This window comes from Caretta caretta, chromosome 2, assembly GCF_965140235.1.
Source record: "Caretta caretta isolate rCarCar2 chromosome 2, rCarCar1.hap1, whole genome shotgun sequence".
Classification (NCBI taxonomy): domain Eukaryota; kingdom Metazoa; phylum Chordata; order Testudines; family Cheloniidae; genus Caretta; species Caretta caretta.
Window position 1 is genome coordinate 78,078,273 of NC_134207.1, and position 72,089 is coordinate 78,150,361.

A 72,089-nucleotide genomic window follows, 5' to 3' on the forward strand; every position below is an offset into this window, starting at 1 on the left:
AAGGGATTTATTCACTTAGATTTCACAATGGTAACCTTTCATGATTCACTAATAAAAATCAAAGTAAATTTGTTATTGAATTATGAAATATGTAACCTCATTTTATCTTTCAGTGACATGAAACCATTGACGCTGACACTTCAATTGCATCTACTCATGGGTTGATGAGCTCTGAGAATTAAGCACAGGCAACTATTAAAGCATAAAAAGAACAGGAGGACTTGTGGCACCTTAGAGACTAACACATTTATTTGAGCATAAGCTTTCGTGAGCTACAGCTCACTTCATCGGATGCATTCAAGCATAGGCATCTTCCCAGGTTCCCCATACCTAATTACTACAAGTTAAAAGTTTCCTCCTGAGAGGGACCACTTTCATTCTCTATCTGACAGGTAGAAATTAGTTGCTTAATGGAATGGAATAGTTCTGCAAATTGAAGGAATTAAGTGAGCTTTTGTTTAATTTAGACTCTTTCTAAATTTGATTTTAATTTGGATTCAAATGTGAAGAGGTTGATGGTATGAAGCAGCTTAGTTTGGCCCATTTCCAATAATTTTATATTGCCCTTTTCCAGATTTCATGTGTCTCTTATTTCCACTGGCCTTTACGTAGTAGTGAAAGCTATCATGCCTAAATCAAGGAACAATTATTGAACTAGCTGATTGCATCATTGTGGAATAAGGCTAAAAGTATTGCCTTTTCCCCCGCCAAGGAATATTAGAGTCAAGAGACGTCAGAGATGGAACACAAATAAACGAACAGCTGACTTCTTTTCCTGGTTTTCTAAAGCTGTGAGACAGGAACTGAGTGTGTGGACATAGAATCATCTAGAATGTGCACATTTGATTGGGGCATGCAAATACTAGCATATACATGTGTGACTGCACATGTTTTAGGTGAACAATTCAGTGTCCACTCTGAAAATTCAAATTTTGAATCTCTCTTGCGCCTTCTGGGCAACTGTGATTTCTAGAAATCCCTTTGCAGACAGTTTAGTAGCCTGCTGGAAGAGCCCCTGAATGGAACGGGCTGTATATTCTTGTGCTACCCTTGGAAAGCAGGATTACCTTGAGAGAAAGGACAGAGAAGAAGGAGAAAAACAGGAAAAAATAGTTCTAGTATTTTCAAACACATGATCTGATATGGACTTGGATCAAGTCTGATAGATGGTGTGTCCTTGACACAGGGAAAAGAAAAATCTTTGACTTTCCAAACAAAGCAAACAAGAGAGGGTTTCTCCTGAATCTTTAAGAAAAAGAAAATCAGGAAATTGGAAGGCTGAGTCAGAGTTTGCTATCCAGTAACACCTTTTGTAATTCTGAGGACATCCTTTTAATTAAGGAACTAAACTACAAATGAAGTGTAACTTTGATGACTTCTGAATCCAGAGAATGCGGAAATAGAACATTTTACCACAGAGGGTTCTAAAAGAAACAGTAAAAAGAAAAGGAGTACTTGTGGCACCTTAGAGACTAACCAATTTATTTGAGCATAAGCTTTCGTGAGCTACAGCTCACTTCATCGGATGCATACTGTGGAAAGCTTAGAAGATCTTATTGTATACACACAAAGCATGAAAAAATACCTCCTCCCACCCCACTCTCCTGCTGGTAATAGCTTATCTAAAGTGATCACTGTCCTTACAATGTGTATGATAATCAAGGTGGGCCATTTCCAACACAAATCCAGGTTTTCTCACCCCCCCCCACACACAAACTCACTCTCCTGCTGGTAATAGCTTATCCAAAGTGACCATTCTCCTTACAGTGTATATGATAATCAAGGTGGGCCATTTCCAGCACAAATCCAGGGTTTAACAAGAACGTCTTGGGGGGGGGGGGGATAGGAAAAAACAAGGGGAAATAGGCTACCTTGCATAATGACTAAGCCACTCCCAGTCTCTATTCAAGCCTAAGTTAATTGTATCCAATTTGCAAATTAATTCCAATTCAGCAGTTTCTCGCTGGAGTCTGGATTTGAAGTTTTTTTGTTGTAAAATAGCGACTTTCATGTCTGTAATCGCGTGACCAGAGAGATTGAAGTGTTCTCCGACTAGTTTATGAATGTTATAATTATTGACATCTGATTTGTGTCCATTTACTCTTTTACATAGAGACTGTCCAGTTTGACCAATGTACATGGCAGAGGGGCATTGCTGGCACACGATGGCATATATCACATTGGTGGATGTGCAGGTGAACGAGCCTCTGATAGCGTGGCTGATGTTATTAGGCCCTGTGATAGTGTCCCCTGAATAGATATGTGGGCACGGTTGGCAAAGGGCTTTGTTGCAAGGATAGGTTCCTGGGTTAGTGGTTCTGTTGTGTGGTGTGTGGTATGTGGTTGCTGGTGAGTATTTGCTTCAGGTTGGGGGGCTGTCTGTAGGCAAGGACTGGCCTGTCTCCCAAGATTTGCGAGCGTGTTGGGTTATCCTTCAGGATAGGTTGTAGATCCTTAATAATGCGTTGGAGGGGTTTTAGTTGGGGGCTGAAGGTGACGGCTAGTGGCGTTCTGCTATTTTCTTTGTTAGGCCTGTCCTGTAGTAGGTGACTTCTGGGAACTCTTCTGGATCTATCAATCTGTTTCTTCACTTCTGCAGGTGGGAATTGTAGTTGTAAGAATGCTTGATAGAGATCTTGTAGGTGTTTGTGTCTGTCTGAGGGGTTGGAGTAAATGCGGTTGTATTGTAGAGCTTGGCTGTAGACGATGGATCGTGTGGTGTGGTCAGGGTGAAAGCTGGAGGCATATAGGTAGGAATAGCGGTCAGTAGGTTTCCGGTATAAGGTGGTGTTTATGTGACCATCGTTTATTAGCACTGTAGTGTCCAGGAAGTGGATCTCTTGTGTGGACTGGTCCAGGCTGAGGTTGATGGTGGGATGGAAATTGTTGAAATGATGGTGGAATTCCTCAAGGGCTTCTTTTCCATGGATCCAGATGATGAAGATGTCATCAATATAGCGCAAGTAGAGTAGGGGCGTTAGGCGACGAGAGCTGAGGAAGCGTTGTACAAAAAAAGAAACAGTACAATTCATGGGGAGAAAGGAGGTGTGTGTGGCGGGGAGAGACAATCTCACATTATAAGGCTAAGACACTTGAGGTTAAGCAAAGAAAAGCTGTGAAGTGCCCTGAGGAGGTTTATACTCAAAAGAAAAACACATCCATGAAAGGAGAAAATGAGGTCAGGCAAAAAAAGATATTTGATCTCATGGTTCATGATTTAAGGCTCACTGACATAAAAGAACAGACACTAAAGGGACATTGCCATCAGAAGAAATGTTAATTCCAACTCAGACAAGAGAGACAAAATACTGCAACCTCTCCAGACAACACTCAAATCTGCTAATAAATTATTGTCAGGTCTATGGCTCACTGTAGAGCAACAAATGCAATATATAATCTACTGTGTCAACTGGGGAGGGCCCAAAACAGGTAGTCATCTGTCTTTTCCCTTTCACCCAGCATGAGAAAAATCCTTCACCTCATCTCAAATCTTAGAGAAATCTAAAAACTGGAGGGGAAAAATACAGCTTAAAATAATGATTTTGCTGGGGTATGGTAAAGGGAAAATAGGAGATTGCCTTTTGGGGTGGTAATGAATTATATATATTTCTTGTGGGAGTGGGGGAAGTTTTTAGGAATCAAACAGATTCAACTTCTGTTATAAGAAGGCTATTTATTTATTAATAATGGTCTCTGGTCACAGCAATAAAACCACAACAGTGACACTTGAAGGCTTTATGAATTCTCCAGAAGACTGAGCTCAGATGACAGCTTTTCAATGTGCACTTTGCATAGAAGTTATTTCAATAGAACACTTGGAGTAATCAAAAAGAAAAAGAGACTTGCTGCTTTAGACCTTCTGCTCCTTCCACTGGGGAAGCACAGCGAGTCTGTCACAGATATTATGACATCAAAGTATTCTAGAGTAACTGAAATTCTTTTGAAAAATGAAGTGGTTTGGATGTGATTTCTTATATTTTTCAGCAGGGACATTGTGAATGAAATGCCATACAAGAGTAAAACTTTGGAGTTTGTAATACTCAAATCTCCCTCTTCCCTATATCTATACACATGCATGTGTGTGTATGGAACACGGAATGAGAGAGTATAAAGTTTTTGTCAGCACGACAGCAAGTGCCCATGAAAACCTTTTGCCACGCCACACATTTTATTACACAAAACATACCAGTGGAACTTTTAGTATTTCTGTTTGTTTGTTTTTCATTCCTCCAACTGTAAAGCAATGTGTTATTTCCATAAGTCTCATTGAACAACTCTCAAAAGGAACTATAAAATACCTCTAAAAATGACGTAAAATACCTTGTCTATACATAATGTCACACTTTTCAGTTCCAGTATCTTGGGATCTCACAGCAAGTGCAGTGTGGTCCACTGCAAAGGAAAGCTGGGAAGCTTCCCTTCCCAGTGATGTGAAGCTTCTGTGTCTAACCTTGCTGGGTCAAATACCGCTGCCACTGATCTACATCTGAATATTGCCTATCCTAGGCCTTCATATAGCAATGGAGTGAGTGGGTGGGACAGAAGAAGTTATCTGGAGAAGCAAGATGGAAATATTTTGGTGACAGGTTGACTTAAAACAGTGGTTTTCAACGTTTTAGGCTGTGTACTCCTTTCCAAATAATGTAGTCTACTGCATACCCCCATCTGAGATAGGGTCATACTATAACTATGAAAACAGAAAAATAGCCCTGTAAGACAATACGTTGTCTGCCATTGCAGGATTTTTCTTGCATATCCCCTGATGAGAATTCATGTACCCCTAGGTGTACACATATTCCAGTTTGAAAACCACTGACTTAAAAGAAAACAGCTGCTACTTGAAGCTGCTTAGAGATTTGAAATATTGGAGTAAGTTCCAGAACCAGGTTTATTAGTAGACCTGTGGGGGAACTTTTCATTTTGGTGAAGGTTTCATTATTTTGAATTTTTTTCTGTTTTGGAATTAAATGAAAACAACAACAAAAAGACATTTTCCATGAACCAAAATTCTGAACAAATTGCATGTCAGGTCAGTTGAAATGTTTAGTTTTGACAAAAATTAAAACATTGTCAAAGTTTTGATTGTCATGTTATATGTATTTTATAACAAAATACCATTGAAATGGAAAATCAGCATCCAATTCTGAAACAGTCAAAATGGATGCTTTTCTTTTTCTCAATTTTCCTTTTGAAATGAATTTTTATCAGAGGCAATGCATTTCAGTGAAATGTTTCACTTTTCATAAATCAGCATTTTCTGATGGAAAAAAAATATTTCATCAGAAAATCTTCAACCAGCTCTATTTACACTCTAGTCTATTTGACAGAAGTGCTGAAAGGCACCTGATCAACAAACGTACCACACGGCCAAAATTTTCAAATTTGGGTACCTAATGATAGGTTGCTAAATCCATACATCGATGCCTTAATTTTTTTAAGTACCTAAGTATAATTTAAGGAGCCTAATTTTAAGCTTGAAATTTATTGCATATATACACACACATTTCTTTCTGCCTCTAGAAACAAGAACCAGAAACATTTAAAATATATAACTGATTTGCCATCTTAACTGTTCCTTTAGAAAAAGCCTTACATTTCTCCATGAATAATTATTATTTTGTGGATCCATATCATTCTCTAGAATACTGGATTTGTTTTGCTTTCCTTTCCTTTTCTTTTTTTTTAAATGTATGATTTAATAGTTAGTGAAATACGATTTTTTTTTAAAGCGTAAAGAAACTACACAATAACTTTTAACAAAAAGGATATCAGAGTACAGCCCAAAGGACCTAAAGTTATTGGTATGATTATTTCTGAGTTACTTCTTGTGTTTCCATCCCATCACCCATCAAGCTGCCTTGAGCTTGATGTTATTGAGCTAATAACTGTCATGAAATTGTATTGTAATTTAACCACTGAAACACCTTCTCCTTTTTCTGTTTGCTTTTTCAAACAAACACATTCATCCAAAATATACACAAAGGAGAATTTAGGGCAAAGACTGCTTTATTGCAATATTGCAATGTCATGCAAATCCATAAAGCAGAGCACAGGAAAAATGTGTATAAAGCTATGCATTCTAATTATACTCAATCTATTATTAGAGTTCAGTGTTTTTTATATTAGTGATCCTGCTATTCTGGAACTATTCAAACACCTAAATAAAAATGTGATCAAGAAACAATTTTACTTCACCAGTCACATCATGGGAATGTCTCCCTTTCTTTTCTCCACAGGAACCTAACATGTTCAGTGACTCTATATTTTCTGTTCTTCAAATGGTGACATAACGGGGGGCAGGGAGGGGGGAGTCCAATATACACACAGTGTCTGAGAGCAGCTGGTTAAAACCATTTCCTCTTCAGAGACTCTTCAGTGAGTGGCTGGCAGATCTGTTCTCCCTATTCTGAACAAGGGGTGTGCAAGACAGGCTTGCTTCTCACTAAATCCCTTTTGGACAAGAAACCAGTCTATCCTGCCATCCTCTAGTAACATGCATGGAATGACTCATGTTCCATCTGTTTCTGCTGCTCAACTTATCATTTGTCTCTGGGTCTGAGATGCCCAGCACGCTTTGGGGCCAGAGGAAATTCCCATTCTCTGACATGAAAATGGGGATTTCCTAAGAGGCAATACCCTTCTCTAATGTGTTTCTGATCCAAAGTTAGAAGTCTAGCTGAGCAGCTGCAATAACAAAGGCAGGAGGGTACCATTCCTAATGTTTCAAGTCAGGGGTCAAGATACCTCATTCCAGAAGACACACTGTGGTAGAGGGGGACAGATTCAAGACAGGAAGAATAGACCTTCCAGCCAAGAATCAGAAAATGGCATGTGAAGTTGCTATTACAGATATTGGAAGAAAAAGACAGACACTGAAGCCCACTGGCTACCTATCCTCAGAGCACTCAGGGGTCAGTGGGCTGGGAAGCCTGTGTGATATAAAGGTCCTGTATTTTGTTGTCAGGAAAGAGATTTTAAGAACTTCTTGCGGGTAAATCCCTGCACCTACCCAGAGTCCTTCTGAAGTCAAAGGACACTGCTCAGTATAGGATGGAGAGCTAAACATTTGAGTGCAAGACTGGGCATCATTGTTTTCATTGAGATACTGTAGTATGAGAGTTTGTGACTGATTGTAAAATCTCAGACTACACACTTGTTACCCTAACTACAGAATATAATTGTAGGTCTCTCATCTCATGACAATATAAAGCAGAGAAATTGATTTTTTTAAGTGAGAATTTAAACGTCTCATTAAAATAATCTGCAAAACCCTTCAAAACAAGAGTGAAATACTTGTGTGAAGAGTGAGACATGTTTTTAAATTCCTCTAAAATGAGTGAGTTTCTTGTCATCTCTGCAGTTGTTCTGGAGGTGGGTGAATTACATAATTTGGGGGTGGGAGAGATTGTATAGTGCAAAGTAGGATTTTTTTTTTAAAAAAAACCTTTAAGACATTTATTGAAAGCATTATAAATTTTCAGTTATTTATACCTGATTGATAGGTTAGCACCTTAGGTATCAGGTTTAAAATAACAATGGCCTTTAAAAAAAAATCCCCTGACCCTATTCTCCCAATCAGTCTCACATATATAGCATGATACCCATTATAGTCTTCTTCAAGATAATGCTATGCATCTCTCTCCTCATGTGCTCCTCCCATGGCAAAAGGCTTATTTGGGTCCCCTCCACATACAGATGTGCAACCAAAGACAGATAGTTAGCAGTGCTGAACAGACATCTACCAGAGAGCAAGCTGAATTCTATTAATAGAATCAAAGAAGATTAGGGTTGGAAGAGACCTCAGGAGGTCATCTAGTCCAACTCCATGCTCAAAGCAGGACCAACTCCAACTAAATCATCCCAGCTAGGGCTTTGTCAAGCCAGGCCTTAAAAACCTCTAAGGATGGAGATTCCACTACCTCCCTAGGTAACCCATTCAAGAGCTTCACCACCCTCCTAGTGAAATAGTGTTTCCTAATATCCAACCTAGACCTCGCCCACTGCAACTTGAGACCATTGCTCCTTATTCTGTCATCTGCCACCGAGAACAGCCTAGTTCCATCCTCTTTGGACCCCCACCCCCCGCCCTTCAGATAATTGAAGGCTGCCATCAAATCCCCCCTCACTTTTCTCTTCTGCAGACTAAATAAGCCCAGTTCCCTCAGCCTCTCCTCATAAATCATGTGCCCCAGCCCCCTAATCATTTTCGTTGCCCTCCACTAGATTCTCTCCAATTTGTCCACATTCTTTCTGTAGCGGGGCCCCCAAAACTGGACACAGTACTCCAGATGTGGCCTCACCAGTGCCGAATAGAGGACAATCATTTCCCTCGATCTGCTGGCAATGTTCCTACTAATGCAGTCAATTATGCCGTTAGCTTTCTTGGCAACAAGGGCACACTCTTGACTCATATCCAGCTTCTCATCCACTGTAACCCATAGGTCCTTTTCTGCAGAATTGCTGCTTAGCCAGTCGGTCCCTAGTCTGTAGCAGTGCATGGGATTCTTCCATCCTAAGTGCAGGACTCTGCACTTGTCCTTGTTGAACCTCAGATTTCTTTTCGCCCAATCCTACAATTTGTCTAGGTCACTCTGGACCCTATCCCTACCTTCCAGCATATCTACCTCTCCCCCCAGCTTAGTGTCATCCATGTCTTCTGACTCACATACTCCTAAAACAATTGTTACATACTCTATATTCCAGTGACAGAATCTATCATTGGTGAGTATGTAAGTCTGAAAGAGCCGAGCTCGACTCTCAGATCTCAGGCTGGGTTTGCATAGATGGCACTTACAAAACACTTTTTCTTCTTTTCTTTTTCTTAATTTACTTCCAAACAGAGAAATTTTGATCTGGAAGCTGCTACAAACGTTTTACCATTGCTTCTACCTAATGCCATTTTTATAGTTATTGAAGAATAAAAGAAGAGGAAAAAGATTTTTTTAAGGGGGGGAGGAGATATTTCTGATCTTTTGCTTGTTGATATCATCATATCCTTCCTTGTAACCTAAATCTTGTAGCCTTTTACGACCAGTTTTGATTTTTTGGGGGGGACGGGGGAGAAGCGGGGTGTAACCATTCACCTCCTGTTTCACTTTCTTAATCTATTTTAGGCAACTTTTAAAAATTAATATTTTATACTCCAGAATTTTTTTTTCTTAAATGTCCATGTATTTAAGCAGTTCTTTAAAAATTATATTTTGTTGCTGATGTTTTCGGACGCTGTCCCAGTAATGTTTATGAACTCCACTGTAATTATTAGCTGAAGAGGCGTACTAGCTGTAAAAATAATTCTCATGAAAACTCAGAGAATAAACTTATAGAGCACACAAATGAAAAGTTTTATGCTACTCAACCTCAACTGATTTTATTTTTCAAGTACTAAAAGTGATTAGTGAAAAATATTATGGAAAAATCGTTTCTACATTTTTTTCATTGGTAGCACGTTCAGATTAAGAGTTCAAAAGCAAAATTAGTGAACTCCATGTTTTATACATCTTAAAATGGGTAAAGGTATTGCTAACAAAAATTAATTCCTATCTAGAGGCCTGATTTTGTAAACACTTATCCACATTAGTGCCATTGATTTAAATGTAACTACATACAGATAAGTGATTGCAGGGTTGGTCCTAGATCTAGACAAAGCTTGTCTACAAGAAGATATTGACTGGCTATTCCAGAATAACTGGAATAATATTCCACTACAGCTATTCTGGAATAACTGCCTGTATGGACACCCTTTTATTCCAGAATAAAATCCATTTTGAAATAAATTACTCTGCTTTGGAAGTGGACTAATTATTATGGAATAGAACAATTTATTCGGGAATAGAGTGTCCACACAGAGGAGTTATTCCAGAAAAGCATTGTGATGGGTACCCAGAAGAGTAGGGGCACTGTTAATGCTTTGCAGACAATTTTGAAAAGCTCATTGTATTATTCACACAATGGATTCTCCTTTATACAGCTTAAGGAATCCAAACAGGAAGCAGTAACTATGCAAATAAATATATATATCAAATACTCAAACTAATCACTTCGCAAACACACTATAGGTTGAATTTGTTTGAAGAAAGTGTTCATCCAAAAGTTGCTAATAATCAACAAATTAAAAAAAAAATCATTACCTCTTTGTTGTGAATTTGCAAAGAGAAAAAAGATTAAATGTAATAAAAATGTATTGGTTATGAACAATTTGATCAACCCTCAGCCTGACATTGCTAGCTGAGTTCCTGCCCAGAGTAAAATTTTATGGCCAAGTTAAACACCTGAAAATAGGGGTTTATAAATGGTAGCATCATCAGAGCCTTCACTCTAGTAGTGTCAAGAGCTTTGCTAGAATACATTTTATGGATTTTAAGTGAAACATGTACTGTATCACATCCTACTATTATATTACCAGATGGCTGTCCATAGAGCTGTACAACTGCAAGCAGATCATGGAGGGTGGGGGAACAGAATTCTATGTCCAGCCAAAAATGCTTACTTGCTTCCTTGATATTTGTATTTGTTTTGAATACAAACATACATTCTTCTCATATACAATAAACCTGATTCAGATCAAAATTCAATCATAATTAATGCTCAAAATTCTCCAATAATTATGCTGACATCAGCACACGCACACAGTGATAAAGGAACTGTGGATTAAGCTGTGCATAAATTCACTAATAAGAGAAAAGGTCACGGGCTGATATTACTGAAATTTGATTAGACTCAGGATCTATGTGCTAGAAATCAATGTTTTCTTGGCTTTGGCATTTCTGCTCTGGAGTTAGCCAATCTCTAGGGGCCCTGCATCTAATCGCAGGATGTACCAGTGTTACATCCTCTCCTGAGCACAAAGACAGCAAGAAATTAGAAAGGATTTACAGGTCAGAACAGATAGGCTTTGCAGTTCCTACAGCTGAGTAGCTTGGGAAGCTGAAGAGGAAAAGCTGCAGCTGTGACTGTGAAGCTGAAGTAACTGTCATTTTGGTCAATGCCCACAGGAAAGGTAAGCCCAATGTTGGGGATTTTACAGCTCTTTCATAGCTTCCAAGAACAATCTAATCAAACAAGGATGAGTCCACAAACGGTTCTGCACATAAACATTGCTGCAAAGTTGTTACAAAAATGGGAGTTACAACAGTAATTTAATCCCGAATAAAAAATAAAAAAGGCCCCCAAAGCAGGATTTAAATATACGCTGCTTCTATAATATGAAACCTGACAGATAAGGGGAAATAATGAAAGTTTCCTAACTCTCTCTTGATCCATATGTTGTTCTCGGCTTGAACGTTAGGCTGAACTCCTGCTGTATGATTTGGTTTGCCTCTGCATGTTCACCAAGCAATTAAACTGACTGTCAAATGTAAAATATTGCAGTAGCAGTTTTTCATGAGGAGGAAGAAGAGAAACAGTGATTCCTGAAACTAATAAAAATATAGAGAAGATAAATATAGGGCCTGATTCTTCTCCCTCACTGGCATAAAACAGGAGTAACTCCACTGACATCAGTAGAGTTACACAGGCGTAAATGAGAGGAGAATCAGGCCTGCATGGCCAAAATAAAAATGATCAGTAACAGAACAATAGCTAACAATAATCAAGATAGCATCTGCCCCAGCTCTGCTGGCTGTTAGAAAGGTGAATGATCTTATTGACTAAATCAAATGGAAGCCCCAGACCTAAAAGGCTTACTGGGGTGTGGGAGAGGGGAACACTCTTCTTCCCGTATAGGAAAAAACAAAACAACACAAGAGCTAGATCTGCCAGCTTAATTGACATTAGCTATAATTCTACTCCACTTTGTGCAGTGTTTTATGTTGTATTGTTTGGAGTCTGTGCTCTGGATTTGGAAAGGATACTACATAGTGCATGTAAATGTATTTAAGAAAGGGGGGAAAAACTGAAAAGTTATTACGGGGGAGAGAGAGTGCTGATAGGTAATGGACTGAAATTGGGTAGAGAGCTCAAACTCAACAAAGGGAGAGAACAGGCCCTCTCCAGATGTCTTGTTTTGCACTGGGTTTCTTTCACAGATATTCTGAACCCTGTCTAGAGCTCACTGGACCAAGCAGCTGCTCAATCTGGTGGAGATGACTTTGTGGAACCCACTATGGAATTGGACTGGAAAAGTGCAAAGTGGAGTGGGACCTGGTGGTGTGATATTTGGTGGACTGGAGCAGACAGGGTAAGAGAGCTGCTTCCTGATGACCATGTGACCACCACTGAGTCTAAATGGATTTGAGAGTGAGATTGGAGGTGAATGGGGATTATTGGTGAATCAGAGTTCTTGTCTTCAACAAGCTGGACGATTATTCACTGGGACCCTCATATAATGCTTAGGTTTTGCTGGTTTCACTTCTTTATATGGTTATGTTTTTCCCAAATAAAAGATATTGGTGATTTTGTATTGATAAGGAGCCCTGGATGCTTGTGATTGGGGAAGAAATGCCTGTAAAGTTGACTGAAGGGGCTACAACCTGGGAGTGGATGAAGTTTTATAGGATGCCTGAGCCAAAACATTTATCAAAGGACCCATAGATAACATTGAACTTTTTATACTGCTGCTAATGCCACCAGGCAACAGGGTTCCACAAAACAAAGAGAATTAAGCATGAACATACCCCCAAATAATGAAAGCCCTCACCATGCTTCAGAGACCACTTTTTCCTCCATACCATATGTATAGCACCACGGAAACCATTTAATTTCTCTTGATCTTCTTATCCAGACAATAGTGTACCTGTGGCCTCAATATTTCTAGTGATATGAGATACGCAGACCCAGTTTGAGATGTGATTAAGATAGGGATGCTCATCCTTACTGTACTAGGGGAATTATGCATGGAATGCTTTTATTTAAACAAAGCAGCTGTCTTTTCACATCAGGTGAGAGTTACCATTATCCCTACCTTATCAGAATGTTTAGATGGAGCTGCCACTTGACTGGAATGGCTGAAGAGAATAAAACTTTTAAACTGTGCTGTGAGCCTTAAAATTATACTCTCCACAAGACCCAGATTTAAATGGAGACTTGTATCATGATATTCTAGATGGGCTCTCATTCCTGGAAACTGTCTCCCCCACTGGTCCATCACAGCCTAAATTTGTTCAGTCTCAAAGGTTGATGTAAGCCACCATGTGTCACACCGTAGTCAGAATAAGTGAGCCGCTAGTCAATACAATAAAGGGAAAGAGTAGAAAAAACATGAAAATATAGAAAAATAATTAAAATCATGTAAGACCCTGTGGGAAGAAAGATAATTCAAACCACAAAAACTCAAACAGTGTCACAGAAAGTATCCCTTTATAAATTCTTTCATGAAAGATAGAAAAACAGCTGCAATCCTTACTATTCTCTCCCAACCACCCAGAATAAGCTCTTTGAACTCAAGCAAATTCCACACTAAATAAATCTATTGGGGGCCAGAGCAGGTGTCTGCCTCGGCTAAATTCATGAAGTGAACTCATGGATGGAGCATACTTTCCTGTTCCTTAACTCAACCCCTAATAGGTTCTGGCCAATCAGTCCCCTTCACCTGACTCACAATGGATTATTAATCATAGAATATCAGGGTTGGAAGGGACCTCCAGAGGTCATCTAGTCCAACCCCCTGCTCAAAAGCAGGACCAATACCCAATTAAATCATCCCAGCCAGGGCTTTGTCAAGCCTGACCTTAAAAACTTCTAAGGAAGGAGATTCCACCACCTCCCTAGGCAACACATTCCAGTATTTCACCACCCTCCTAGTGAAAAAGTTTTTCCTAATATCCAACCTAAACCTCCCCCACTGCAACTTGAGACCATTACTCCTTGTCCTGTCCTCTTCTACCACTGAGAATAGTCTAGAACCATCCTCTCTGGAACCACCTCTCAGGTAGTTGAAAGCAGCTATCAAATCCCCCCTCATTCTTCTCTTCTGCAGACTAAACAATCCCAGTTCCCTCAGCCTCTCCTCATAAGTCATGTGTTCCAGATCCCTAATCATTTTTGTTGCCCTTCGCTGGACTCTTTCCAATTTATCCACATCGTTCTTGTAGTGTGGGGCCCAAAACTGGACACAGTACTCCAGATGAGGCCTCACCAATGTCGAATAGAGGGGAACAATCACGTCCCTCAATCTGCTGGCTATGCCCCTACTTATACACCCCAAAATGCCATTGGCCTTCTTGGCAACAAGGGCACACTGTCGACTCATATCCAGCTTCTCGTCCACTGTCACCCCTAGGTCCTTCTCTGCAGAACTGCTGCCTAGCCATTCGGTCCCTAGTCTGTAGCGGTGCATTGGATTCTTCCGTCCTAAGTGCAGGACCCTGCACTTGTCCTTGTTGAACCTCATCAGATTTCTTTTGGCCCAATCCTCCAATTTGTCTAGGTCCCTCTGTATCCTATCCCTACCTGCCACCGTATCTACCACTCCTCCTAGTTTAGTATCATCCGCAAATTTGCTGAGAGTGCAATCCACCCCATCCTCCAGATCATTTATGAAGATATTGAACAAAACCAGATACAGATGTTCAGTTTGCAGCTTTCAGAAACCAATCCCCTGAACCTCAACATTCTCTCTGATGGACCAGTTATTTCTGGTAATATGTCCTTTATTCTTGGTGTTTGTCTGAAGAGGGTGGATGTGAAGGTGAGGGCAGAAGATGATTTTAGAAAGGATAGAGTTATTTTGGTGAGGCAGTTTTTATATTAATTTATATAGAATAAATGGACCAAAGATATTAACATAATCCAGTCACTGTCCAACATGAAGCAGTGATAAACAAGGTTCAGGGTTTGGTATACAGAGACCTTAGCCTGCTTTTATACTTTTATTAAAGATAAAGCAAAGAAGGAAAAACAAACAGTTACAACATTTGAAATGTAAATCAGGCTTTCATTTTAACAGCATCTCTTGTTTGCTTTTCCTTCAGCTGGAGGGATTTTCTGGAAGGAAAAACTCTTGCTTGACAGTCTCTTAGATGGCATCAAAGATGATAACTGTCCTTTTGGGGAAAACAGAAAAAGTTAGTTAAGAAGAGCTGGAACTGTTGTTGTTAAAATCTGTTCCCATTTCATCCAATGTGGTATTAGGGATTCAGCTGGAGCCGGTAGAGGTGGTGATGTCATCTGGCTCCCTTTCTCTGGCCCAATCTGGTCAGGACCTCTCTCAGGATCAGGATGGCAAAAGCCCAGGATCTCAGACAATGTTCCCTTTAATTTTTCCCATCCATGTGTGGAATGAATTTTGCTATGTGCACCAGTATGGAGGGGATGTGTGGCAGGGATGGGGTGGAGGGGTTCGTAATGTGGGAAGGGGCTCAGGGCTGGAGCGGAGGGTTGGGGTGTGTGTGGGGGGGTGAGGGCTCCAGCTGGGGGTGCGGGCTGCCCTGTGGCTGTGGCAGGGAGAGAGGACTCCCACCAAGCCCTCTCTCCCTGCAGCAGCACCTAAGCTGGGGGAGTGTCTCTCCCTGCCACAGAAGTCTGGGACTGGGGAGAGGTGCCTCTCCCTGCAGCAGCAGCTCCGGGACTAGGGCTGGGGGAGAGGAAAGGCATGTCTCTTTGCTGCACCACAGCCCCAGGGCAGTGGGAGTTAAGTGCTTGGCCCTTTGAGCCCTCCTGTGCAGCTGCACACTTTAGAGGAACTTATGTCTCAGAAGACCATAGGGATGGCAACCATGATGGTGAAGCTCACTCTAGTAGCCATTTTTTTCTCTGAAAGTCTCTTTCTTTAAAAGGGTAGGTGGAACAGCCCATCCCCTCATTATTTTGTCCGCCAATTAGGCCTAGTTTCTGAGACACCAATTTTGGTTTACTGATTTCTGGTGCTATACTTTTGTTGTTCACCAAACATACTGTGAATACAATCCTGGAATGATATCTGTAGGCCTTTTGTTTGGACTTACTTAGTTTTTCGGTCTCCCTCTCATGACTTTTCCCATCAACATTTGTTGTGACATCTTTTAAACTTGTGCTCATTTATGACAGTTGAGCTCACAACCAGGGTCAATTTGTAGGCCCAATCATCACAACATTTCATTTGATATTATTTATGAGTTGTTCGGAGATTTTCTTTATAAAAGACAAAAACAGTAATTAAATAGAACTCATTTGATAATAATCCGATCCAATAGCTGCCTGGAAGATATATTCTCTTTCACAGGTAGCTATCATCCCGCAAGGAACTTCATGAAACTGCAGCTCCCAGGCAAACGTGATAAGTGGCATGAGGCCAGCCACAGAGAATGTTTTGAAACACTTCAGGTTTTCTGGTGTTTAGTGTCAGAGCGTATTCCAGCCCAAGGAAACCAGGAAATGTAAAAACTTGGGGAATATGTCAGGATACAAAAGTAAGAAATGGCAGGTGTTACAATGATGGCTGTCTCATAATGCATTGGAAAGCAAAAGACCTTAGGCCCAGATCCTCCATTGTTGATGGGCTGCACTTGGCACAAGACAGTAGAGGCAAAGATCATGTCATGTCACAATGAGTCCTGCATCAAAACACACTTGTCTGCCTTTTCGTAATGTAATTCATCATTGCATATTTTGATGGGTATGAGAAACCTAACAAAATGTGCCCTCCACCTTCATTTTTTCCTAACATTTCTCCCTAAGTGAGAGTGTTGCAACCATGTACATTGGGATTCCCAACTAAACTTTAATTTAAATAATACTGGGCCTGACCTTGGGACAAGAACCTACCAAACCTCAAAGTGTTAATGGGGAATTCTTAAACAATCAATAGATCAGGCAACAAATGTACATAAATATATAGGTGCTCTGATTCAGTTTATACTCATTTTTATATATTTGAAAGAGTTAACAGGGAGAAAAGTTGTATATGGGAATTATGGCATGTTAATTCTGGAGTGTCCCAGTAAACTTGGAGATTGATGAGGATAAAAAGATTTGCTTTATACAGTGTTCATGGTCCATGTCTTTCTTAGCATCATGCTGAGCAGCCACAGTAGATTAGAACTGTGAAAGCATAATGCTACATTAAGTTGTTGTCTTGACTTCAGAAAAGGCATGTGGAGGACTGCTATTATGACAGTCCTTTGGGTGTTCAACCAAGAGTTCCTATTACTGCGTGCCTGCCTTTTTCCCATATCACAAGCTACCAGCGTAACCTTATCACTGCAATTTCCTACACCTCATCTTCTCAGCCCAGCAGCACTTACTAGCCAGAAACAAAACTCCCAAACATCATGAAAAAGATGAAATAATAAAACAGAATGTTAATGGATGGGCCTGCTAGTGTGAGCTTCACTCCAATGTGTTCTGTCAAATGAGAGGAGTTTGAAGAGCATTATTTTGCTAATATACCAATGCTATAGTTGCTACAATTGTTGCTATGTCCAATGCCACTAGAATAATATCCAACAGATAGCTACGGTAATGACTCTGTAGTTAAGGTTTCTACTAGCTCCCCATTATGAGCCTAATTTCAATATGTCCTATTGCCAGCTGAAAATTTTCATACAAGCGTGAGCCCCAGAGCTAGATGGCTTAGAGGGATGGAACTCGCCATTCCACCTAAGAGAAAAGCCAGCTCTGGCCAGCCTTATTTACATAAACTATAATATTGATTATCCATAGTTCCACATACTGGGTTTTGTTGATTTAGCTGGAATTTGTCTATGTTCTGATTGTTACTGTAATTGCACACATGATGCAGCACAGGAATTGTGCAGGCTATGCCCTGAAGCAAGTAGGTTACCCTGAATTTACTGGGAGTGGACTCTGATTTGGGAACTGGATTCAGGCTCAAAAGGGAGAGGTTAGAGGATTCCATCCTCGAGCTTTATCCCAAAGAAAAAGGGCTCTTACCAAGAGCCCTGTTTTGCTCTGGATTCCTCACCTAGAAATTCTGAGTCCCTTGTGGGGTGATTCTGTGGAGACTGGATCTCAGGCTGAACTTGGAGAAGAGCTGGCAGAGCTAACTACACAGCAAGGCCTGATCAGACCAGTGACAGTGACACAAAGCAGTGTCCAGAGTGAGGCCTGACTGAACCAGCACCAGTGGTACAGAACTTGTCACAGAGCTGGAGGCAACTGTACATTGGCGTGGGAGTAGGTAGTACAGGACGGGTGGGAGAGAGCAACCATGAATGTGGCTTTAGAAGAGTGAGGATTGTTTTGTAATAGAATTCTGGATTTCACAAGCCAGAGAGTTAATACTTTTGAACTGTGCTGTTGGCCCCACTACTGCTACAATAAAATGAGCCAAACCCAATTAGTGCATGTAAATAATATAGGGTTATTGTGTTTCTTTTCTTTGTTTTTTTTCCTCTTGTCCAAACAAAAAAAGTATTTGCATTATTTTCACTTGTCCAAGGACCCCGGAGTGACTGGGGAAGAACCACCTGCAAAGGTAAAAGGGAGGTCTGATTTTAATTTCTCAGAGCCAAAGTAGGAAAATGGCTGTGATAGGGGCATGAGCCACAGTTATAGTGATTCCAGAAAAGGACCTCTAGATAGAGTGAATCCAACTGCCACTGACCCCCGGTTTAAGGGCTACATGGGTTTTGTAGACAGGAGAATTCTCTTTCAAAGTTTGAGATTAAGAAAATAAAACAGTTTGGAGTTAAAAAAAGGGATAAAGAACAAATACTATAAAGACATTCCCTTTTCAGAAAGTCTTGTTTACTTTTTACATCTTTAATTTTAATTTTTGGAACATCATCAACAAACAACCTGCTCAGGAAACACCAAATGTTATTTATTCAGCTGTCCACTGTGAAAAGTAGTGCCTTTTAGCGATTTTAGGGAGGTTGGTTGGTTTGTTTTAGACTTAGTGGATATGAAACACTGAATCTTTGGAAACTTTGTCAGCTCACCACCACTTGTTATCCTGCATAGAGACTAGCTACAGTCCCAATCTTTGCATTCCCTGAGTATGGGTGATGGTAGTAGAATTTCTGAGGGCAGGAGAGCAAAGATGAAGTTGGGTAGGGAGGCACACCGCACCTGGTCAAAGTACCATATTGGTGTGTTCCCCCAGAGGAACGGTAGCTGAATAAGCAAGAATAGAATGCCTTTGAAAATTTCTGCTAATGCACACCAACTAATGTCCATTATAGTTTATGGTCCACAATTTAGTCCAATAGAGTTATGCAGGATTTAAACTATGTAACTAAGAACAGAATTTGGCTTCTGGCTTTAGAAATGCTACTTGGGTTGCTTGTTCCTGCTGTTCAGAATCAGGACCAAGAAGCAGCATCCCTGCTGCTCGTAGGTTAGTAAATCTAGAGCACAGGCAGACAAGTCTTTCAGTTCTTTGATGGCGATTTGACATTGGGCTCACAGCTAAGAATAATAATTTTAGGGCAGGGAAACTCAAGTGACAGACTGCTGGATCATCTGGTAGACTGGAAGAGCTAGAGAGATTTAATTTCCTAAAGAATAATTTTCTGCAAGCTGTATAAACTTCCCATATTTAATGGACATGGTCAAGGTAAGGTATTTTCATCATTTTAAAAATATTTTTCCTCTCAGTTATTACTTGTAGTTGTGTGTAGGGATGTGTAGCTACATGTCTCACTGAAAAGCAGTCTGTGTCCACATTGCCGTATGTAGCTACACACAGCAATGAAAGGCTCTAGCATGAGGGAGGCAGAAGGGAAAGGCTCCAACAACAGGAAGCTACTGCTCTCTCAATTGTCGTCTCCCCTCCCACGCCAAGTCAGAACCTTTCCAAGGGGAAAGGCTCCAGCAGCAGGAAGGCAGTGGGCTACTACACTGCTCAACGTGGCAGTGAAGACGTGGGAGGCACCACTTGGGCATGTAGAGAGCTGTGTAGAGTATATACCAGGGCAGGGGCAGCAGGTTTGTAGAAATTTTGGTGGAGCCCAGAATGCTCAGAGCCCGCCCCCTCCAAACTCGGCCCCCCACCTGCCTAAGACTCTGCGAGGGAGTTTAGGTGTGGGGAGGAGGTCTGGGGTGCAGGGCCTGGGTTGGGGCAGGGGATTGGGGTGTAGGATGGTTGAGAGGCTGGGCTCTGGTAGGAAGTTTGGGTGCTGGGTGCAGGCTCTGGGCTAGGGCAGGGCCTGGGGATGCAGGAGGGGGTGAGGGGTGAAGGCTCTGGGACAGAGTTTGGGTGCAGGAGGGGTGTATGGGAAGGGGTTGAGGGTGCAGGCTCTGGGAGGAAGTTTTGGGGCAAGAGAGGGTGTGTGGGAAGAGATGAGGGTGCTGGGTTAATTAAAAGTGGAAAGTCAGAAGCAGCACTTGCCTGCTTCAATATATTATATTTTGTTGTACCTGTTGTGATTCATAGACTAGACCACTTTAAAGTCAGAAGGGACCATTATGATCATCTAGTCTGACCTCCTGCACAATGCAGGCCACAGAATCTTACCCACCCATTCTTGTAATAAACCCCTAACCTATGTCTGAGCCATTGAAGTCCTCAAATTATGGTTTAAAGACTCTAAGGTGTAGAGAATCCTCCAGCAAGTGACCCGTGCCCCATGCTGCAGAGGAAGGCGAAAAAAACCCAGGACCTCTGCCAATCTGCCCTGGGGGAAAATTCCTTCCTGACCCCAAATATGGCAATTAGCTGAACCCTGAGCATGTGGGCAAGACTCACCAGCCAGACAGCCAGGAAATAATTCTCTGTAGTAACTCAGATCCTACCCCATCTAACATCCCAACACAGGCGAATGGACATATATACTACCAATGGTCAGAGACCAATTAATTGCCTAAATTAGGCTATCCCATCATATCATCTCCTCCATAAACTTATCAAGCTTAATCTTGAAGCCAGATAGGTCTTTTGCCCCTACTACTTCCCTTGGAAGGCTGTTCCAGAACTTCACTCCTCTGATGGTTAGAAACCTCTATCTAATTTCAAGTCTAAACTTCCTGATGGCCAGTTTATATCCATTTATTCTTGTGTCCACATTGGTACTGAGCTTAAATAATTCCTCTCCCTCCCTGGTATTTATCCCTCTGATCTATTTAGAGAGAGCAATCATATCTCCCCTCAGCCTTCTTTTGATTAGGCTAAACAAGCCAAGGTCTTTGAGTCTCCTTTCATAAGAAAGTTTTTCCATTCCTCGAATCATCCTAGTAGTCATTCTCTGTATCTGTTCCAGTTTGAATTAATCTTTCTTAAACATGGGAGACCAGAACTGCACACAATATTCCAGATGAGGTCTTACCAGTGCCTTGTATAATGGTACTAACACCTCCTTATCTCTACTGGAAATGCCTCACCTGATGCATCCCAAAACTGCATTAACTTTTTGCACTGCCATATCACATTGGCGGCTCATAGTCATCCTGTGGTCAACCAATACTCCTAGGTCTGTCTCTTCCTCCATTATTTCCAATTGATGTGTCCCCAGCTTATAACTAAAATTCTTGTTATTAATCCCTAAATGCACGACCTTGCACTTTTCACTATTAAATTTCATCCTATTACTATTACTCCAGTTTACAAGATCATCCAGATCTTCCTGTATGATATCCCATTCCTTCTCTGTATTGGCAATACCTCCCAGCTTTGTGTCATCCGCAAACTTTATTAGCACACTCCCACTTTTTGTGCCAAGGTCAGTAAAAAGAAGATTAAATAAGATTGGTCCCAAAACCGATCCTTGAGGAACTCCACTAGTAACCTCTCTCCAGCCTGACAGTTCACCTTTCAGTATGATCCGCTGTAGTCTCCCCTTTAAGCAGTTCCTTATCCACGTTTCAATTTTCATATTGATCCCCATCTTTTCCAATTTAAACTAATAATTCCCCATGTGGATCCCTATCAAATGCCTTACTGAAATCAAGGTAAATTAGATCCACTGCGTTTCCTTTGTCTAATAAATCTGTTACCTTCTGAAAGGAGGAGATCAGGTTGGTTTGGCACAATCTACCTTCTTTAAAACCATGTTGTATTTTATCCCAATTGCCATTGACCACTGTTTTAGACCGTTCCTTCTGTTTTACTGGATGGCTGAGAGTCACGTCTGACTGCGTAGTTGGGGGGCAGGGCCCCCTATCTTCCCCAGGAGCCCCACTCAAGCAGGCTCACTGAAGGAAGCACAAAGTGTGGCAGACAGCATCACACTGGCCCTCTAGGGCTCTACAACAATCACACACCCTTATCCCACCACCTAGATCCTTAAGAAATGTATAGGGGAAACTGAGACACCCACAAAGTATTCAGAGAAAACATTAAGAACATTCCCACTTTGTAACACCTGTATACAACCAATTATATACTTTAAAGGGTATAAAATAATCAAGTACTGTGCTAAACACGATCATACCCCAAACTGACTGCCAAATTTAAGTTGCGTGTTTTTCCCCAAAGGTGAGGGTTCTGGGGTGGGGCTAGGGATGAGCGGTTCACCGTACGAGAGGGGGCTCAGGTGCTGGGGTGAGGTAGGGCTGGGGATGAGGAGCTTGGGGTGCAGACAGGCTGCCCCAGGGCTAGGGTCAGAGAGGACTTTCCCCCCTCTCCTCTCCCCGCCGGCAGCAGCGAGCTCTGGGTGAGGGACCCCTCCGCTCCCCTGTTGCCCCTCACTGTAGTCTCACTGGGGGTGGGGCTGCCCCTTGCCCAGTGTGGGGCAGGAGTGATGGCTGTGGGATGGGAGGGGAAGGGCAGAGGGTCACAAAATTCCCCCAAGCCCCAGCTGCTCAGATCCAGGAAGCCCCCCAGCTCCATCTCCCCTGCAGTGGGTGGGTGCAGGGGGGCGGGGGAGGAAGAGGGGACTGCCATCACATGTGGTTTCCTTCCTTCCCTGCTGCCCTTCACCGTAGCCTCACTGGGGGTGGGTGATGGGGCTGCCCCTTACGCAGCATGGGGCAGGAGTGGTGGCTGCGGGGAGGTGTGGCAGATTATAGGTCAAACACTCACCGAAGCCCCAGCAGCTGCTCAGGTGAGCGCGGTCCACTGCAGATGATCAGGTCTCCTCCTGGTGGGTGCTGGGGAAGGGGAGGGCTGCCAAGCACATGTGGTGTTTGCCTCCTCTCCCTCCTGAGAGCTCAGCCTGCTGCCCCCCGTCTCTTGTTGCCACAGGCAGCAACAGCTGGAAGCAGAAGCGCAGGCAAGCAAAGGAGAGCTGCCCGCTGCTTTAATTCTGGCAGGGACGCTCTGGGGCCGGGAGGACGCGCGTGGGGGGGCCCACTCCAGGCAGGGCCGGGGGAGAAACCCAGCTCCAAATATTGGTGGAGCAGGGCTCCCAGCTCTGAATATTCCTGGTGCCAGGGCTCCAGGAGCCCATATAACTCACTGCCTATGTACCAGGGTTCTGTGTTTCTGTACTCTTCTCATCTAAGCAGTGCTTCACCATCTACATTGCTATTTATACCATTGCTAGCTGGGTGAGCAGTGCCTTACTCTGCACACCAGCATAAGTGTAGACATGCCATAACAGTCTGGTTAAACCTGGAAGCTCAAATGACTTATTCCTGTATCTTCCTTCTCCCCACCCCCTCTCTCCACACACACACAGGCTTTGGCATTGCTATTCTAAGTTTGCTGATGACTCATTGGCAGCTGGTCCACACTTTTAAAAATGATCATTATATCTGAAAGATTCCTCATTAAAATCTTTTTTCTCTACACATATAGAAAAGCCACATGAAGTTAACTATAGCTCTCCTACAATGTTGTTATAAGAGTACAGCTGAGGAGAAACCAATTACCCAAGTAGACAGCTCTGACCAGAGAGAACACATGGCTAGGTTGGGAGCCTCCATTAACTTCTAAGCAGTTTAAGTCGCAATTTGAAACTGTCCTCTCCTTGTGGAACTCCAAGGGAAACATGAGGTGTCCCCTTCTAGGGCGGATCCTTCTGCAGCCCAGCGACTCCTGCTGGCTCAGACAAGTGCAGCCTGCACCTCCTGCCATCAGGGTGCCTCAAACTCCAACCTTTGTTGAGAATTACATTAACCTTGCAAACTAGTAAGAGAATAAAATAGTTGGGTCAACATTTGAGCATTAATAATCCTTATTTCAAGCCTCAGCTCTGGGCAAAATATGATCTGTTCTGCAGAAAAGTAGGATGGCAGATGAAACTGTGCCTAGGCCTGTGACAGAGTGAAGGGAGTTAAGAGGTAAGCCTGCACTCTGATCCCTCTGACGCCCATTAGTTCCCCCAGGGTAAGCTGATTAGCTAATTACCTTTAATTTCCACACTCAGGCTGCAGGGCTGGGTGAGCTAATGAGCCAATTAGCCCATCAGCTTCAGACAGATAAGAGGCACAGGAAAGACGTGCCAGGGGAGGGGAGGAATAGTGCTAGAGGGGCCCAGTGTCATAGAGGCCTCTACACCTGGCAGGTCCTGAGGAGAGGGCTGAAAGCATGGGACCAGGAATGTGTCAGTGGAGAGAACTCAAATAAATAGTACAAAGAATACAAAGCCAGTAGAGGCTGGTTTCTGAGGTGTGAAAAAGGGAGAAACAGAGGGGATCCTGCTACAAGGCTACATTTATGGTCTCTGGATCCTGGGATTGTCTGGAGGCTATTCCACTATTCAGTGTAAGTTGGGGCAGCCTCAGGGCTGTGTAAAGTATGCTCAGATACCTATGGCACCTAGGGGGATGTTCTAACAGCTGCTGGAATTCTCCAACCATGCCCCATCTTCTGGGAACTCTCCTGCATAGCCTGGTACCCTCAATGGAGTGGTCTGAAGTAGATCTACTTTGCTAAGTCTATGCAGCTATGGATTCCTCCTTTTAACCAAAGGTAGTAGTCTTCAGACAGCTGGCTGAGCTGGCTTTCTAGCTGCTTTGCACCACTGAAAGGTATAAAGCAACAAAAGTGTACCCAAGAGAGTTCCTATTCCTAGATATTCTACATGTGAAAAATGTGAGCAAACACACCAAAAGAAACTGTTTCCTATGAATAATGACAGGTTTCAGAGTAGCAGCCGTGTTAGTCTGTATTCGCAAAAAGAAAAGGAGGACTTGTGGCACCTTAGAGACTAACAAATTTATTTGAGCATAAGCTTTCGTGAGCTACAGCTCACTTAATTGGATGCATTCAGTGGAAAATACAGCGGGGAGATTTATATACATAGAGAACATGAAACAATGGGTGTTACCATACACACTGTAAGGAGAGTGGTCACTTAAGGTGAGCTATTACCATCAGGAGAGTGGGTGGGCGAGAGGGGGGGAACCTTTTTGTAGTGATAATCAAGGTGGGCCATCAATCAAGAAATGGCCCACCTTGATTATCACTACAAAAAGGTTCCACCCCCTCTCGCCCACCCACTCTCCTGTTGGTAATAGCTCACCTTAAGTGACCACTCTCCTTACAGTGTGTATGGTAACACCCATTGTTTCATGTTCTCTATGTATATAAATCTCCCCGCTGTATTTTCCACTGAATGCATCCAATTAAGTGAGCTGTAGCTCACGAAAGCTTATGCTCAAATAAATTTGTTAGTCTCTAAGGTGCCACAAGTACTCCTTTTCGGTTTCCTGTGTGTTTACTTTGGCAGCCATCAGATGCCAGCTAGTGTGTTTAAAAAAAAAAAAGTGCATTGAGTGCTAAATAAATGTAAATGAACAGAACAAGTTTTTGATAACAGGAATTTAAGCACCCACTTGCTTTTATAGTATTTGTCACTCATTCTGAATCTCTGCTTCCACCTACGTGTCCTCCTATTATGTATGTCATCCACTTACTCTGGTTATAATGGCTACTGGATAAACTGGACAAAAGCTAGGTGGATGGATGGATTATAAATCAGGATGAACTGAATAAATTTTCTGCACTGTACAAGCCTTCTGCTATTTATATAACAGATGGGGATTCTGCCTAGAGTATACTGTTTAAGATCAGGCAGCATCCAGAGACTGAGTCTCAACTTCTGTACCGAGGATTGCTAGAACCTTAACCCCATCTCTGTGACAATGGAAAAGATATAATGTATGTGCATAAGCTGAATCTTTAAATAAAATTTTACAGTAAACTATAGCAAAAAACATTTGGTAACTTTCATTCCTGGTATACCTGCACTGAATGTAAAGGTATTACACCAAGCATGAATTTGGCCTTTTAATTTTGTCCATATTAACTATTCAGAATTGGGCTTTGAATATATTTACATATCTGTTTTCTAACTAGACAGTCCTCCAATAGAAAGTCATAGAAGAATAAGAAACTATTCCATATAAACTAGGCTTTGTTATAAAAGTAACATCTATTGCAGTTTTAGGTTTGCTAACAAAAATTAATACAGTGAAGATTTGACAGGTATGGATTTAATTAGACTGCTGTCATGCACTTGGCCATAACAGGAATGAATTATGGTGAACAACAATTAATACTGCAAAATGATGCTTGTTACAAGAGAACAGTGTCCTTTATTCCAGAATGTGGCGGTTTCGGGTTTTTTATACCAAGAATAGCACAATAAGTCAGACATAAGATCTTTTTGTGTGCAAGTTGCAAAAGTGCCCCATTTTCTCCTCTTAAGACCACCCCTGGAGACTCTGCTTTGTTGTTGCAACACTGTTGGGAGGCACCAGGTAGCACTATTGCAGCAAACTGGCTTACTCAATGTACAAGGAAGTAGCTAGTGGGAAAATATTTTGTCAGTGGTGATGCAGTTTTTTAGATTTACTGGTGAGACACTCTACGATCTTTGATGGCTCAATCTATGACAATAATTTTCTTACATGCAGAGCTGCTCTCTATTGGTAATACCCACTTAACCAAAATATTACATGTTGCCAAAACATTATAGTGCTGACCAGGCTTGTCCACATCTTTCTTATTAGACAGTCAACAGTCCTCCCAGGATGCTATATCCACTGCAGGATTTGAAGACACCCGAATGGTGATATTGGGCGCAGTTTCCATTTATTTAGTCTGTGACCTACAGCACCAGAAAAAGAAAACAAAAAACTACAGGTCTTGTTTGTGTCAGTTGACTTAAGGAATCACCTTTATATTCACTCTAACTGAGCCTTCTTTCCTCTTTATTGTGAGGCACTCTACAACCCAAAATACTGACATGACATAGCCTGACAATCACTCCTTAGGGACTCAGCATACTGGTTCTACTGCACTCCCAAATACAGAAGTGATGTCTGAGCTTTAAATAAAATTTTACTTCCCCTGACTGCTTCTAGGTCACCAGGTCAGCCACTCTGCGAGATTTGTTTTTTAAAACAAGTTTGGGGCCATATCCTCATGTGGAGTAAAAGTGTAGCTCAATTAATGATAATGGAAAAACACTGATGGTAGTGTCATCATCATTAACTGTACATTTATTCAAGCTAAGGATCTGGCCTAAAGCCTTTTTTTTTGTATTTGCAGAACAGCCAGCTACGATGTAAGATGTGTGACTTAAAAGGATTCCAGCCCAATTGTCAGTGAAGCATCTACAGCATCTCTGAGGCAAAGACTTAACATTCTAAACCTCTTCAATAAGCCAACCACAAAAAATGTGCAAAAGTCATTAATTGGGCCACAGAAAGTTTGGCTTATATCATGAGGTTGTTTAAAGTGTTTTTGTTTAAATGCCTTCTTCTTTTGGAGCTTTTTGGGTGCTCTCACTGTGTTGGTAAGCTTTTCTCATCAACCAAAAGCCTTGTTTAAATGAAACGTTTTCAGGCAAATCTCTGGATTTGAGCAGCTGGGTCTTTAGCTAAGATACCAACCACCATGAGTCTGGCAATGAAACAGTGAATTGGCAAACCTGTTTTGACTAATTGTCCCCAAGTTCGTTAGAAAATGCAAATGGAGATGTGACATTTGAGAGGCTTTGATCTGACTCACTGGCACAGGTTTGAAAACCAACCCAGGAAATTTTTTATGGGCAGGGGTGTGATTGAAATCAATTCAATTCAATATATTTTTCCCCTCCATTATACAGGGAAAGGCTTTTTAATTTCTTGGTGCAAGCCAAAATGGAGCCAGGATCAGTGGAGGCTGCACATGAACTCATTGTCATTTTATAAGAGTCCATGAGTCAGGACCATGAAGTAGATGATTGAGAACCAGTGTGACACCTTCTACCATGCAAGCATGGCAGTCCTGAGGATCTGTCAGGGTGGTATGGAACTCCTCTGAATGATTATAAAGGGTTTACACTATTTGGTTCCTTGTGTCTGCTGTTTAATTCTAAGACACAGTAATAGAGGACAGAGGGAAGGTAACCCAGCTGTGATACAGTTTTTCCCTTTCAATAAGAAACACCAATCTCCCTTGTTTCAGTCAGTTTTCCCCAAAGATACTGCCATGGTTACAGCAATTGAAAAGATGCAATGCATTAGAATTGAGAAATTCTAAAACTGGATAATGCAATATGCACTTGAGGGCCTCTCATTTCTTTGTGCCTAGTCTTGCTTTGAACCTGAGATATAGTATCATAAGCTTTCTACTCTGGATTTCTCATTTGTGACACATTAGTCGTACCACTTTACATCTTCTATTAGCCACACACACACGTATTTGTATTCTATGTACTGTAATCATGTCCTTCCACCGTCACAATCGATGCAGTAACTCAAGTTAGAGACCTACAGCACAATATTGCTACACTCCCATTGAGTCTCATTGAAATCCACTTACACTACGTGACTCAGTATCTCACTTCGTCACTCCCCTCAGTTTCACTTATAGACACACTCACCTACTAGTTTGCATATATAAAAACAAACCTAAACAATGGCAGTATGTATGAACTGTTGTCTTAAGTCTAAAAACCTTTAAGAATGGAACAGCACAAGCAATACAGAAGAGCACCAGCAGCTACACGTAACGAACTGTACGGCATGTGTCTGCATTTGGTTCAACCAAAAAGTGTTATGATTCACACAGATGAAAGTGTGTGTTGTCCTTAAGGATATTTGAAACAAACAGTTGCATGAAGGTATAGAGTTAGAAGAGACACTCATACTCCAGGTGCAAGTACATTGTGGAGCAGTTAGTTTCCCACCAAATGGTCGCTCCTCACTTCTAATCTCTTGTTGCTTCCTGCTGGCAGTGCATTGTTAGTCACACAAAGGCAGAAACTGAGCCACTAGCTTCTTACATATGTCACTGATATAGATACATCTCTGCAAATGAGCCCAAGCAAAAGCATGTACAGTCTCCTGTTGATATCTCTGAAATCCCAACTATGTTCATGACATTCAAAAAACAACAAAAACAAACAAACAAAAAAAAACCCACTCCGTTTCACGTGTAACTTCTACTACACCCACTCATTGTATAACATAGTCTCACTATGAGCACTTGAAACTACCACCTCCCCCCCAAATCAAAAAACAAATACTTAAAGCAGCACTTTACTACCAAAAACGGTACTACCCTTACTACCAAAAGCGGTCAGAGGTCCAGGTTGTCTATATTTGATACAGAGCATTCCAGAAGGCTTTGTCTGGCATATATCCTCATGGAAGTACAATTGCTTCCAATTGGATATTATTTTCCAATCCAATATATTGTCTTGAGGCAAAGTCAAATAAGAAGAGAGAGTTACAAATCCAATCTTTTATTATTGGTCATTTCCAACAGTCTGCTGCTGCTTCTAAAAATTGTTCTAGGAATGTTGGGGTTCCTATATAAGTGATGTTCACCTGCAAGTTACACTTTACAACATTACAATTGTCATCAGCACTGCCCACATCGCATCCTCCTTTTTTTATTTTTAAGGGCAAATTAATTCTCTGCCTCAAACTTTGTGTGTGTCCAAACTAGACAATGATTATAGTATTGTTCATATGGGCTGAGGCTAAATGCTTCAATCAAAGAATCTCTTATGAGGTACTGCACACAGACACGCACACACACAGCCCACCCATTAACTTCAATTGGAGTTGTGGGTGCTCAGCACTTTGGAAGTGAGACTTAGTTCTTTACATATTGCTTTTCCGTAATTTCCCTTTTACCCTTCCTCCAGCATGTTCCATGATGTTTTACATAATGAGCCAAATTCATCCATCACATAACCCCGTTAAAGTTAGTGGAGTTACACCAGCAGTGAACTTAAGCTTCTCTAATTTAGCTGCCAATCCTTAACAGGATCCAATAAATCAGACAGTTACATCTTGAATGATCCTTTTCAGTGCAAATGGGTCAGCATTAATGGGTTCTCAGAGTGTACAATTCTCATGTTAGGCACCATGGACAGAGCACAACTTGTACCAGAGCTAGAACCAGTAAAAGGACTGGGAAGAGGCACCTTGTGCCTATTCCATTCTGCAGCCTGCACCATTGCTGGAGTGACTCCAGGACCACTACGGGAGTGCAGAATCACTGGGGAGGAAGAATGCCAATGGCCACTCACTGCCCCAAAACAACACTTCCGCTTCCTGCCTGAAAATGCCCCTTATGTTAGAGCACCCTGAGCGCAGGAGTCAGGCAGTAAGCTGAAAGATAAGGCTCTTGCTCAATACAGGAAACCTCTATTCCGGGGGAAGAGTCTGACAGTTGGCACAAAAGAGACTGGAGGACAAGCATCAACACCAATTTTTTCTTACTTGTGGTACAATAAATAATATTAGATTATTGAAGCCTTAACAGACCTAGTCTGTTACCAGAAAAAGCATATTTGTCCAATAAGCTTATTCACTCTTATATTACTATAATCCCTGAATAATTCATTCACTCAATAGTATTCAGTCAGCTACCGAGTTTATTGAGCATTAAAAAAATAGTTGAGTAAATTAGTCAATGAAAAATTGTTGTTGAATACTCTTTGGCCAAACCCTACTCACAAATCATCTTACAATAAAGATTTGAACTCTATTAGGATAGATTTGTCAGACCAAATAGACAACATATTAAATATCTGGGGCTCTAAGTATACTTGTTTGTGACTGTAAAAATACTAGTTGTGCTTCTCCTAAAATATATTACCGAACAGAATTTATACCTATTATTAAAACACTATTTTACACTGAAAGAACAAGTCCATTGAGATTATCATTCCAATATAAGCAAACACATCCTTTCAAAGTCAGTTTCTAGCCACTTATTAGTTCAGAAAAAAACAGAAAAAATAGTTTCCATTCTAAAACAACAAGGGCATCTCTCATGCAGGGTCATAATGACTCTCAAACCAGTTACTTTCACAAATTTCATGTAAATGCACAAAGGGTAGGTCTACACTGCAATTAGACACCCATGCCAGCTACCTCAAGCTTGCGGAGCTGTTTAATTGTAGTGTAGATGTTCCAGCTTGGGCTGCAGCCTAAGTTCTGAGACTCTCCTGTGATGGGCTTGGTCACAGAGACCCCCTTGGGACTGTCACCTGACATCCTGGAATTACCTCTGAGCCTATTTTCTACTGCCAGCTTGGGACTCCGGAACCCTGCCTTTTTGAGCCAGACATGCTCGCCTGCTGCAACACAGACCCAGGTCTGGTCCACATCCCCAAAGCTCCAGATTTTAACCAAAAACTGCTCAGCAAGTCACCTAACTCTAGCACCAAGACACCCAGTTCCCAATGGGATCCAACCCCCACATAAATCCATTTTACTCTGCATAAAGCTTATACAGGGTAAACTCATAAATTGTCCGGGCTCTAGAACACTGATAGAGAAAGAGATGCACAGCTTTCCCCCCCCCCCCCCCACAAACCCCAGGTATTAATCACTTACTCTGGGTTAATTAATAAATAAAAGTTATTTTATTAAGTATAAAAATTAGGATTTAAGTGGTTTCAAATAATAACAGACAGAACAAAGTAAGTTACCAAGAAAAAAACAACAAAACATGTAAGTCTAAGCCTAATATATTAAGAAACTGAATACAGGTAAATCTCACCCTCAGAGATGTTCCAATAAGCTTCTTTCACAGACTAGACTCCTCCTTAGTCTGGACCCAATCCTTCCCCCAGTAAAATCCTTGCTAGTACCAGCTCAAATGGTAACTAGGGGATTTGTCATGACTGGCAGCCTCCTTTGTTCTGTTCCACCCCCATTTATATCTTTGGCACAAGGCAGGAATCCTTTGTCTCCCTCTGGGTTCCCACACTTCCTTCTAAATGGAAAAGCACCAGGTACAAGATGGATTTCAGTATCATGTAACATGTTCATATGTCCTGTGAGACTTCATTACCCACTGGCTGGCCCACAGGAGGACTTGCAGGTAAATAAACCATCTACAACCAATTATCCTAGTTAATGGGAGCCATCAAGATTCGAAACCACCATCAATGGCCCACACTTTGCATAATAACAATAGGACTTCGAAGTAATAATTCATATTTCTAGCTTCAGATACAAGAATGATATATTCATACAAATAGGATGACCACACTCAGTAGATTATAAGCTTTGTAATGATACCTTACAAGAGACCTTTTGCATAAAGAATCTTTATCACTGCAATCAAACAGCCCCATAGCCCAAGCCTGGGGAGTCAGAGTCAGATGGCATGGACCAGCTGCAGGTTTTTAATTACAGTGTAGACATACCCATAGCCACGGCCTGCATTCGGGATGGAATGTGTGGACTGGCACAAAACTGAATGTTGACACTGAATCCCCACAAAGGCAGCACCAAGTAACTCCTTTCAAAGCTTATACCACCTGCTGTCTCCCACCCTCTGAGCCAGTTTGAGGTGGGTGAAGGGCTCAGGCCATGACTGTTCTCTCCTCTCACTGTACTAGAACTAGTAATTTTCTTATCAGAAAAAGATTGATTAAGATTAAAATTCTGTGGGAAAGTGATTTCAACATTTTTCAATTTTCTAACAGGGAAATTCTAAACTTAAAAATTTTGATGTGTTCCAAAAGTTTTCTGTGCAAAACCAAGATTTTTCAATTGAATGTTTTTGAACTGGGTGTTTTTCCTGTGGTTTGTTTGTTTGTTTGTTTGTTTTTGTACAGGAAAAATTAGTGGGTTTCAAACAGCTCTTCCTGGTACGCTCTGGATTTTTAGCATTGCTAATTTGTGCTAGAGCACTGTATCCTTGTGTGCCAGGTATGCAGGGCCTAACAGCATGCCTAGCCTCTGGCAAGACCCCTTGTGGCTTGATCCCTTCCTCATTAGTTCATCCACACAGGATAAGGAATGATCTAATCATATAGAAGAAACAAAATGAATAAAGATCAAGCCCTGAGAAAGTAAATTGAAGTGTTGGGTTTTTAACAGTTATTTTCCTAAATGAACACCCCAAAAATCAAAGGTTTCTTGCTTACAAATGTCCTCTTTTTACTACAGAGGAGTTTGATGGATGTTATTTCTCTATTTTGTGTTTTATATTTAGTAGGAGGCTTAATCTTGTTGGCTGTCAGGGGACAAGCTGTTAAGTTTGAATTTTACTTTGGTTTTTCTAACTGGTGTTCAGGAGATTTGGACAGGTGGCTCTTTTTTATTATTATAAAAAATAAAAAAAACATACATATTTTTAGCAACATCAGTGGGAACATTACATCTGCAGGATTTTGAAAGCCTAAAATGATTTACCTTGATATCCGTCCAACAATGAGCCCCAGCCATTTTTAACGTTTTGTAGGCATGAATTATCATTTTTTTAGCTTCAGTATTATTAGACTGTATATTTGCCCCAGTATATCAACTGAGCTCTCAGGAATTATCTTTTAGTGAAGCAGAACATTGTACATCACTAACATTTATACAATATATAAAATAAAAAAAAACATGAAATACAGGCTTCTTTTTGGTGCCACTGAGAACTCTAGCCAACATAAAAGGGGCAGGGAGAGGTGAGGTCATGGTCCCTTTCTCTCAGCACACAAAACATCAGAGTTGGCTAGCTGTAGAAGTGAGCACACACTGCAGCACCTAAAGGAGCATAACAGCAGGCAGTGCTCTCACTATGCACTAGGCAGGTCTGAATAGTGTTACTGCTTACCTGAGGCACACTGCCTCCCACAGCTCCTACTTCAGAAGTGAAGCTCCACACCACCCCCAGCATAGGCCAGTGCCTTAAAGGCACAACTGAGTGTAAGAGGCACAAAGACTGAAGGGGGGGGGGCAAACCCCCCACCCCCACAACTGAGCTGTTTCTTTGGTGTTGACTTGTTTAAAAATAAATGGCTTTAAAAGCCCTAGGGGAAAGTGCAGCTTCAAAGTCAGACAAGATATTTTCTAAAAAGCATACTGAACAAAAACACAGCTTCTTTGGCTAGATCGCCTCCCTACTTGCACTGGAAATGTTAAAGATCTGTTACATGACCCCCCCCCCCTCAAAAAAAAAAACAAAAAACCTGTGTCAGCTCAGCTCTTGCACAGTTAAGAAATAAACTACAAGAGATAAAAATCTCCAGAGGGAAAAATAAACTGGATGAGAAGAGGGGGGAAAAAGAAATCAAGTCTCTTCTAAAAGAGAAAGGCCATATAAAGATTCTTTAGGACCTGGAAGGAGCCTAGTAACAGAGACGCTTAGGCCTGCTCTACACTAGGAGCTGAGGTTGAATTTAGATTTAAATCAATTTAACCCTGCACCCATCCACACGACGAAGCCCTTTTTTTCAACTTAAAGGGCTCTTAAAATCTATTTCCTTACTCCACCCCCAGCAAGGGGACTAGCACTGAAATCAGCCTTGCCAGGTCGAATTTGGGGTAGTGTGGACACAATTTGACGGTATTGGCCTCTGGGAACTATCCCAGAATGCTCCATTGTGACCACTCTGGACAGCACTCTCAACTCAGATGCACTAGCCAGGTAGACAGGAAAAGGCCCGCGAACTTTTGAATCTCATTTCCTGTTTGGCCAGCATGGCAAGCTGCAGATGAGTGCAGATCTCATCAGCAGAGGTGACCATGATGGAGTCCCAGAATCGCAAAAGAGCTTCAACGTGGACTGAACGGGAGGTATGGGATCTGATCACTGTATGGGGAGATGAGTCCGTGCTATCAGAATTCCGTTCCAGTTTTCAAAATGCCAAAACATTTGTGAAAATCTCCGAGGGCATGAAAGACAGAGGCCAGAACAGGGACCTGAAGCAGTGCCGCATGAAACTTAAGGAGTGAGGCAAGCCTACCAGAAAACCAGAGAGGCAAACGGCCGCTCTGGGTCAGAGCCCCAAACATGCCACTTCTATGATGAGCTGCATGCCATTTTAGGGGATTCAGCCACCACTACCCCAACCATGTGCTTTGACTCCGTCAATGGAGTGGGAGGCAACACGGAAGCAGGTTTTAGGGGACGAGGAAGATGAGGAGGAGGTTGAAGATAGCTCACAGCAAGCAAGCAGAGAAACTGGTTTTCCCGACAGCCAGGAACTGTTTCTCACCCTGGACCTGGAGCCAGTACCCCCTGAACCCACCCAAGGCTGCCTCCCGGACCCGCCAGGTGGAGAAGGGACCTCTGGTGAGTGTATCTTTTTAAATAGCATACATGGTTTAAAAGCAAGCATGTTTAATGATTAATTTGCCCTGGCATTCATGGCCAGTACAGCTACTGGAAAAGTCTGTTAACATGTCTGGAGATGGAGCGGAAATCCTCCAGGGACATCTCCATAAAGCTCTCCCGGATGTACTCCCAAAGCCTTTGCAAAAGGTTTCTGGGGAGGGCAGCCTTACTCCGTCCACCATGGTAGGACACTTTACCAGGCCAGGCCAGTAGCACAGTCGGGAATCACTGCAGAACAAAGCATTGCAGCTTATGTTTGCTGGCATTCAAACAACAATCGTTCTTTATCTCTCTGTGTTATCCTCAGGAGAGTGATATCATTCATGGTCACCTGGTTGAAATAGGGTGCTTTTCTTAAGGGGACATTCAGAAGTGCCTGTTCTTGCTGGGCTGTTTGCCTGTGGCTGAACAGAAATGTTCCCTGCTGTTAGCCATGCCCTGGGGTGAAGAATTAGCCACACGGTGGGGGGAGGCAAAATGCGACCTTGTAACGAAAGCACATGTGCTCTGTATGTAATGTTAACAGCAAGGTTTACCATGAAAGCGTGTAACCATTGTTCTATAAATTGTGTCTTTTTAAATACCACTGTCCCTTTTTTTCCCTCTACCAGCTGCATGTTTTTCAAGGATCACAGTATCTTCTCCTTCCCAGAGGCTAGCAAAGATTAGAAGGTGAAAAAAATGCAGTTGTGATGAAATGTTCTCTGAGCTCATGCTGTCCTTCCACACTGACAGAGCACAGATGAATGTGTGGAGGCAGACAATTTCAGAGTGCAGGAAAGCACAACATGAACACGGGGAGAGGTGGCGGGCTGAAGATGATAGGTGGCATCAGCATGATGACAGGAGGCAGGATTCAATGCTGAGGCTGCTGGAGGATCAAACTAATATGCTCCAGCGTATGGTTGAGCTGCAGGAAAGGCAGCTGGAGCACAGACTGGCATTCAATAAAAACTTTAAAAAATTAAAACTTAAGTTTTAAAGTGCTGTGTGGCCTTGTCCTTCCCTCCTTCCCCACCCCTCCCAGGCTACCTTGGCAGTTATTCCCCTATTTGTGATAATTAATAAAGAATGCATGAATGTGAAGCAACAATGACGTTATTGCCTCTGCAAACAGTGATCAAAGGGGAGAGAGGAGGGTGGTTAGCTTACAGCGAAGTAGAGTGAACCAAGGGGGGGGGGGCGGGTTTCATCAAGGAGAAACAAACAGAACTTTCACACCGTAGCCTGGCCAGTCATGAAACTGGTTTTCCAAGCTTCTCTGATGCGCAGCACGCCCTCCTGTGCTCTTCTAACCACCCTGGTGTCTGGCTGTGCGAAACCAGCAGCCAGGCGATTTGCCTCAACCTCCCACCCCATCATAAATGTCTCCCCCTTACTCTCACAGATATTGTGGAGTGCACAGCAAGCAGTAATAACAGTGGGAATATTGGTTTCGCTGAGGTCAAAGCGAGTCAGTAAACTGCGCCAGCGCACCTTTAAACGTCCAAATGCACATCCTACCACCATTCTGCACTTGCTCAGCCTGTAGTTGAACACCTCCTGACTACTGTCCAGGCTGCCTGTGTATGGCTTCATAAGCCATGGCATTAAGGGGTAGGCTGGGTCCCCAAGGATAACTATAGGCATTTCAACATCCTCAATAGTTATTTTCTGGTCTGGGAAGAAAGTCCCTTCCTGCAGCTTTTGAAACAGACTAGAGTTCCTGAAGATACGACCATCATGTACCTTTCCCGGCCATCCCACGTTGATGTTGGTGCAACATCCCTTGTGATCCACCAGTGCTTGCAGCACTATTGAAAAATACCCCTCGCGGTTTATGTACTCGCCAGCTTGGTGCTCCGATGCCAAGATAGGGATCTGGGTTCCGTCTACCACCCCACCACAGTTAGGGAATCCCATTGCAGCAAAGCCATCCACTATGACCTGCACATTTCCCAGGGTCACTACCCTTGACATCAGCAGATCTTTGATTGCGTGGGCTACTTGCATCACAGCAGCCCCCACAGTAGATTTGCCCACTCCAAATTGATTCCTGACTGACCGGTAGCTGTCTGGCGTTGCAAGCTCCCACAAGGCTATTGCCACTCGCTTCTCAACTGTGAGGGTTGCTCTCATCTTGGTATTCATGTGCTGCAGGGCAGGGGAAAGTAAGTCACAAAGTTCCATGAAAGTGCCCTTACGCATGCGAAAGTTTCGCAGCCCCTGGGAATCGTCCCAGACATGCAACCCTATGTGGTCCCACCAGTTTGTGCTTGTTTCCCAGGCCCAGAATCGGCGTTCCATGACACGAACCTGCCCCATTAGCACCATGATGCCCAGATGCCTCATGGATGGTTAATGTAACAACTAGAGCTGGGAGGAGTTTTTTGGACAAATAGTTTATTTGCTGAAAAAGCCAGTTTTGGGTTGACCGGAAATATTCATCAGATTGAACCCAAAATTTGTAACTAGTTTCTATCAAAATGAAAAAAACCCAGACAAACAGAAGAGTTGAAGTGAGCCATTTTGACATTATCTACTGAAACATTTTGATTTTAGGGGTTAGATTCACAAGAGGATTTAGGCAAAAAAACCCCATCATACTCAGCAGCTCAAGGGTTAGGGCATTCACCTGGGATGTGGGAGACCCAGGTTTGAATGCCCACTTGGGAGCAGGAACTGGAACCCAGGTCTTCCCCCTCCCAGGTGAGTGCCCTAACCACAGGGCTACTGGCTTTTCTGGGGTGGGTCTCACTTGTCCATAATTTTTTTTAAAAGGGCTCATATTTGTTGCAATGAAGAATACAAACAAATTTTGAAACCTGAAATTTGGGATAAAACATAATTGCTGCTTTCCAGCAAGCACTACTCTTGAGCAGGCAATGCAATTGAAAAGGTCGTGTCAGAATTTCGATCACTACTTTGGGGCCATCCTGGTCTCTTTCAGCACTAATGAAGTTGCATATTGTTCCTGCACTTGCCAGTGCAGGAACATTTCACTTTGGCATCCATACCCTCTCTGCCATCTTGTGCTTAAAAATGTGAATGAATGGATGTATGCAAAAGCTTCCATATGAGGAGAGCTTAAAAGTGCTAGAACTGTGTAGTTTAGAAAAAAAGATAGATAAGTAGTAAAGGCATAGAAAATGACTGGTTTACTTTCTCTACATCAGGTTACTCTTTTTTATGCTCCCCCCCAATTCAAGAACAAGAGACACAAATTGAAAGACAACAAATTTTAAAACTAAAAAAGGAAATACAATTTTTACCATGTATACAACCATGTATAGTTAACCTGTAGAGTTTCCTGCAGTTACACTAGTTAGAATAAAGTTGAGAAACATAATCCCTCATGTTTCAATACATAAACCACCTCCTAGCTTCCTGGGGTTATATTTTCTTTGTACACTCCATTGATTGCAGTGCAGAGGACAATGTGCACCATCCCTGCCCCCCCTACATCAAACATGCATAGTCTTCTGGGAACTGTTGCACCAGCCAGTGATCACAGCTGATGGCGTCACACCAAGAATCACATAATGAAATTCCTGGATCAGGCTCAATCCTGCAAATCCATGAATCGGTGGGATGGCCCCACGGGAGACATTAGGGAAGATCAGGATGTGCACCTCTTTGCACATCAATGGAGAGTTTGAGGGCATGGTTTGCTGGAGTGTTTGTCTCCATCCTGTCAACATGACTGAAGAGCATGCAACATTACTTGTGAAGATGACGAGTGATTGAAGGACGGACTGTAGGAGACTGTGACATCTGGCACAAAGTCAAATCACTTTATGCTCAGTATTTGATGCTGACAGCACATATGGAATGCCTCCAGCCATTCCAAGTCTGCCTGTAAGAGGGTCTAGGCCTCTAACCCATATGCAATATAGGCAGTACATAGGTTTGATATATCCTTAACTTTGTCTCAGCCCAAAGACATTACCCTGGCCTCCTATCCCCCAAGCCAATCAAGTTCTGGTCCTTTTCATCACAAAGCAATCTCTGACTTGCAGAGGACCCTTAAGATTTGGGGAAAGCAGGGAGCTATCACCCTTTGTTGCAGAGTAAAGCTCTTATCAAGATTATGGCTTAGATTCTGTTCTCACCTACATTTGGCATATACTGCTCTGATTTCAGAGGGAAATGGACTGAATATATAGGTACAGAATTTGATCCTTTCTGGTCAGAAGTGGATCTTCCCAGGATTTGTGCTTACGAGGGCAAGGGCCCTTGGGTTAGAATACACTATTTTCAGATAGATGCCATGTGCGTGAGAATGTTTGCCAAAACTTTGGGATAATATTAAGATTAAAAAAATATAAAACAGTGGCATAGGCCTTCTTAAAAACAGGTCTTTCTTAAAGCTCTTTATCATTCAGAGCTCTCTTTCAAGACACAAAAATGAACATTGCTGTCTGACAACTCATCCTCTCTTACCGAGTGTCTAAAATACTGAAAAAAATAAAGAGGTTTCCAAGCAGAGTGGGTTTTGGATGAGCAGTTCCTGAAGTGGTTACTATTTCTGATCATTATAGCTCTCAGTTTTGCATAGTATCCAAACTGAGAAACTTTGCAGATCTCGTGTTTCTCCAAGATAGTTTCAAATTGCAGATCTCTGTGTTCAGACAATATTTTCACAAGCTGAAAAAGAATTTTGCAGGAGTGCTAATTTCCTTGAGAAAAGTGAATGTACACCTCAATGCTAACCTCTTTACCTTCTCATTGAACAGGCAACCAGATGCTGTTTCCCCCTCTACCCCTCCTCCTCCACACACACACTGCAGGCTCAGATTCTCTTGAACCTGGCTTTTATTATTCCTTCTGTACTATTTGCAAACCCTAGGATTGACATTCTAATTTATGGACCAAATGAGATTCTCAGCATAGTACATCCAAAAAAGTTTCAGGTTTGTGTTTTACCAGCCTCACAAAGCTTTCTTAATACTTAATTACTTTTCTGTTCCTTTCAATTCTCTGCACACAGCAAATAATTATTTAAACAAACCCTATTTTAATAAACCAAGTACCTTGTATTCATGTAATATTAAAATACCAATTAGATTCAGCATATACAGTAGAACGCAAAGACATAAATAAGGAGTGAATCTGAAACTACCCTTTAGGGGGAAAAATACTCTTCATAAAACTTAGAGTGGTCAGGACTCCAGAAGTATTGACATGATACAGTATGTCTCCCCATATGTGACTGTATGAACTTTTGCCCAGGTGTTGGGTCCTGGGTCATACAAGTAAATCCAACTGTCAGCTAGGTCAAACACTTTTTAAGGCCATTCAGCCATCGCACACTGAATGTGGATATTATACACTATTTCTGACTAGTGTCAAATCAGCTCTGCATTTATAATTCCCATCATCAATAGAGTATTTTTAGAATTATACTTGAATATATCTGGACTAAGTTTCTGACAGAAAATGACATGAGCTAGTCTAAGGTTTAGCACACAAATATTAAATCAAAGTGGAAGTCTCCAATTTTTCTTCTGTCATTGGAAGATGCATCTGCACAATTTATTGCATTTAATCAATTCTACCAAGGGAGAGCAGAATAGCAACAGTTTACTGAAGTGGGAACACCACTGAACAATATATTCTCTCTGTGCCAGCAGCCATGACTAGCTACCACAATATGAATATTTTTCTAGTACTGAAGTTAGATTAGCCATTTCTATTTTAGCTATTCAAATCACTGAGCTCTAGGATGCAGCTCTACAGCAATATATGTTTATTGATCTTATTTGCAATCTCTCCATGGAGTGTCTGAAAAGATTATATCATACTGTTCCAAACCAGATGAGAAATATAATAATCATAATTCATTTTTTCCTGGTGAAGTAGTATGCAATCATCTATTTTACATTATTAATATTTTATTGTGCAAACTTTGTTTTAACCAAATTCAAATAGAGCAGATTTCTTTAACTGAAATCAAAACTTTCTTCCCTGATCTATAACTACATGACATTCTGTTGGTAGATTAATATTTTCCCTTTGTGAAGAAAGAATAAGTACATAAGGTCAGCTGGCGTAAACTCAGTATGGCTCCATTGAAATCAATGGTCCACTTACACCAAATGAGGTTCTGGTCCATTTTTTAGGCATGGTGTATACTGAGTATACTGAGTGTATAATGCCGTTGAATATAAACTGGAGTTTGAGGAGCACAGACCAAAGAACCATACACACCCGTCTAACTTAGAGGTCTAGCTATAGTGTATTTAAATGTTTAGCTGGTGTTTAGACTGCATTAGGTGTCAAACAGTGGATAGGTTGGACAAGTTTAACCAGTAGATGGCAATACTGCTTATTGCAGTCTTTCCTACTTTATGTTTGGACTGAATTTGTGAGTAGTATTTTCTCTAATAATGAGAGCAGATACCACCTCAGCCTTAGGAGCAAGCCCAAACTTTTAGCATTGTTCTGCAATGCAAACTTCTCATTATCCTATTATATGTACATCAAGGTGCTGCATCACAATATTGCATATTATGATGCAATGTGATAATGTTCCATGGAAACCTTGTGTGACAGGGTCAGGCCAGATGGCTACAGGTAGAAGGTAGATGTATTAGCCCCAGATTAAGCAGGTCCCTTTTCCCTGAGTAAGATAATGGGCTGTTCCAGAACAATCAGGAAGTTGCTGGAACCAATTAAAGCAGGCTAATTAGGACACCTGGAGCCAATTAAGAAGCTACCAGAATTAATTAGGACAGGCAGGCTAATCAGGGAACCTGGTTTTAAAAAGGACCTCACTTCAATTATTTAAGTGCATGAGGAGCTGGGAGTAAGAAGCTGAGAGTGAGCAGGTGTACTGCTGGAGGACTGAGAAGTACAAGTGTTACCAGACATCAGGAGGAAGGTCCTGTGGTGAGGATAAAGAAGGTGTTGGGAGAAGGCCATGGGGAAGTAGCCCAGGGGTTTGTAGCTGTCACACAACTGTTACAAGAGACACTGTAGACAGTTGCAATCCACAGGGCCCTCGGCTGGAACTTGGAGTAGAGGGCAGCCCAGGTCATCCGCCCAACTCCCTATTGGATACAGGAGGAGTTGTCCTGGACTGTGGTCCCACCAGAGGGTAAGGTCCCTGGCCTGTCCCTCTACCCACTAGGTGGATCAGCAGAGACTGTGGGGATTGTTCTCCTTCCGTTTCCCCCATGCTGGCCGGTGATGAGGTTAACGGAGTGAACAGCAGGTTTGAGCCACTAGCAAAAATGGCCAAACTGAGGGCTGCCGTGAATCTGAAGTGAACAAATCTGCCAATAAGTGCAGGACCCACCAAGACAGAGGAGGAACTTTGTCATACTTTCATGCTGCAGGTCAATACCATGTTTTCATGACACTGTTTTGCTACACTGTGATGTTGTCCCACCCCAAAAGACTTCCAGACACTTCAGGTCATCTTGCTTGCACTACACAGAAATGGCAGTCACGGTGCTGAAACGGACATAAACTTGCACAACTCAGTCAGAGGCAACCCTAGTCTATGTGCTCCCTAAGTGGCAGTATCTTTGGTGTATTTATTACTAAAAGGATAATCCCACATAATTAAAAACGTGACACTGACCCAAACATCAGAGATCTGCAAAGGGTTGGGACTCAGACTTCATTTTAATCTTTATATGTCAAACATTTCACATACATTTAAAGCAGCAGTTCGCAGCCTGTCGGTTGTGATACTCAAGGGGTTTAAGCATTTATCTGTGGGTCATGAACCTACTGGCTTTCCCTGCCTCCAACTTTCTGCTCAAGTAGATTTGTTTTGACACTCGTAACCAGTCCTCTAAGGCCAAAAGCACCCCAAGAGCCATTGTACCAATTGCTTTAAAGAAAACAGAGGGTTATGGTATTAAAAAAAAGTTGAGAATCTATGATTTAGGGATTCATTTTCATCAGTGCCACTTTATCTTTTCTGAAGGTCAGAAAAATAATAAAAAGCTTCTACGGTATTAGGCTATGAGCTAGCACTTATCTTCTCTGGAGACAGTGATGGAGGGAGAGAGGGGAGATAAATCAACTCCAAAATGTTTTCTCTTCTGAATTTTATATTTAAACAGTGTTTGATCATTTGTGCTACTTTGCCTTTCACTGAACCTTTTTGTACGTGCAGTTCTTTCATTGTGTGGCAAGCAATGCACAGGAGTTTAGCAGATAGAAATGCAGTACATAGATTTTTCATGTAAATTACACAGAGATCAGCCTCAAGCAGGTTGTAAATCATTAGTGAATAGAGCATCTGATACTATAAGCAACAATTTGATGACCTCCTCGTTTCCTATCTTTGTCATTGAATATATGTAGCACAGGGCCTTCAATAGGTGCCAGACATGCCAGAAAAGAATCACCTAAGGAAGTTTAAGTGGAGGTCAGTTATAACAGAGCTTCCAAGACCTCATGAGAGCTTCTAAAATACCAATTACAGTAGTTCACTATAATTAGCAATACCACAGTGCGCAATGAACTGATTCATAGTTGCCAGACACAGTCTTGAAGTTCATGTGTTCTTGAATATGAATTTCCTACTAAACCAGTTCAGTAATGCTGTAATACCCTGGACCGCTCATTACTGGATACTTTTTCATTCTCCTCCTTCCCAAGCCCCTTTAGAATGAGCTGGAGGAAAAGAATGGGTCCAGACATTCTGACTAGGTCCTCACAGCCAGGCTGTCTAAACTTTGCAGATTCTTTCTGCACAATATATCTAAGATACAGTGTTTCCTATCCCTCCACACAGCTAAAACTCTCAGCTGGGGTCTTATCCCATGTCTTGATTACTGCAACATCCTTTTCTCTCTTCCATCAAATCCCTCCTCAAAATTCTCCTTTGCCATGGTGCTTACAAAAAGTTAACATCAGTTGGGCTGCTAGTATGCTGATACCACTGCCTATCATGCTGAACATTCTCATTTACTTGTACTCACGTCTGTCTGAACCCATCTGTTATCTCTTTCCTTATACTTAGACTCTAAGCACCTTGAGGCATGGACCACCTTTTTGTTGTGTTTTTGCAGCTCCGATCATAATGTGGTCTTGATCCATGACTAGAGCTCCTATTAACAATAATAATAATTCTGGGTAAGAGCAAGCACCCACCCAAATCAGACTTGTTAGCGGAGGGCAAAGTGGAATCCATAATGACAAGGAAGTGGCATAGAGAGGGTAAAGAGGATCAAGCCTAGAGTTGGCTGGAAGAAGATGCTTTTGTGATCCTTTTTTCTTGATTTGTTTTCATTGAAATTTTGACATTTATCAAAAATATATTCAATTTAAAGAAATGCAACCAATTCTATCCAGGCCAGAGAGAGTGAGATGAGTGCTCTATGTATGGCAGAATTGCATCCTAATAACTTACATCTGTAAGCAGCTTTTATGTATATTCTTGTATTGGCTACAAGAAATATCAGGGAAAAGGGCAAGACATTTTCGCAAGAAAAATATTATACGTTTAGCAAGCACTCCAACACTTAGTGTACTTCAAGCATTAAGTGCTAAAAGACCTGCAGACAAAAGTTCAAGTTATCATCATCGTGATACTTTTCTAATGGGAAAAAAAAATCCTGTTTTCATAACATTATTTCAAACAGAACTATGTTAGTGTGCATTGGGTAAATTTTAGTTTATGCCAGCAGAGTCTACATGGACCACTTATAGAGCAACAAGGTTAGAGCACTCTACAACTCATGCAACTCTGGTTCACACTGTGGCACCATGTCGACTAGCCTTCAGCCTGAGGTGTGTCTAATAGAACCTGAAAAATCTAACTGAAAGAGATAATGCATATATTAAATACTGTTCATTTTAACAGTGCATCAATTATTAAAGATCTTCAGAATTCCTATGCCAATAGGATACTTATTATGTTATTCCCAGATGAATTTATTAAGGGGAGCTGCTGTTTCTTTGTGTTATACATTAACAATGACTGGACATTTAAAATTATACTAATGGAATTTAAAAATCTAACATACATGTTTACTTGCAGAAATAGAATAATAAGAGATATTGTATATCCTGGGAATCTTCATTTAGAAGCCAAACGTTAACCATTTCATTTTTGGCCCCCTTTATCAGCCAAACCATTGTCATGCATGCTTAGCATTACACGCTACAGGGGAATTACACTCAACTACCACGTAAGTTTTAAAGCCTCCCCTTTATAAAGAGAATAGTATTATCCTACAATGAAAGGTTGGAAATACTACTGTAGATAGTAGTGTTACAAACAGTGTTGGACCCTTAGTGAAGAATATTATAGTATTTTTCATAATAGCCAGTGTAAAACACAGTCGGTAGTAACTGAAGATGAGAAATCAAGAACTCAGAAGTTATTAGTTAGTTATTGCACTGCCAGATCTTTTGAATGAAATGTCCTTTTTTTTTAAAGGGGCGAGTATGATTGGACAGTAGAGCTTGTAATTTCTATGAGGTTCAATGCTTCCAGGTTCAATGCTTCCAATGCTATCATATTTAAACGAGGCCAATTGAAGCCCACAGGCAAACGGAAACACAGTGCTCTTAACTGAAGCCACTAAACCCTACCCTCTTTGAATGAGATGTTCTGAGTTGCCTGGAAAATGTGCCCCTAGGTCTATAATGCTGGAAACTTGGGTATTAGAAGACCAGAGCTTGTTGTACACTCAATTCTTCCTAGTGTTCCCTCAGCAGCTCCAGAGTCACTTACTCTATCCTGTGCCTAACAGGTATGATCTAACCCATAGTGATGCTTACATTCATTGTTCTCTATTTAGGTAATGAAACATAAGCAAAACATTCCAGAAAAACAAAATAACCAACCAACCACCTACCTTACTCCTCCTGTGCATGAGAGAAATTTTAAAGTAAGAGTTTTCAAAAATCTTGAAGACCAAGTGCTTAAAAATGTCTTTGTTAGGAATCAAGGAAATGTCCAAAATAAACCACTTTTTGAGGTCAAATTTTTTGAGGTCTTCAAAGTATAAATATGACATAACATGAAAAAATTGAGCAACCAAAGAAATTTTCAGAAGGCGCTCAGCATACAGTTTCTATGCAACATGAGAGGCCAAGAGGGACATTAAAATTCTTAGCCTGAATCACTGCCTTCAAACAAATCTTTTCAATGGGCCTGATCCTAAGACCATTGAAGTCATGGAAAGACTTATTTACTTTGATGTTCTTCAGATTACAGTCAATTAGTGGGGGCAGGAAGGAAAACCGAGGTTCCTCATCATAACTATGACTTGCTCATCCTGAGCAAGACATTTGATTTCATGGGAGCACAGCCAAGGTACCTTTAATGGTAAAGTCATCCAGATCTCTCTTTAAATCAGAGTTCTAGGCTGTGGAGAAGTGTGTGAAGTGATGATATGCCAATATTTTAAAGAGGACACCAATACAATGTTCCCCCTAGGCCTGCAACAGAAACCTCATGTCCCAGAAACATACAACAGTTTGTTATTGCAGTACAAATATTGGGTCAATCCCACACAACTTTCAGTCCAACAGTAAAGAGAAACCAGCTCAGAGTGAATCTAGGTTTATCAATATAAAAAGGTAACAAACCAATCAAAGCAATTCATGGAAAGGAACAAGAGTGAGACACTATCTTCAAGAGCCAAGCTACATGGTTCCTTGTGATATTGAGGAGAATTAAACATCACTTGCCTTGTCTACACTATAGGGAAAAGTCGATCTAAACTATGCAATTTGAGTTACGTGAATAGCGTAACTCAAGTCAACGTAGCTTAGATCTACTTACCTCCGGGTCCACACTACACAATGTCAATGGGAGATGCTCTTCCGTCGGCTCCCCTAACTCTTCTTGATCCAGTGGAGTACAGGAGTCAATGAGATAGTGATCTGCGGTCGATTTAGTAAGTCTTTGCTAGACTCACTAAATTGACCGCTGATGCATTGGTCGCTACGCGTCAATCTCCCAGTAAGTGTAGACAAGCCCTTTGTCTCACCTGCACAGAGGCAGGAGATCTGATTTTCAAGTTTCTCGCCTCAAATCTGCATTGCCCTGATCAGTGCTACATCACAGTGGCATCCAGACACAAGAGACAACTAGAGCACTAAGAAGAATTGAAGAACCCCTCCATCAGCTGGGTGATATTCACCTGGTTAGCTGATCAATACTCTGGTTAGAACAGGGTGGGGATCAGACATTAAGCACCAGTTAGGAAACCACCAAAATCAGTAGCATTCAATAGTCTGTTATCTTATTTAAACTACTTTTTATACAGATTATAGTTTCACTAGACAAGAATTGTTCTCAGCTTTATCTCCAAACATTACCAGGATCCTCATAGATAGAATTAGTAACTATTGTATTAATTCCTTTATGTTAAAAAGTGAGGAAAATCCTTGATGACAAAGTAAACGTTACTTTCTACAATTAATTTTATTTTTCTCCTAGAGTTCCCACATGTCCTCCACCTGCATCAGCCCATTTCATTATGTTGCCTCCTGCACTCTCTTTGGTGGGAAGAAACAGGTTCACATGAATGTACAGCCAGTCCGAAGTCTTAACTGCAGATCACGCACCTAATTAGCCATTCCCATGGGGAATATGTTCAGGCAAGTATATGCACCAGTTAGCCAGCAATAAAATGATTTCCAAAGCGTTCTCAGCATCTCTGCTGCAGGAATCAATCCAAATATATTTCAGAAGAAAGTGTAATTGCTTTCAAGGATTAAAATTTTAATCATGAGTATTCAATTAACAGTTAATGTTCAGATTCACAGTTTAGATTTTTATGCAAATTCTTATGCAAAGACATGAAGATAAAGGCAGTTCATAGGAAATGCAACTCTGTTTCAGCTCAGCAAGTCACTGATAATTTACTTTGTTGAATATTTTGCACCTATGATGACACATGCAATTGTGGAAATAGTTCACTTATGTCTCTTCTACTGAAAGTAATCTGCTTTGCATTAGCTGTGTGAGGCAACTCATAGAACTGGACTGGCTGCAACAAGCTGCCTGGTATGAAGTATTAGAGTTTCTTTTCCTTTTTTTTTTAAAGTTACATGAGAAAGATTAGATTTGATAACGTTTCAAATAAAAAAAAATCCTGCTTTTACTCATGTAAATTTCTCCCATTGCTGTTGGTGATTTCAGTGGGAGCAGGATCACACCAATATAATGTATATATTTCTACTGTCTCTCCAATCTCAAAGCAATGTGTGCCAGAACCTTAGCTGGTTTAAACTGATATAGCACCATTGGCTTCAATGGAGAAATGCTGGTTTACACCACCAACCAAGGATCTGGCTCTATGCATAGATTCATACTTTTACTCACCACAGAAGTGTGTGAGTTATTTATCAGTGCACAATGAAGCCCCAGTCATCCTTCCATTGAAATCAATGGGAGTTCTGCTATTAACTGCAGTAGCAGCAAGATCAGGCCCTAATTCTTCCCATTCTACAGAGTTACAGTTAAGAAGAAGGACATAAAATAATGAATAGTAATACAGTGCCAGAACTACTTCCTCACTTTCTCAAAACTTCTTTGTCAGCTAAGAGTAAGGACTAAATTATGATTTCATTTGTACATTGATATATTTGGAGTTATTCCAGAATTACACTGCTGTAACTGAGATCAAAATACAGCCTTAGGTCACGTGATATGACTGAGCTCATGAAAAGATCTACTTTTCCTTATGTAGTCTTTTAAATTAGCAAATGTTCCATGTATATTTGCATATTTTATATTTGACAGTAGATTAAAAACCTACTCATAAAAATCACCCAGTAGGATGTATAAGTTTACCAGGCTGTGTTTTCTAGCTTCCAGGCAGTTTTTTGATTTCCTGATTTATCTTTATATATAACATACTGTATGTGCACGCACATATAAAAACATGCACACATTACACACACACAAATATCATACACTATGTTATCTAGTCCTTGTAGTACAGTATTTACATATTGGAAAAAAATAGAGAAATGGAAAAAGAATTGGATTTCTGATCATAAAACTGCTGACAATGACTAAAAAACGTCAGACAAAAAGTAATCTTTTGTAGAGCTATATACAAATGGAGTTTATTCAATGGAAGGACTCCTACTGATTTCAATGGACTTTAGAGCAGGTCCCTAAGCTCTAAACAATACTTTAATATGCTAGATTCTACATCCTAAATTATTTATTAGGGCCGTCAATTAATTGCAATTAACTCAAGCAAAACTAAACACAAATTAACTCAATTAAAAAATTTAATCTTGATTAATTCCTTTTTTAATTGCACTGTTAAACAATAGTAGAATAACCATTTGAAATTGTAATAAATATTTTTAGATGTTTTTCTACATTTTCAAATATATTGATTTCAATTACAACACAGAATACAAAGTGTGCAGTGCTTACTTTATATTGTTATTTTTATTACAAATATTTGCACTGTAAAAATAGTATTTTTCAATTCACCTCATACAAGTACTGTAATGCAGTCTCTTTAGTGAAAGTGAAATTTACAAATGTAGGATTTTTTTGGTTACATAACTGCACTCAAAAACAAAACATTGTAAAACTTTAATGCCTACAAGTCCTCTCAGTCCTACTTCTTGTAAACAAACTTGTTTTTCTTTGACTGGTTGAATATTTATGGGAGATACTGCTGCCCACTTCTTATTTACAGTGTCACCTGAAAATGAGAACAGGTGTTCTCATAGCACTGTCATAGCCAGCATTGCAAGGTATTTATGTGCCAGATATGCTAAACATTTGTATGCCCCTTCAATGCTTCGGCCACCATTCCAGAGGACACGCTTCCATCTAATGCAGCAGTAAACCAGACTTACTGTGAAATTCTGTCAGAATTAAAGTTTTACCATTCAAGTGTTTCTACTACCTTGTTAAACTTGTATATGGGTGACAGACTGCTGGGTTTTCTGGGGGGAGGGGCGGTGGTGGTGGTGGGGGGCAGACAAATTATGACACCAACATTTTAAAGATGTAGGGCCAAATTCTGTCCCCCTAGAACATATACCTGCCATCCAGTGAAGAAGTTCATGGGAACCGCACACACAAATGAGTGCGGCGTGGCTACCCGATGTCAGAAAAGACACACAAACAAACAATTTTCCACTCCTTTCATATGGATTTGGAAGTAGCCAATTGGTACAGAAAGTCCCACAAGTATTTTAGGAGCTAAACACTAAGGAAGGACATGAACTGCTCCTACTAGTATAGGTGGATATAACTAGAAGTAATGGGATGAAAATTTAACAAAGATAGATTCAGGCTGAATTGCATGAAATATTTCATAACAATGAGGTCTATTAGATTGTGGAATGGTCTCCCAAGGGAAATATTAGATGATCAATTGCTCAAGTAATTTAAAATGGACTGGGAAAAAGTACAAAAAAATATGCTCTAGGGAAATATCCTTTGCCAATAGGAGCATGGAATACATCATCATGTACCTCTTTTCTATCTCTAATTTCCATGGACCTGATCCTTGAAAATTTCTAGGAGGTGCTAAGTGGTATCAAACCGCATTGACGCCATGGATATGGAAGAACTCAGCACCTTGCAGGAGCAGGTTCTACAACTGCAGGAAAAAGGATGGAAAACTAGTTTTAAAGGATCTCTGCTACTTTGCTCATACTATTGATGTAGACAAATGTCAGTTTGATTAATGACAGATACCTTGTTGAAACCTAGAAGTATATCTATTCCATGCAAGAACTGATGTCTTGTACATTTGTATATCTTGGCCGAATGACATTTTTTAAAAGAAAAATCTCTTTTCATTTTGTGTGTGCGTGAGAAACTCAGTCTACACAAAATCCACTGTACCAGGTTGAGTGCACAGATATGAGAATTTGGTTAAATACTTTACTAAACTTACATTTGTGCATATTGAATTATACATTATATGTAAGATGTTTGCAGTTGTGAGTGCTGCTCCTAATGAAGGCTTTGCATAAACTAGAATGTATGAAATATCACTTCTCTTCCCCCCCCACTTTTTTCTAGATATTTTTAGAAGACTGAAATTAAGGTTCTTGTGTATTTTAGCCTTTAAGTTTGGCTGTTTTTAATCTGTATGCATAACAAAATCAGTCCAAGTGATTTCTTGGCACCACAACGGAGAGGAATTGAAGAAATTAGAATAAACTGAACATTGAACAGTGCAGTCTCATGTGCTCTTGTATAATCAAATACTCTTCTGCCCCAAACATGACATTAAAATCAAGGGCAATCCATAAAAGCAGTGAAATTCAGGACTGAGGCTGAAAAATCTAGGATGGCCATGTTCTTAGGCCGAACCTACAATCTCACTTATTGTAGACAAAGTTAAATGTACTATTAATCATTAAATAAATAAATAAATAAATATCATTACCATATTTCCTAGAAGACCCACTCAGGGACTAGAACCCTATTGTGCTAGGCACTGTACAACACACAAAACAAAGAAATGTCTCCTGCCCCAAAGAGCTTACAATGCAAGTATAAGGCAATAAACAATACACAGCTGCAAAGAGACCGATCGGAGAGTACAAGGAAACAATGAGACAATATTTTGAAATTGTCAGCATGATAGGCAGGGGTATCAGCGCACGGGTGGCCTAACATGTTCAGGTATTTTTGAAGGCATCTTGCCAAAGGAGAGTTAATGAAGACTTTGAAAGAGGATAATGAAGTACTGGCAATTGTTTACAAGAAGTTCCTGCCAAGCAGGGGAGATAGCATGAAGGTGCTGGTTTGAAAATTTAACAAATGGGTGATGGAGATTGGGATTATTGGCCCAGCAGAGGCAGGAGTTCACATTTTGATACTGAATGAGATTATAGGTGGAGTGAGGATATGCTGTGAAGGGCCTTGAAGGTGAAGCCTACAATTTAGATGTTTGATGCATAGAGAAGGGAAGCCAGTGGAGGGATTCAAAGAAAGGATGGACATGATCAAAGCAGTGGGATAGGAGAATGCTCTTTGCAGCAGTATTCTGAATGGATATGAGTGGGGCAAAGATGCATTTTTCAAAGCCGAAGAAAAGAACATTGCAGAAATGAAAACATGAGATGAGATCCTAGGTGACAGTTTTTGCTGTCTGCATAGAGAGAAAAGATCCTACCTTAGAGGTGTTATACAGAAAGACTATACAAGATTTAGATATACTCTGGATGTGAGGACCTAGAGAGGGGTTTGAGTGAAAGAGGATGATGCCCAGCTACCAGGGAAAGTTTGAGAGTTCTTCATGCAAAAATGGAGAGGCTTCTTGTTAAGTCAAGGCCCAGTCCTATAGCGCCTTCTTAACATCAGTTATACTTACTCGGATGAGTGATCAAGTGACTTCAGAGTATAAGTATGGGTTTTCTAGATCACCTTTCAGTCACAGGTGAAATTATGCACCATAATTCACAGCAGAAAGAGATGAAAATCTACCCTGCAATATTATGCTTTCCATATAATGCACACAACAGATGAAATTTTTGCAAAGAAATGGATACTACCATTTTCAGTAGAACTCAAACTAGTGATGAAGAGGGGAAGAAACATATACATGAAAAAGAAAAAGTTGAGATTGCACAATGCAGGATCTTTTGAATCTTATCCCAAATATTATTCTTTCCAGGTTCCTTATCAAGAAAGGATAATGTACCCTTAATTCTCACTCCAGTATCCCAGTTTTATTCTCCCAGTCACGCTAATTGTTCTTACATATAGTGAAATCCTGGGAAGAACTATCTCCAACAAGCAACCGTCTGTCTTAAGTAGAGCAGATAGAAAATAATTTGATCAATTTTGCATTAATTTTCCCAATACATTGTAATTTGGTATTTGCTCAGTCATAAGCTGGGCACATAATTTGTAGACATGCTTGCCAAATCTTTCAAAAATAGTGTTTAAACACAATAAATCTTTCAACCAGATCATTTTACTTATTTACCCAGCTCTTTAAATCATCCTCAAGCTTCCCAGCATCTTATTAAGTTAGACTTTTAAAGGTTAGCTCCACTAGACAACTAATTTTTGCTGGTCCACTGGGTGGTGACAACATAATCAGGCCTTCCTGTAGTTGATGTACTGAACTTTGGTTATGTTTGTGATGGGTTCAGTCACAGACCCCTTGAGGCGGTCACCTGATGTTCTGGAATTAACTCTGAGCCAGTTTTCCACTGCCAGCTTGGGACTCCAGAATCCTGCCTTGTTGAGTCAGACATGCTAGCCTGCTGCAACACAGACCCAGGTCTGAACCACACTCCCAAACCTGCAGGCTTTAACCAAAAACTACTTAGCAGGTTACCTATCTTCAGCACCCAGACACCCAGTTCCCAAAGCGATCCAAACCCCAAATAAATTCATTTTAGTCTGTATAAAGCTTATACTGGGTAAACTCATGAATTGTCAGCCCTCTATAACACTGATAGAGAGATATGCACAGCTGTTTGCTCCCCCAGGTATTAATCACTCACTCTGGGTTTGTTAACAAACAAAAGTGATTTTATTAAGTAGGACAAAGTGGTTTCAAGTAATTACGGACAGAACAAAGTAACTTACCAAGCAAAATAAAACAAAACACGCAAGTCTAAGCCTAATACATTTAAGAAACTGAATACAGTTAAATCTCAGCCTCAGAGATGTTCCAATAAGCTTCTTTCACAGACTAGACTCCTTCTCAGTCTGGGCCCAGTCCTTTCCCCCGTACAGGTATTGTTAGTTCCAGTTCAGATGGTAATTTGGGGATTTCTCATGACTGTCCTCTCCATTTGTTCTGTTCCACCCCCTTTTATAGCTTTGGCACAAGGCAGGAATCTTTTGTCTCTCTGGGTCCCCACCCCTCCTTCTAAATGGAAAAGCACCAGGTTTAAGATGATTCTAGTATCATGTGACCTGGTCACATGTCCTGTGAGACCTCATTCTTCATTACCCATGTCACTACACAGGAACGGTTGCAGGTGAACAGAACCATTGATAGCCAATTGTCCTAGTTAATGGGAGCCATCAAGATTCTAAACCACCATTAGAATTAATGACCCACTCTTTGCATAATTACAATAGGACTTCAGAGTAATACTTCACATTTCTAGCTTCAGCTACAAGAATGATACATTCATACAAATAAGATGAACACACTGAGTAGATTATAAACTTTGTAATGATACCTTACAAGAGACCTTTTGCATAAAGCATATTCCAGTTACATCATATTCACATTCCAAGCATATTTTCATACAGCATATGGAGTGCAATGTCACAACATTGTATTATTTTCAATGGACAAATCTTGCCTCTACCATGACCCTAACAGAATACCAAGGCCAGAGGGCAAGGGGACCCTAGAATCTAGCAATGAATCTTGACTGGTGTGACCAGCTGTGTGTACCCCAACTCACTGTTTTCAGAGTCTGTATATAAAACGGTGCCATGTAAGGTGTCATATGCAAACCAGTAACATGAATGTCATTAATATTAATGTGCGTGGTATATGGGTGATTTGTGAATAATTATAAATGTGCTGGAAATATGGATTCCATTTAAAAAGGTGTCTGGCAAATAAGTTGAAGTCTCCCTGCCCTAGACAAAGGAAGTTAGTCCTGCCTTCTTTGATGTGTCTCCCATGTAAATTGAGCAAGGAGTGACAATGCAAGTACATTTACATAAAAAGGTAAACAAAGCCATCAGACTAACAAGGGGCATAGTTGAGGCTATCTTGAATGGGGGAGGAGACTGCAAAAAATTAACATAGCATCAGCTCGCTGGTGGACACGGTGAACTGAACCCCCAGGAGGGCTTCCTGACTTTGAGGAGATAAGGAGAGAGAGAGAGAGCCATTTTGTCATCCTTCACTTGACAAGGAGTCAAAGAAACCAAGTGCTTTGCACTCCATGCGTTGGGTCCTGGCCGAAGTAAGAGCCAGCCCAAGGAAATTTTGAACAAAAAAGACTCTAGTTTGTTAAGCTGAGTTTTAGTCTTAGAAGCACACTTAACTTTTGTTTGTAACCATTTCTATCCTTATTCCTTACACTTGGTGACACTTAAACCTGTCCTTTTTGTTAAGATGGGAGAGCCACATAAAGCTCGGACGTAGCTGAAGTGGTTCAATTCATTTGTAGAACTGGTGGCAGGATTTAGGGGGATACAGGGTTTTCTCTGACCAGCAGAGAGGTTTATGCTTGAGGTGGACTACTGGAGTAATGCAAGGGCCAATGTATCAGCAACCATGCTGGTCCACTAACCGTTCATCCCATATGGTTAGAATTCATCAGCAGTGCTGACTGTTGCAAACCTTGTACTTGTCATCATGTACTTGCAATCCTTGCCATAATGTAGTGTACTGGCACTTTGTGCCCTGGAGAGGAGGCTTCCTTCATGCTATCCCCAATGGAGATCTCAAATAAACAGACTCCCAAACTGCCTCTTGGCACAGCTGCAAGTCATAACAGTTCCTCTGAATGTTCTTCTAGGACCTTCCAAGGTCTTTAAAGCAGAAGAGGAGAATGATTGTTGCATTCAATTCTTCCTCCATCTTTTGCAGACACTTCCTCAGTTTGTCTCCCCGAATACTTTCTTGTCTTGCTTTTGATGGTAATCTCTGGGCTGACAACATTCTTAGGAAACCTCATTTGTTCTTAGTCCTCCATGCACTTGCAGGAATTCAAAAAGAATATCTGATCCTTTTTGAATTTTGAAGTTATAATTCATATCTTTGCTGGCAATTAATAGACAATTAGTGCATTGATTTCGTAAGCAGTCTCTGGTCAGTTGCTACATGAACAGTGAAACTGAGTCTGTATTATAGCAAAGTTGTGATTTCATAACATGCAAACCTGATTCTTGTATTGTTAAAGAATGTATTGTGAGCACTGTCCTTTGCACTTGACATTTGGCAGAGCTCTTATAAAGTATATTTAATTTGCTGAAGTGCACTAATAGAGAATGACACCAGCTTTACCATGTAAAAATTGATTTTAATGTTTGCTCCAATATATGGCTGAAGGCCATACTGCTAACTTCAGAGATTTTTTTATTGCTTATCCAGTGATACTACAATTTAATACTGTACCAGTAACTCAGCATTTTTATTATATTGTACACAGAGCATCTCTATTCCATAGATAAATATAAATATAAACAGACATAATGGATCTGGTTCCCTCAGTGTTTGTAATATTGTATAGTCAATTGCTTGACCACACTTAGGTTCATTATGAAATATATTCGAGAGACCAAATAACCAATATCAGCTAGGTTTATTGCTTAAAGTCAATGATAGTATAGTACAGGGAGAAAGGTTCAGTTCTATACCAGGTTCCGGGAAGCTGTCTTATGCAACATTGTTAATTTCATCTTAATTCATGTGTACTCCGAGTTGCACATTTCATCCAAAAGTATTTATAGGATGATTTTAAAAGTTAAAAATTGTGTACACATCACTAAAAGAGAACTCATCTGTTTTTTCCCCAGTTCCTTAAGTTGTTGTGTACCTTTCATAATCTTTGTTTTGGACAGTAATATTCCAGGTACTGGTCCATGAAGGTACCTCTGCAGCTAGTCACAGAGCAGAACATTAATGTATTTTGCCTTTGACAAGTTTCTTGTTTTCTAATGCCAAAGCTGACTTTAGCTTTGCGAAGTGTTATGGGATGTTTAGCACAAGTGAACAGGATTATAAAAACACGTAAGCCAATTTAGGCCAGGTGACGGCTTGAAATATATCTCCACAATACGCTGTATTGATATTGTGTGCTTAATGGGGGTATCAGTAATACATATTGATAGTGTGAGATTATATGCCCACAATATATTGGTTGAAACAGAGAAACTATTATTTAGAAAGTAAATAAATGTATTTTGGTATAAAAAGAATAGTTACTACCTTATGGTAACTGGTTAATCCAGATAGGTTGTCAACATTGACTCCACTCTGGAGCACATGCACCCCAAGTGCATGAGAAAGAATTATTTTTATCCATCAGTGTCCATGTGGGCTGTGCCTGCAACCTGGATATCTTCATGTCCTACCTCCCCAACCCAAGGCCGTAGCAGGCCCGACTAAGTCAGTTTCACCAATCCAGAAGCCAGGTGATTCAAGACTCCACAGTTGTGGGGAAGACAAGTGGGTCATGGAAGACAAAGAACATCACATCTCAAAGAACTACAGTTACCATTCTTTCTTTGTGGTGTGATTGTTCATATGGTTTCTGCTTCTGGTGACTTGCAGGTGAGGAAGTCTGTGCTAGGAGTCCTGTTTAAATAGTTATTGTAGGACAGCTTTACCAAATTTGGCATCTGGTCTTGAAAACCTCAAATAAGGAATAGTGCTGGGGATCAATCAACACTTCTGTCCAGGGAGCTGACCTTCAAATTACTAAAATCAGTATGCTTCTCAGAGAAGCCACAGAGGCTGCCTGAGCCTTATTGGAGTGGGCTGTAACCTCGATGGGTACATCTAATCTAATAATACACAACATGATTAAGTACAAATTATGTACCCCTTTAGACAGTCTTTGGTCAGCTTGGGGGAGTTCCTGAAGGCTCTTGTTTGGCTAAGTTTTAATATTAAAGAGCCCTAAATCACATCAAAGGTGTGTAGTTTGGCTTCCTCCAGTTGGAAGGGAATTTAGAAAAGAAACCTAGCAGTTGGATTATCTGGTTTAAATGAAAATCAGAGACAATCCTTGGAAAGAGTCAGTCACCTTTTCTTCTTGGAACAACACATAAGGTGGATCAGCAATGAAGAACCAAATCTCCTCTGCTCTAACATTATTGCTACTAAAAAGGCCATTTTCCTAGGTAGCAAGTTGATATGGACAATGAAGAAATTCCTGAAAGGTCTTGAAATCTTCAGGATGAGGGGAAGCAAGGGGTATTATTGCCTCATCTGATGAAAAAGAGGAGATTGCTGCTGGGAGTAGATACTAAGATGAATGCTCACCAAGATCCGATAGTCTAGTTTGATAGCTTCGGCTCCTAGATCCCCCCTCAGACCAGAAAGTAGTCATATAAATGGTTACAAGGAGAGTGGGTCAGGAAATACCTACCTACCTACCTACCTACCCCCCGCCCCCGCCTTCCAACACAAACAGCTCTGAAGGAGAGGCAGAAAATGAGTACTCCTCCACTAATGGCAGCATTACACTTAAAAGTCCTAATGTAGCTTGAGTCTCCCTCCCCGCTGCCGCGAAGGTGACTGGTACCATGACTGTTCTAGTTACAAGGTACAAGGCATTATTGGTGGAGGAGTCACTGCAAGGTTACTCAGTACTAAAATCACTTCAGTGCCAAGCAAGTCTGTGCCAGGAGTGGCTGCACCGCAAGGGTGGCAGCAGGGTCAGCACCGAGAGCTTGGTTGCTGGGCAAAGTGCAGTCTGCTGCCTGAAATCGTACAGTGATTGGGTCATACTGAGGTGTCAGAAGGACCCAATTTAGGCCATGAACTACCCTTCGCTGAGTAGCTTGAGAAGGGTTATGAATCCTTTACTAGGTCCCAGAGAGGGTGACAGAGGTGTATTTTCACTGTGGGAATGATATCCCTTCCTATTTCTTTCAGATGATTCGGTGGAGGAGGACTTAGCTGCTCTGATGGGTCCTTGAGAAGTGAGCCCAGGAGCTCAGAGTTGAGCTGTAGATCACAGGGGCACTGGCCAAGGAAGCCTTTCTATGCCTAGTAGGCCTTTTTCTCTCCAGTTCTGAGAAGGCTCTTGTTCAGTAGAGAGAGAGTTTAAGATGGATCTCTCTCACCTTCATGGTCCTCAAGCAAAGAGGTATTTACTGAGTATTTATCAGTGATATTCCCCTCTGCAAGTTTTAAAAAAAGGCACCTCAAATACAGTTAATATGTGAAATAGCCGCATCAGAGAAGGTGGAAGTTTTGAGCTCCAGAGATTTAGTTTTATTAGTCCCTCGTACAAGGATTTAGCCATTATGGTTGAAACTAAACCTAATAATTTTTTTAAATATAGGCAATTGGCATAAAAAATAAAAACATACGCTATACTAATATCACTGACATTACACACACACACACACAAATCAATGAAGTTGCCACAGGCGCTGAGGAGTGGACACAGAAGGGGTTCATCTCACAGCTCCAGGCAGTAAGAAAGTACTGAAGGGAAGTTGGACACACTTTACCTTGTGTGTCTTCAGGAGGTAGGAAGGAGTCATGAGAGACTCTAGGGTACAAGGACAGTTCCAATGGACACTGCTGGCCATAAATAATTCAGTCTCATATGTTCAGGGTGCACCAGACTGGAACAGATGTGGACAATCACTTGAAGAACCACCAACGTTACTAGGAGAACAATTAGGTCCAGTGTGAGAGTGCATGACTGTCATAAATATAAAGGGAAGGGTAAACACCTTTAAATCCCTCCTGGCCAGAAGAAAAACCCTTTCACCTTGTAAAGGGTTAAGAAGCTAAGATAACTTAGCTGGAACTTGACCAAAATGACCAAAGAGGAGACAAGATACTTTCAAAGCTGGAGGGGGGGAGGGGGAACCAAAGGGTTCTCTCTGTCTGTGTGATGCTTTTACCAGGACCAGAGCAGGAATGCAGGTCAGAACTCCTGTAAAGAGTTAGTAAGCAATCTAGTTAGATTCTGTTTTGTTTAAATGGCTGATAAAATAAGTTGTGCTGAATGGGATATATATTCCTATTTTTGTGTCTTTTTGTAACTTAAGGTTTTGCCTAGAGGGATTCTCTATGTTTTGAATCTGATTACCCTGTAAGGTATTTACCATCCTGATTTTACAGAGGTGATTCTTTTACTTTTTCTTTAATTAAAATTCTTCTTTTAAGATCCTGATTGCTTTTTCATTGTTCTTAAGATCCAAGGGTTTGGGTTTGTGTTCACCTATGCAAATTGGTGAGGATTTTTATCAAGCCTTCCCCAGGAAAAGGGGTGTAGTGCTTGGGGGGTATTTTGGGGGGGGGAGATGTTTCCAAGTGGGCACTTCCCCTGTTCTTTGCGTAACACTTTGGTGGTGGCAGCTTTTAACCTAAACTGGTAAGAATAAGCTTAGGGGGTCTTTCGTGCAGGTCCCCACATCTGTACCCCAGAGTTCAGAGTGGGGAAGGAAACTTGACACCTGACATATGGGACCTAATTCTTCACTCCTATACTGGTGCATGGCAGAGTAATTCCATTGAAGTCAATGTAAAATAGGAGTAAGGGATAAGTTAATTGGTCCCTTTTAAAAAAAATCTATTACAGTGACACATGAAAGCTAAAAAGAGTTACAATGTTTAGGGTGAGATTTCATATTTTATTTCCTTTTCCTAAAAAGGAAGTAAATTTCAAAAGGATTTTTTTAAAATGACAAAAAAAAAAAAAGGAAAAAAAAACTTTCCTTGACACTTAATTGAGGTGAACCTACATGTGTTTTTTTGACTGTCACCATTACCTTTGTGACATTTTGTGGGATTTCTAGGTATAATAGAAAAATGGAGCATTTATTCAGGAGTTCCAGTTACTAACCATTGGACACTTGTTAAAAATTAGGAGATGTAACTAGTGAGACTAATACATCCCAAAGTAAATCAGTAAGGAAACTTGTTCATTGCATTTGACCTAACTAGCCACCCTACAGGGTGCCAGTGTAGATTCCTTGAGATACAGTTACAGGATCACTTCTTTGGCTATGAACAAACAGTTGACACGTTTAAACAGAAATTTTGAAAGGGCAATGTGCAGGTGCTTCGGGCATCTCTTCTGTTTCAAGTCTTTGAAAAAACTATTCTCCCTCCCCCCCATCTTTTGCATCAGCAATTTAATAACTGTGAAACTTCCTCATTTCTCTTTTTTTCTTTTTTTTTTTTTTGAAGGCACTAAAGGGTATTTTAGTAATGTGTTTATCTACAGCTAACCACCATAATTAGCTTCAGTTATGGAAAGTCCTGAATACATGAACAACTATAAACTGCTCTTCTGAAGCATAGTTTGTGCTGCTGCTATTTTTTTTTAAGTATTTGCAGAAAACAGGATATGCATCATTTACAAGTTACATAAACCTTTAGTAATTATGGCCCAAGGTATTATCCAAAAGTTATTTAAGTAATTCCCAAAGATTGTTTCTCAGCGCACCAGGCATTAATCATCTGTTGTGTCTCTTATAAATGCAAAAGCAATTAAGCAGATCTGTGGTGAGAATAGGTTATTGCCATGTTTATATAGAAGCCTTTTTCATTGGTGCAGTTACCCATGACTAATTTATTTAATGTAGTGGATAATAAAAATACTGCATTATGCCAGAAATGCTTAGGGTTTTTTTTAAAAAATTAAAAAGGTAAATTATACAGCAGTAAACTTTTGTGGACAGTTTTATCGCAATCTGAAAAACTGAGAGAGAGATTCTAATTTCATTTGCAACAGCACGAATCTGGGAGAGAATCTATTGGCATCAGTAGAGTTACTCTAGATATACATAGGTTAGCAGAGCAGAACCTGGCCCAAAGGGTGGAGAAGAGAAAAAAAAATCTACTCAGCATGACAAGTTAATAAATTCCTTCAAATATTGATTATATTCATATTATATTTGCAATTTCACAAACTCTGCACTGGATTTGCACACAAATTGGGCAGTTGCGTAACACACACTTAATAGGGTGTGCAATTACATATTCAGTCAGTAACATCTGAGGCTAAAACTTGCAGTTCTTATTCTGTCAATCCACTGAAGTTAAAGGAAATTTTACTTAACTGTTATGTATTGCATAGTCCCATTTGAATAGGACTAAATTTACTCAGCCTTTTAGTTTGTGTTACCACCATCCACATGGGGGAGTTACAGCAAGCCCAGAGTTCACTGTATATTTTTTCATGCCATATAAAAATTTCAGAAGTGATTCAATTTTTTAAAATGTTTGTCTTACTAAAGGAAAGTCTATGCTTTGTATTAGGGACAGCAGAACACTGACCCAAACTCTGGACTTCCACAACGAACTGGACTGTTTTCCTATATTTCTCTTTGCTATCTCCTTTCACAATCAATCCCAAGCTGAATGTAAATTCATTTTTTGAGATGGTCATTCAAACAAGGTAAGAATTAACAAAAGTGGACATGTATTGCAAATAGGAAAATTCAAGTACCCCACAAATCCCATATTTAACACAGCACCCAGATTTAAAGAGGAAAGATGGTTCTGTGATTAAGGTACTGGGCTGGGATTCAGCAAATTTGGGTTCAGTTTCTAACTCAGATCTTAGGCAAGTCACACTCTCTCTTTATCCCAGATCCCCATTTGGGAAATGAGAATATTTCTTTTTCCTTCATGTGTATCTTGCCCATTTAGACTGTGAGCTCTCTGGGTCAGAGACTGTCTCATAATATTGTCTGTCCACAGACTAGAGCTGGAGGTATGATTTCAAACCCAGGTAGACAGATCTGTGCTATCTCTGATTGAGCTAGTGTGCTAAAAGCAGCAGTGTAGCCATGGCACAGTGTAGTTGCTGTGACAGGCTAGCTGCCCCAAGTACATATCAAGATTTTCAGATGGGATTGTACTCAGGGTGATGCTGCTATTTTCAGCAAGCTAAGTGGATCAGAGCTAGAGGGAGTATACGTATGACCTGGAAATTACATCTCCAATTCCAGTGTAGACATGCCCTATGTGGGCCATGCTGAGATTGGTCAATTAGGGCCAACGGCAAAGAATGGGGCAGATAATCCCCATTCTTTGCAGTTGGTCCTAATTCAGCAATCTCTGGTGGATGTGTCTAATCCTTTGGGATTGGTAGAACTTTTAAATATGATGACAAGATTTTCAGTAATCCTCATCATATTGGACTTGGCTGTTTGAGTGGGAGCCCAGGATTGAATTGCTTTAAGGGAACTGTGTTTTTAGCTTCTGGGTAAGCAGTAAGGTATTGTAGAAGCTGTTTTGTTGCTTGCTTGGTGAATCTAAGTATTAGAATAATCACCAGTTTGGGGGATTGTCTACCCCATTATTTGCAGTTTGCCCAGCATGGCCCCCCTGGGTCCCTAGTCACACCTAAATCTCGGTTGAATCCACCAGGGCACACTACAGTAATGTAAATAATCATAAAGCTTCCTTGTACCAAATAACATTAAATTAACATGAGTTTCTAATACTTCATTTCTAGACTGAGCAGCGATCTCCTTAAATTAAACAACCTTAATTGAGTCCACTTCTTATTTTAATCCCTTATTCAAAATTACTCAGTTTGTTAATTTTCCTGAAGATGATTAACTGAGTCTCCTACCGTGGAAGTCTTGGGCTGTAAGAATCCATTGTTATCCATAGGCACTACAACCTGCCTGTTACCAGTAAAGATAGTTTTCAATGAGATTTCCCTAAACTCTTCACCAGGACATAGCCCCTCCCACCAACACCCCAGAATGCAACTGGAGGGCTGCATTTTCAAAAGGTGGCTCGCAGTGCCCCTGTCAAGGTTCCTTCCCCACTCTGAACTCTAGGGTACAGATGTGGGGACCTGTATGAAAGACCCCCTAAGCTTATTTTTACCAGCTTAGGTTAAACGCTGCCACCACCAAAGTGTTACACAAAGAACAGGGGACGTGCCCACTTGGAAACATCTCCCCCCCAAAATACCCCCCAAGCACTACACCCCCTTTCCTGGGGAAGGCTTGATAAAAATCGTCACCAATTTGCATAGGTGAACACAGACCCAAACCCTTGGATCTTAAGAACAATGAAAAAAGCAATCAGGTTCTTAAAAGAAGAATTTTAATTAAAGTAAAAGAATCACCTCTGTAAAATCAGGATGGTAAATACCTTACAGGGTAATCAGATTCAAAACACAGAGAATCCCTCTAGGCAAAACCTTAAGTTACAAAAAGACACAAAAACAGGAATATACATCCCATTCAGCACAACTTATTTTATCAGCCGTTTAAACAAAACAGAAAAGGAGTACTTGTGGCACCTTAGAGACTAACCAATTTATTTGAGCATGAGCTTTCGTGAGCTACAGCTCACTTCATCGGATGCATACTGTGGAAACTGCAGAAGACATTATATACACAGAGACCATGAAACAATACCTCCTCCCACCCCACTCTCCTGCTGGTAATAGCTTATCTAAAGTGATAATCAAGTTGGGCCATTTCCAGCACAAATCCAGGTTTTCTCACCCCCTCACCCTCCTCCAAAAACCACACACACAAACTCACTCTCCTGCTGGTAATAGCTTATCCAAAGTGACCACTCTCCTCACAATGTGTATGAAAATCAAGGTGGGCCATTTCCAGCACAAATACAGGTTTTCTCACCCCCCCACCCCCTTTTTTTTTTCAAAAAAGCGCACACACAAAAACTCACTCTCCTGCTGATAATAGTTTATCCAAAGCAACCACTCTCCCTACAATGTGCATGATAATCAAGGTGGGCCATTTCCAGCACAAATCCAAGTTTAACCAGAACGTCGGGGCGGGGGAAGGGGGTAGAAAAAAACAAGGGGAAATAGGCTACCTTGCATAATGACTTAGCCACTCCCAGTCTCCATTTAAGCCTAAATTAATAGTATCCAATTTGCAAATGAATTCCAATTCTTCAGTTTCTCACTGGAGTCTGGATTTGAAGTCTTTTTGTTGTAAGATAGCGACCTTCATGTCTGTGATTGCGTGACCAGAGAGATTGAAGTGTTCTCCGACTGGTTTATGAATGTTATAATTCTTGACATCTGATTTGTGTCCATTTATTCTTTTACGTAGAGACTGTCCAGTTTGACCAATGTACATGGCAGAGGGGCATTGCTGGCACATGATGGCATATATCACGTTGGTGAATGTGCAGGTGAACGAGCCTCTGATAGTGTGGCTGATGTTATTAGGCCCTTTGATGGTGTCCCCTGAATAGATATGTGGGCACAGTTGGCAACGGGCTTTGTTGCAAGGATAGGTTCCTGGGTTAGTGGTTCTGTTGTGTGGTATGTGGTTGTTGGTGAGTATTTGCTTCAGGTTGGGGGGCTGTCTGTAGGCAAGGACTGGCTTGTCTCCCAAGATTTGTGAGAGTCTTGGGTCATCCTTCAGGATAGGTTTTAGATCCTTAATAATGCGTTGGAGGGGTTTTAGTTGGGGGCTGAAGGTGACAGCTAGTGGTGTTCTGTTATTTTCTTTGTTAGGCCTGTCCTGTAGTAGGTGACTTCTGGGAACTCTTGTGGCTCTATCAATCTGTTTCTTCACTTCCGCAGGTGGGTATTGTAGTTGTAAGAATGCTTGATAGAGATCTTGTAGGTGTTTGTCTCTGTCTGAGGGGTTGGAGCAAATGCGGTTGTATTGCAGAGCTTGGCTGTAGACGATGGATCGTGTGGTGTGGTCAGGGTGAAAGCTGGAGGCATGTAGGTAGGAATAGCGGTCAGTAGGTTTCCGGTATAGGGTGGTGTTTATGTGACCATTGTTTTTTTCCAACCCCACCCCCCCCCGACGTTCTGGTTAAACTTGGATTTATGCTGGAAATGGCCCACCTTGATTATCATGCACATTGTAAGGAGAGTGGTCAGTTTGGATGAGCTATTGCCAGCAGGAGAGTGAGTTTGTGTGTGTATGGGGGTGGGGGGTGAGAAAACCTGGATTTGTGCTGGAAATGGCCCACCTTGATTATCATGCACATTGTAGGGAGAGTGGTTGCTTTGGATAAACTATTATCAGCAGGAGAGTGAGTTTTTGTGTGTGCGCTTTTTTGAAAAAAAAAAGGGGGTGGGGGGGTGAGAAAACCTGTATTTGTGCTGGAAATGGCCCACCTTGATTTTCATACACATTGTGAGGAGAGTGGTCACTTTGGATAAGCTATTACCAGCAGGAGAGTGAGCTTGTGTGTGTGGTTTTTGGAGCGGGGTGGGGGGGGTGAGAAAACCTGGATTTGTGCTGGAAATGGCCCACCTTGATTATCATACACATTTTAAAGAGAGTGGTCACTTTGGATGGGATATTACCAGCAGGAGAGTGAGTTTGTGTGTGGGGGGGCGGAGGGTGAGAAAACCTGGATTTGTGCTGGAAGTGGCCCAACTTGGTTATCACTTTAGATAAGCTATTACCAGCAGGAGAGTGGGGTGGGAGGAGGTATTGTTTCATGGTCTCTGTGTATATAATGTCTTCTTCATTTTCCACAGTATGCATCCGATGAAGTGAGCTGTAGCTCACGAAAGCTCATGCTCAAATAAATTGGTTAGTCTCTAAGGTGCCACAAGTACTCCTTTTCTTTTTGCGAATACAGACTAACACGGCTGTTACTCTGAAACCTGATATTATGCAAGGCACTGCATTTAGCCGTATGGAGTGGAAATCTATCAACTGCATGAAAAAACTTGTACAGATACAGACAGACATCATCTTCCTTTCCAAATGCAAACAGATGGACATTGTACCAAAAGGACTGAAGGTAAAAAATCCATTACAATCTACATACCACACAGACTATGCTGACAGCTTGTGCCACACGCTCTCAAAGAAACTGAGGAATCACCTGATCAACATCCTCTACAGCAAACAGGGAAAGATTAAGAATGAGCTCTCAAAAATGGATACTCTCATAAAAAACCAACCTTCCACACAAACTTCCTCGTGGCTGGATTTTACTAAAACTAGACAAGCCATTTACAACGCACACTTTGCTTCTCTACAAAAGAAAAAGGACACTTCAGATCAGCGGCACTGCTATGGGTACCCGCATGGCCCCACAGTATGCCAACATTTTTATGGCTGACTTAGAACAACGCTTCCTCAGCTCTCGTCCCCTAACGCCCCTACTCTACTTGCGCTATATTGATGACATCTTCATCATCAGGACCCATGGAAAAGAAGCCCTTGAGGAAATCCACCATGATTTCAACAATTTCCATCCCACCATCAACCTCAGCCTGGTCCAGTCCACACAAGAGATCCACTTCCTGGACACTGCAGTGCTAATAAAGAATGGTCACATAAACACCACCCTATACCGGAAACCTACTGACCGCTATTCCTACCTACATACCTCCAGCTTTCACCCTGACCACACCACACGATCCATCGTCTACAGCCAAGCTCTGCGATACAACCGCATTTGCTCCAACCCCTCAGACAGAGACAAACACCTACAAGATCTCTATCAAGCATTCTTACAACTACAATACCCACCTGCGGAAGTGAAGAAACAGATTGATAGAGCCACAAGAGTTCCCAGAAGTCACCTACTACAGGACAGGCCTAACAAAGAAAATAACAGAACACCACTAGCTGTCACCTTCAGCCCCCAACTAAAACCCCTCCAACGCATTATTAAGGATCTACAACCTATCCTGAAGGATGACCCAAGACTCTCACAAATCTTGGGAGACAGGCCAGTCCTTGCCTACAGACAGCCCCCCAACCTGAAGCAAATACTCACCAACAACCACATACCACACAACAGAACCACTAACCCAGGAACCTATCCTTGCAACAAAGCCCGTTGCCAACTGTGCCCACATATCTATTCAGGGGACACCATCAAAGGGCCTAATAACATCAGCCACACTATCAGAGGCTCGTTCACCTGCACATTCACCAACGTGATATATGCCATCATGTGCCAGCAATGCCCCTCTGCCATGTACATTGGTCAAACTGGACAGTCTCTACATAAAAGAATAAATGGACACAAATCAGATGTCAAGAATTATAACATTCATAAACTAGTCGGAGAACACTTCAATCTCTCTGGTCACGCAATCACAGACATGAAGGTCGCTATCTTACAACAAAAAGACTTCAAATCCAGACTCCAGCGAGAAACTGATGAATTGGAATTCATTTGCAAATTGGATACTATTAATTTAGGCTTAAATAGAGACTGGGAGTGGCTAAGTCATTATGCAAGGTAGCCTATTTTCCTTTGTTTTTTTCTACCCCCCCTGCCCCCGCCCCGACGTTCTGGTTAAACTTGGATTTATGCTGGAAATGGCCCACCTTGAGTATCATGCACATTGTAGGGAGAGTGGTCGCTTTGGATAAGCTATTACCAGCAGGAGAGTGAGTTTTTGTGTGTGTGTTTTTTTGAAAAAAAGAGGGTGGGCGGGTGAGAAAACCTGTATTTGTGCTGGAAATGGCCCACCTTGATTTTCATACACATTGTGAGGAGAGTGGTCACTTTGGATAAGCTATTACCAGCAGGAGAGTGAGTTTGTGTGTATGGTTTTTGGAGGGGGGTGGCGGGGTGAGAAAACCTGGATTTGTGCTGGAAATGGCCCAACTTGATTATCACTTTAGATAAGCTATTACCAGCAGGAGAGTGGGGTGGGAGGAGGTATTGTTTCATGGTCTCTGTGTATATAATGTCTTCTGCAGTTTCCACAGTATGCATCCGATGAAGTGAGCTGTAGCTCACGAAAGCTCATGCTCAAATAAATTGGTTAGTCTCTAAGGTGCCACAAGTACTCCTTTTCTTTTTGTGAATATAGACTAACACGGCTGTTACTCTGAAACCTGTCATTAAACAAAACAGAATCTAACGCATATCTAACTAGATTGCTTACTAACTCTTTACGGGAGTTCTGACCTGCATTCCTGCTCTGGTCCCAGCTAAAGCATCACAAAGACAGAGAGAACCTTTGTTTCTCCTCCCCTCCCCCAGCTTTGAAAGTATCTTGTCCCCTCATTGGTCATTTTGGTCAGGTGCCAGAGAGGTTATCTTAGCTTCTTAACCCTTTACAGGTGAAAGGGTTTTTCCTCTGGCCAGGAGGGATTTAAAGGTGTTTACCCTTCCCTTTATATTTATGACAGCCCCCCTTCTACAACTCCCTCTAGTGACTCAGAGTGATAATGCCTGCTCTTAGCCACTTATGCATGCAGAATCCCTCCAGACAGCCCTATTTAAATATAGGAGGCGGGAGGTACTACATTCATTGTGACAGGTTTCAGAGGAACAGCCGTGTTAGTCTGTATTCGCAAAAAGAAAAGGAGTACTTGTGGCACCTTAGAGATTAGTCTCTAAGGTGCCACAAGTACTCCTTTTCTTTTTACATTCATTGTGACTCCAAGAACCAGTCTTTGGCACATGGCTGGGGGAGAACATTTCAAGGGTGGTAGATATCTAAGACTGGATATGCTTCTAAAGTCTACTGGCAAGGATGTATTGTTGCTGATTTATATTAGCACTAACAACACTGTATCACAAGATATCTCACAGATAGTAGATTACTTGAGGCAACTCCGAATTATGCTGAAAAATAAGATCCAAGCAATCTTCTCTGACATCCTTCCTGTCCCATGAGCAAAGGAAGATGGAAATTAGAAGATCCTGGAAATGAATCACTGGGTAGGTAAGTGGTGTAGGGTGGACGGCTTTTGTGGAACATTGATCCACCTTCTGTAATGAGAGGGCAGAGGGGGCTGCATAGTTTAGATGGCCTCCACCACAGTAGAAAGGGGTCCAATTTTCTTGGTGACAGGTTGGCTAGAGTAATCAGGAGGAGGTTAAACTAATACCAAGAGGGGAGGTTAAAGAGAGGGAAGATATGAGAACTTAGCACAAAAATCAAGATGTTGACAACAAAAAAAGGAACAGAAGAAATTCCTGAATTGCCTATACACTAAATCATGACATAAGAGATGCACTATAGGACAATATCAATGAACCATCCTAAATTAACATTGGTTTTGCCAATATAATTCTAATTCATATTAAAAAAAAAAGTTAACTTTCCGCAAAATTACAAAATGCCAAGATTAAGATCTCTCATTCAACTTCAGTTCAGCCTCCTTGTGTGTATGGATTGTGATCAGGGATCCTAGTTTTCTGTGATAAAAACAAACTTCTCTGATTAAAAATACCTGTTTTTCCACAAGTAAAATTAAATGCTGAACTTTAATATCGCTAGCCACAATATAGAAGTTGAACACAATATTTTATGGATATCTTTACAATTTAAGTATGAAGCCCACCAGTGCCATCAACCATTATAATAAAATAAAATGAATAGAATGATCCGGTCACAGTGCATTGTTTCTTTACTGTTGTTGATGGCCTTGCTGTTTCAGCCTCTTGTTTTCATTTCTTTTCATTCAGTTGATGTTTAGCACCTTCTATGGGTTCTACAATTGTCTGCCTTAGAACATAATCTACAGCCTTGCTATAATACAGTACAGATGAGCACATTACAATCAACATGAAATTTGTCCTTGCCAAACTCAATGACACAGTTTTAGGGGCGATTTTTAAAGTTTTTGGCATCTTTTCATAACTAAATTTCTCACATTTGGAGGCTAAAATGAAATTTGAGATGCATTAAAATACAAACTTCTATATGCCACAGGCAGTTTATTGGAGTATGTTTAGCTATGCAAATTTAAAGCACACACACACACACAAAAGTCAACCGGAAGAGGGGGAGGTGAATGCATTAAATAAGCAACACTGGTACTTTCAGTAAAAAATTATATATATATAGGTTTTTATTTTTTCACAAAATGTAAAAACTAAAGATTCTCTGTAAAAATGCAAAAATTTCATTTTTCCCCATGACAATGAATTTCCAGGATCCTTAATTTGATATACCCTAGCTACACAATCATATACTGGTTTCCCACAGTACTCCGGGCTCAGTTAGTGTACAGAGCACACTGAATGTGTAGCTCTTCAATATTTCTTTTTATCCTCATTCATTGTGTGGCCCCAGGACTTATTTCCTGTACACTATTGAAACCCTACTCCAAATACAGAATTATTATTTTTTTCCCTCGTATTTTCTATGGTGCTTATTACTAGAATGTTTGAGTTCTTTACAAACATTAATGAATTTTTCTTCACAACACCCCAGTGAGGTGAGGCTGTATTATCCCATTGTACAGATGTGGAACAGAGGCAGAGCAATTAAAGCCAAAATAGTCAAAAAGTATCCATTACATTTGGTTGCTTACCATGTGGCTTAGGGACTAATTTCGGAGCGTTACCTTTAAATAAAAGCTCTCCAGATGATCCAAGCACAATTTCTAATAATTTCAGTTGCAGTTGTGAAAGGATAGCACTTTTGCAAATCAATCCCCAAATGTCTTAAATTGGGCAATTAGAAAATGAGTAAAAGTTAATGGTCACCTATGAAAAGTTTGGTTTCCATGACTTGCCTAGAATCACACAGAAACTCTGCGGGAGAGACAGAGATAGAATTTGGTTCTCGGGTGGCATTCAACTTCCTTAAAGATGAGATGATCTTTTCTCTTCCTGAAATCCCCTGCCTCATTCACTACTTACCTTCCAAGTTTTGCAATAAATGAAACAGGATCCTAAGGCAACAGCCTTATTTACTACATCGTTCTGCTTCCTTCCCTGAATGTTATCCGTTCTCTGCACTGATTAAGACAGAGATCCCAAAGGGGGTAGTGGGTGAAGCATGTGATCATGTAATTAAAGACCATCGTAACACATATGACTAAGGGACCAAATTAAGGTTGCACAGGCAGTCTTCATTCTGGCACTTTGTAACTTTTGAGTGCTTGACTTTGAAAATCTTAATAAAAAAATAAAAAACAAAAAAACCCAGGAAATTATATAAAAATCTAAAAAGCAGAATTCCATTGTGTGGGATTGACCCCCCCATCAGCAGGAATAGAATCTTTCGATCCAAAGCACTTTTGAGTTCACAGATTAACTCGTCATAGTAGAAGGTTGTTTGTGTGTACCAACCACTAGAGGAGGAGGAGACACACCATTTGCCACTGAGTTTCTCAGGTATTTGCTAAACAGCAAAACAATGTCAAAACTCAAGAACTGTGGGTTCAGTTCCAGGTTCTGGAAGGAAGTGTGTTTTAGTGGTTATAAATTATTCTGCCCTGTTTCTTCACTTTATAAAACACAATTTGTGGAATTTTTATGACCCATAAAACTTGAAGCCATCCGCAGTGCAAAATTTGTGTATAGCTCCTTACGTGCCGCTCTTAATG

General features: G+C 41.0%; 1 long non-coding RNA gene across 1 annotated transcript; it reads left to right on the top strand.

Annotated features, from left to right (window-relative positions):
* Positions 1–10,820: 10,820 nt before the first annotated feature.
* On the top strand, positions 10,821–28,714 carry LOC125632398 (uncharacterized). Its single transcript, XR_007355290.2, has 3 exons — positions 10,821–10,996; positions 12,024–12,175; positions 27,254–28,714. It is a non-coding gene; the product is annotated as an uncharacterized LOC125632398 (long non-coding RNA).
* Positions 28,715–72,089: the final 43,375 nt, after the last annotated feature.